Here is a 72,089-nt window from a genome sequence, read left to right on the forward strand (position 1 = left end):
CACCTTTACTTTACAGCAAGACCGAACAATATGTAAAGCATTCAAATAGAAAAATATCCAAGGAGTAAATAATAAGTAAGTGTTGGACTTACATTACCCCTTAGTGAGTTAACTACAAAACAAAGCATACCAAACTGCAGTTCAAGTTAAACGCCGTTTTGTTTATTCCCAAAATAAATAGTACATGAAGTTGACGATGCATTTTTTTTTTTTGTTTCTTCACAGTAAATAGTGGCCAGACACGTTTTTATAAAGTAATAATATGAGGTTTACTTGTGCCTTTTTGTAGCTGAACAAACTTTAACACTTCAAATAAAAAAAATGTGTAAATGGCGTTGTAAAATGCACATAAATTCCACATAAAGTCGCAACAAAACATATAATATATACAGTCAATATAAAAATCATTACACATTTTCAGGAAGTTGGGTGTTGTTTAAGTGAGGCATTTCAGAATGACGTGCTTGCCCTTTTTCTCTACTATGAGATTCTGGCTCTCTCAAACAGCACAACAAATTTTTGTCCCAGATGGCTTTTTTGCAGTCTAAAAAAGGCTCAGGAGCTGCTGTGTTGATATTAATCACACATCACATGGAGCTCTTATTCATTTGCCTTTTTTGAAACTGTCAGGCAAATTCTGGTGATACGGTAAATAAGTGCAAGGTATTTTTGTAGTTTCTAGCGAATATGAATATCTGACTTTTGTATCCGAACGCATGTCAAAAATATTTGTTTGAATATTCGGACATTTGTCACCACTAATCAAAACCGCATTTTCTTCGTCCTTTTAAAATTCTAATTGTATTACATTTTTGTTCTAGATTTTTAATTGTTCTGTTTCTACAAACTAGCTTTTTTACAATTCAAACCATTGTTTTTATCTCAATTTCTGTTTTATGAAATTCTGTATCAGATAGTGTAATTGTTTTGTGTGTGTGTAAAGCGCTTTGGAATCCTTGTGATGAAAGGCGCAATAGAAATGTGAATTATTGTTGTATGAGTGTGAAAATGGAAAATAAAAATAGATTAAAGTAACAAGTTCCTGCACCTTTTAGAACTCCAGTTGTCTTTAAAATTTAGCATCATCTTTAACTAGCTTACGAAACTTTACTCAAACATACCTCTAGGTCAGTGAGGTAAAAATGAATATTGCTATATTTAAGTTAAAAATAAACTGCACTCAATAAAGGAAGTGTCCACAATTAGTATTCCATAACACCAGGGAGGGCCTCCTGAAGGTGAAGCTAATATTTCTGCACCACAGAAAACATAAAAATCAGTGCACAGGTTATCACAGTAAGTATTTGCGTCTAGCATCCTCATCCAAAGTGAGGTCTACTACTTCTGGTGGGGATGACCAGTTGGGTTGGGGTGAAACACTTGTCCAGAGGTGAGATTGTCTTGTGCTGCTGTACTGTGAAATGGGGCCGTGCTTCCAAGACGAAATACTATGAATCACACCTCCTCTGGGATGGATGCACCTAAAGAGACGTGAACAAAAAAAAGAATCGTAAAGGAGTAAAGATTAAATACAGGGTAGTTAACTATTTACCATTCTTCATAAATAACAGAGTAATCCTCTATAAAATATGCTTTACAGATGCAACCATTGAGGGCTTACTCATTCCATGATAATTTTGGATAGCCTCAAATCACCATTTGCCATAAAGTCGTACAATTTCTGCTCCTTTCCTCTTATTATGACAGATATTTTGGGGGCACAACTTGAACCTATTAAGAAAGCGTCAATGATTAGACTTGCAAACATAAAATTTGCCTACAAACAAGAAACTGCAATATGCAGAGTCAATATTTCAATGCAACATTCTCTGCTTGTTTTGAAGTTGCTGGATCAGAACCCAGGAAAGCTACAGGACTCAAAACACAACAAGACAAGTTCTAATTAACATATTAAACAACTTTGCTGGGGGAAAAAAAAAAACAAAAAAAACAATAAGAAAGGCCTATGAGTTTGCTAATAAGACAAATTAAACAAACAAATTGATTAAGTTTCCAAGAGATTTATTTATGACATTAAGATGTATTTATGCCAATAAAAAAAATAAAAAAGTATATTTCTTGGACAGGGGTTATTGGAAAATGCTTGTTAAAGCAACAATTATTTAGGATTTTCTTTTGAACTACATGAAAAAACAGCTTATAAAAATTAATTCCTTTCTGAATCAAATTTTCTACTTCTTATGACGAGGTAGAGTTAGAAAACAAGGTCACCTCCTGGTTACACTATATTTTTATATATTTAAAAGTAAAAGTGCCATTTACCTTGCATTTTCTTGCACACCCACAATTTCCACTTCACTGTCCGATGAAGCAATATTTATTTCTTCTTTGATTTGAAGTGGTCCACAAGTAGACAAATCACCAGTTGCAAACTCTGCATTTATGTGACCTACAAAAAATAAATAAAATCTAAACTTTACTTCTAACAAGTTAAATAATGTAATGCATACAATATATAACTGTATGTTTAAAATTAAGACACTAAGCTAACTTCAGTAAAGGCCCTGTTCCAATGACCGCTGGGTATCCATGTCTGAAGACATTGTTTATTGTTATTAACCCAGCCACCTCAACCACAAGCCTGTCCTTCTCCAAATAAATCTATGCAGATGCTTTATTTTTCCAGATACATTTTTACCCTACAAAAGCCTTTCCTGGTGGCAAAGTGTAATGTATCTGTTTGAAAAACAAGCATTAACATGGACACATAGTAAAAATTAGTATTTAGGAATTACACAATGTCATTTGTTTGAATTAAACCAGAAGGATAAACAAACATGGTCACAAAACAGTAGTTACCGTGTACCAGAATACAATCAGAGATTAAAACAAATGCATAGTGAAGGAACCCTACAATCAAACTGGACAGAGACATTCGGCCTGTAGTGTTTATTTACTGTAACCTGGTAAAATCAAGTCAGTAGTACAACAAAGTCTCTGGCAGTGCATTTGTGACTGCATGAATCATAGAATACAGAATTGGAAGCCAATATCTCAAAAGGTCATATGACCATAATATGACCCGATCAGTTTCCATAACACTGAATGTCAACTGCAGATTTCCAAACACAAAGCACATCCACAGAGGCTGGTTTTCATATGGAATAAATACTTCCATATAGCTACTGCAATCACAAATTAGTGAGAAAAGTTTCAACCTGAGCAGACCTGAATACATGTATACTGTAGCAGGGCTGCAAAACGTTTGTGCCCATGCACCGAAGGATTTGGTCGGGGTTTCAAAACAAACATTAAGTGTTTTTATTATTATGTATTCTGCTTAGAGATATATATATATCAATGTGTTATTCTATGGCCTGAGGGACCTTTCAATATGTCCTGAAGGTTTTGTTAAAAAAAAAAAAAAAAAAAAAAAAAAAAAAAAAAAAAAATGGATCGTTTGGGCAAATAAGACACTGTTTAACCTGAGTGATCGCAATGCCAGAATACATATTTATTCTCACGGTCTTTATAAGAAATAATGGACACTACTGGACAAAATAAGTATTTATAAATAAAATAACTCTATTATTATCATCAGTAATAACAAAAAAAAAAAACAAAATGACCTGATAAATTCAGTTCATTAAACATCATCTGCTTATATCCACTTGTTTCTTGATATGTATAAATTATGTAAAAACAAATATATTAAAAGCACATGGAGAGAGAATACATTTTCTAATACAGCTAAGTCAAATACACCGGATTTACAGATTTACAGACTTAAGCCCCAGCCCCACAGAGGCGCTCAGCCAATTGTGCATCACCCTGAGAGCTCTCGTCTATGGTCGGCAGTAGAATAGCCTGGATTTGAACCGGTGAAAACAAGATGTGACATTAAATCTAATATTAGTGATGGTAACTCAATATTTTAGTGTAAAATTGAAATTAATAGATAGAAAATAAAAAATATAAAAAAACTGATAAAAAAATCTTTACTTAACAAGTTAATGACAAGCCACTGCATAGGTACTACTATAAAATGACCGGCCCCTAAGCAGAAAATGCGTAGTCAATTTACATTTATCTAGAAAACATAGTATTTAATGAATTCCGATTGGTCCAAATCAATACGTGTACTAAATATTGATGGCCTTCCATACAATTTGACCGTGTGTGTGTGTGTATTGTACTCGTAATTTACATTAGCAAGGTACATTATATACACTACCTTACTGTTGTTTACTAATGTGACACCCTCAGATTGTATAACGTAGTCCATAAATTGGAAGGCAATATTTCATACTTAAAGTACTACTAGGCACTGAAGTCAAGGCTACAAACTGTTTTGACTCATTATCCTCCAGAGAAACTATTCATTCCGTGGACATCATTTCCCCCACTTCTCCCCAGACTCTGGTGGTGAGTCAAATAGCTACCCCTCTTCTACAAACTCATGATGCTGAACTTTGTTTGCTTGTAGTACTAGTCTGTTAAAAGGTCCAATGACAAAGCAGAAAGTAAAGAACATTAAAATGGTACCAGATTCTCAGGTAGAATACAGACAAGTCCATGTAGGACATGCAGATGAAAAAAAAAGATCTTGGGTCCTCTCCTATTCTCTCTACAACTGCTCCCTGGGCCCCCTCATCGCATCCAATGGTTTCTCATACCATTTCTATGCTGATGATGCTCAGATCTTCCTCTCCTACCCCCTCCCGTATCTCTAACGGTCTGTCTGCTATCTCCTATTGGATGCACTCCCATCATCTCAAACTCAACCTCTCCAAATCTAACTTCCTTTTCTTCCCCTCCATCTTCTCATCTCCATTCCTCTGGAACCTACCACACTTTCTCACTCCTCAACTAAGAACCTTGGAGTAACTCCAAACCCCTGTCTCTCTGACTATCAGCACATCTCCACTCTAGCACACACCTGCCGTTTCTTTCTGAGCAACATACAAAGAATCCGACCCTTCCTCACCAACTACTCCATGCAACTCCTCGTCCAGGCCCTGGTACTCTCCCACCTAGTCTACTGCAACTCCCTCCTGGCCGGCCTCCCTGTGTCCGCCACCCGTCCGCTCTAGCTCACACAGAATTCCGCTACTTGTCTGGTATTATCTCTGCCGCTCTTCTCCCATGCTACTCCACTGCTCTGCTCACCCCATTGGCTCCCAATCACCACTCACATCCAGTTCAAGACTCTTGTACTTGCCTACCGATGCCTTGACCAGACTACACCCAGCTACCTCCAGACCCTCACCTCTCTCCGTACCGCCTGCACAGGATGACTGGCTGTACTTCCTCTACGCTCCCCTGCCTCCAGGGCCCGCTCTTTCTCCACCCTCGCACAGCAGTGGTGGAACGACCTTCCTACGGATGTCACGACTGCCCAGTCCCTGACCACCTTCCAGTGCCTCAAGACACACCTCTTCAGACCACACCTCTAAAACTCAACTCTTCCTTTCTGGTCACAATAGTACTCTGCCTTTAATGCACTTATTGGCTCCCTATTTTACTGTATTTAATCCTGCACTTAACCCAATCTACAGTATGTTGTATTTCACCTGCACTTTTATCTAACCCTGATGTAACTATCAACACTAATTTGCTCTTGAACTGCCCATTTTTGAAATCGTACTGTGTTTTATATTTACTCTTATTAGGACTGAAGTCATTATATTTTGTATATTGCTCTTACTTGTATTGCAATTCTTTATGTATTGTTTGTATACAACTAAGTTGCCCTGCGTAAGGGTGTCTGCTAAAAAATATCTGAAATTAATAAAAATCAGGGTGCAAAGGCACAAATGTACAGAGATAATCACATGTTTGCCAAATACACTATATAAAATGAAAAAACTCAATGGAGGTCATTATGACTAACCTGTTTCCATACTTGACCCCAGATCCCCTTTGTTTTGCCAAGAATTTGCTCCCAAATCCTGGGTTCGGTAAGTTTTTAGATCCTGAGCTACAGCAGCTGCTAGCAGATTGCTGACACTTACTCCTTCAGGGTCAGAGTTAGTGTCAGAAATGTCATAGTGTGCTAATACAGGAGGACCATCTGTAGGAATATAATAATAAAAAAAAAAAACCTGTTATTTAAACTGCACTGGAAATTCCACATTTACTAGTACTTTCAATGAGTTTTTTGAAAACTATATCTACACTCAAGTATGTGCACATTATAACCCTGGAAATACAAAAGCACACGTGTGGCTTCTTAATCTATCCAATCTTGCTATGTACTTGATAAAAAAAATTTATTCAGCAAAATCAAATTATAGATATACATTCAGAGCAGATTAGAAAAAACAGGCCTATGAAAATTGGCATTTCTGGGTTAAAAAAAACCCTACAAACCAGAGACATGTGAAACGTGAACATTTTTCAGATAAACGCACCACATATTACTGTACCTACAGTACATAGGTTATACTTGCTCTGTTCTGACAGGATTGTAAAACATTGCTATGGTTAAATCCTTTTGTATAATACTGAAAGCCCAACCCTCTCCCTAGGTATTGCCATATTTTACAATTTCTCCCAGCAAAAGTCCAGTCCACTTCAGTTCAAATTGCTTCATATACTGCACTGGCCCATGTCTCCATGTTTATCAAAATAAGCGACCCAATTAAGGAAGATGAGTTCAAGACGTGAGGTTCTAAGAGGGTTATACATTAGGATAACTGGGAAGTTGGAATAGTGAACAATATCAAAAGAACAAAAGTTAATATAAAAGTATTGTATATTAGATGGGGTAATAATGTATTGTCATTTCTGTTGAATCTTTTCCTCTCATTCAATAGTCTTGCATACAAGCTCATGTGGTTTATCTAGACTAAACTGTACACACAAGTGTGTACAGGTTACTGTATACAGAATTTCACATATTGAGTGCTTAACAAGGAAAGTACTCTACATCTTATTCAATCATTTTCAGAATTAGTCTCCAGTGACTTCATGCAATTACAGCAGTAAATTAGTTCAAAGCAAATTTCAAGGCTTTTTTGTTGTGCAAGCTTCAGTCTGACATTTAATTTAAAAAAAACAAAATCAGTATGTTATCTCAACCCTGGTCTCTTGAACAAAAGGATTTTTGGTTTGGCATATTTTGTTGGTAATCCTGTGCTTGTTACATGAAAAACACTCATAAGATCACGACTTCTAAAGCAAACAGATAGGCAGGCTATAAAAAAAAAAAGAAAAAAAAAAAGTTAAATCAAATAGTCACTCTTACTTAACACATTTTATCCAACAGCCAACATTTTAGTTTCATACTTTATTCCTTACTTCTTTTTTAAAAAAAAAAAAAAAAAAAAAAAAAAGAGCATAATTTTGCATTATTTGTCAATACTGATGCTGCAAAGTGAAATGATTTGAGATGAAATATCAACTAAAACCAATGAAAATGTGCTTTTATAAAATAGCCAAAACAAAAGATAAGCCATGTCACGACAGAAACACTTTTGTATCTGACTTTGGTGCAAAAGACATAACTTGAGAGCAAAGTAAAATATTGCAGCGGTTTTATTACTGGAATGGTTAACGTCAAATATTGAATCTCAGAAATGTGTTTTTCAAAACGGTTAGTATAAGTAAAACAAAAAAAAAAAAAAAAAAAGAGCCTAAAAACATTGCAAAGTTAGCATTGTGCTAAACATGTATGATAATCACCATGCACAAACATACATCTGATTAATATAAAATCATGCAGATTAATACTCTGGTCACCTACCCATTAAGATACCTGTGCTCAGAAACTACTTCAATTCTTCATCAGTTGAAAAAGACAGCTTAAATGCTTTGAGCTTCACTTCCATATCTTCTGCACTTTAAATCATCTTTGTTTACAATTTAAAATGTACCAATATTCTTTAAAGTCAGGGTTACAGATCTACATCCCAATAAATATTAATGACACCAAGTAACATAGATCGAATGACGCTTGGTGTTAGATCTCCTTCCCGACCTGTGAGGGCACTAGGAAGAAGGAACAGAGTAACCTTAAGCAAAGGCAAGAGAATTTATTCCGTAGGGTAGGTGGAAGCCAGACATTTAGGAAAGGGGCGGAACTACGGCACCCAAGCTCACTGACCCAGACGTGGACAGCGTGGCATCTGAGGATTGGAAGAGCAGATGCCCCAGTTAACCTAAGGGTCATGGGCGAGGGTATAAATAGGAGGGCGTAGCTTCAGTGATCGTTCCTTTGCATATGGTTAAACTAAATAACTGAGGAGCGTGTATTGTGTATCAAAACCGTGAGTGTTCTGCGTTGTCTGTGTAATAACACTGTTTGTCTTGTTCGTCATTTCTCACTAAGAATACTGAGCACAATCCGGAGCTGCAGCCGCAGGCCAGCGTAAAACCTGGACATCACCACTCACCTTCACTACAGGAATTGTCTTTTGCACCACTAGCACTAAAATCATGCACTGTCCAAATTGTGTCTGTGTTTTGTGTGGGTGAAGGAATCGGACTTTGGGATATGGGTCAAAGCCGTGGGATTATAAATCAGAAGTGATACACGCCGCTGTACCATTTCCAACATTATTTGCAGGTTCGCTATAAGGCACTGGACATTACAATCATTTAATAAACACCCTTGCACCTGTAAATCATCGTCTGTGTCATTTATCCACCCTGCACTGCACTCACCTGCACGTATACCACACACCCAGAAAAAAAATAATAATAAAAAATAACCAAGTATGCAGCATCACAGACTATAAATACAGCGGACATCTGCAAACAGCCATGCTTTCAATTTGGAACATGCTACAAATAAACCCACTCATTAGCAAAACACACCCGCTTCTACAAATCTCAATGCACTTACTTTCGCAGTATCCACATAAGTGTAGAAAAAATGTTTGTTGTTGTAAATGCATTTAAAAATAAAAAAATAAAACAAACAGAACTATGATAACAATGACAGCAATAAAGATGAATTTAAATTATATGACACCAATACTGTATTCTAATAGTAACATACCATCACTGGTGTATGGTTAATCCAAAAACCAAATTACTGAACTACAGTACTACGGCCAGAATTTTAGCATCACTTAGAATTTTAGGATTGAGACCAATAAAATAAAAACCAACATGAACATAATTTTGATATTTTATTTAATATCATGCAATCAAAGAAACTACAAAATGACATTGCAAGAGTATACCAGAAGACATAACAGTAGTACAACGTTTGATTTCGAAATATCAAATTTTTTAATTTGTCAGTTTTTTGTTAAGTATATGGAAAACTACAAGGCAGTATGTAATTCAATATGTTAACATAACTTTATACAGCATGTTTCATTCGACTGAAGCAACATTAGGTCATTTATATAAGGTGATGCAAATTTTTTGGCCATAGCTGTACAGTCTCCAAATAAAATGAAATCATATTCATTGGAACCACCTTCATATTAAAAGCACAAACATAGTAACTTTTAAATCTCAATGAAAATTCAAGCGATTCATTTTTTTTTTCTCATTTAAGACGGTCAGGTTTCCAAAACTCATTACTTAGTAACAATATTACACACTAGTTGATTTGCAAAAATAAAAGCAAGAGCAATATTAAGAGTATGAACTTGGCAAGTGTAAAAAGATACAGTATTTGGCTCATTCCAGTTTAAGATGAAAAAATTTGCAGGAGGGTTTTTGTTCATTTGTGGCGTATACAGAACATAAACCTCATGGGATAGAGTTCCAGTGTACAGCAAGTGCTGCAAACAAGCAAAAGAGCTGTGCAACTTCAATCATGCCCCTCATGGTGGGAATGTGTGAAGACGTGGTAAAAATCCCCCATTTTGCCGACATTTAATTTAACCCGTGTGCACGTGTGTGTGTGTGTGTGTATGGAGGGTGGAGGGTGGTGGGGCAAACGAACGTACAATGTTAGTATAATTTTAAAATTTGTTTTAAATGCTTTTGAATGTAAAAAAAAATACTGTTGAGCAACCTCCCTCCCTCCTTGAGCTGAAATGACATTTTACAAGGAAATGTATGCATTAATGTACAAGTTGGTTAAATGTATCCCAGATCTACAAGTACACAAGCCTGTCTTCTGAAACAAGGTTGGAAGAACAATGAAAACAACCCCATAAAAACTGACATTTCTCCAGTAATTGTCTGAGCTGCCCAAATGTTGTGTAACCTAGGCCATCTACTGTACTGAAACACATATCTTTACCTAAAGCAATCAACATTTTTATTGTCAAATATTAAAAGGAAACACTGTACATTTTGCAAATGTATGTTAGTCATGTTTACAGCAAATATACAAGGTTTAAAAAAAAGAAAAAGAAAGTCAATTTGCAAAATAACCTCCAAGGAACAAAAGAAAGCAATTTAAAAGCACAGTCAAGAACAAAAAAAAAAGAGTAAAAAAAAAAATATAGCACTGTAACACACCAAGACTGACATTTCAACAGCCTAGTTTTAACATTTAAACTTAAAAATAAGTTAGTGGATCTTATAAAAATGCTTCAGAAGATGCATATCACCAAATATTTTGAGGCAATTTGAACAAAGCCTCTCTCCAAAACTAGTCTAAGATGAAGAAATCCATATTTTTGTCTTGTTTATGATAGTATAGTAGAAAAACAGAATCTTCGTAAAGCTCTGGGAAAACATGTACATGTAGTTTTGTAGCTCAGACCCACCCCCTTGTATGAAAGCACAATGGAGTAATAGTAATCACATTTTTCAAAGCCCTGTCAATTTCTTTGTTACCAGAAATTTGTGCAAAGACTAACATAGTAGTTTCTTTCAATAGCAGCTTCAAAAGAAAAAAAAAAAAAAAAAAAAAGTTGAACAATCTATTAGAAAATTTGTCTATTCGTGTTTAATCTATTTTTACAATTTCAGGACATGCTTTGGATGTAGCACACTTGGTACCCTGTTCTAGAAAATGTCACTGAATACCACTTAAACTATTTATATTACTTCTTTAGCCATGCCTTATTGAGCCTGCATGCCTTACTATAAAGATCTGCTTTTACTGATATGACAATTTGGTAGAAAAAAATGTAACTGTCACACTGATTTCTATGCAAACATACTAGTTTCCATCATGTTAAATTTACACTACTTTCTTTAATACCAATTAAGTTTGTCCTTTGGTACCCCCACAAAAAAAAAAAAAGTTATATTTGTTATTTTCACACAATACTTCATACTCTGATCAAACTTCCTGTATAATCTACTTTCCTCTATTTCCATTAGCAGTACAATACAATGTCAGACTACCAGCTATAAAATCATAACATGCAAGTCAGTAATCATCAAGTCAAAGTAATGAAACTGGATAAATTGGCGTGATTTGATTTGTTTTGTAAAAACATATAGTCAGCTTCAGAGTTGAGCCGACCAGGAAATTGTCAAGTAATGCATGCACAGTAGAGAAAGTTAGGTTATTCTCATAACCCCGGTTCCCCGAAATAGAAATGTAATGTATTACCTAATGGGTGTTTACCTCCTAAAAGGTAAACTTGATTATTATATACCAAAGCTGCTCGGCCAAATCTGTGATGCAGTCATGCCTGCCTCTTAGGATACAATAGGGCAGCGCTCACAGATCTTAGCGTAATTTTTCCTTCAAGCCTCCACCAATCATGTAGGAAGCAAGCTTGAAAGTAAATGGTTACGTTTCTATTTCAGGGAATCAGGGTTATGATAATAACCTAAACACTCCCTTTCAACTATGAAATGTAACCATTACCGAATGGGTCAATATACCCAAGCTGTCACAGAGGCAAAACTGCAGTATGACCGGAATGCTACAAGGCTAAGCCAAGGTTGAGGGAGAAACTCAACTCTATGACGGTGTTGCAAGGGTTGACTCTGAAGCCACCCTTAACAGTCTAGTTCCAAAGCCAGGGTTTTGAGGATCCATGACATTCAGTCTGTAGAACCTGGTGAAGGTATGGGAAGTAGGCCACAAGGCTGCATTGCATCCGTCTCTGACAGATGCACCCTGGAATAAAGCCCATGCGATTGCAATGCCCCTGGTGAAATGGGCAGTGGAGGGGGCAGGTTGGCTCGCTCATAGGCAGTCCTGACTATCTGCTATATACTTGGACAGCCTCTATTTAGATAGGGCTTGACCGTGGGACTTCACCTCATAGTAGACAAAAAATTGTTCGGACTGCCTCCAACTTTTCATCCTGTCAACATAATCCGCTAAGGTTAGCTCTAGACAAAGCGCGTATGAAGCTGCCGCTCTCTGTCAGACTAAAAAGGAGGTGGATGGAAAGCTCACAATTAAAAAAAGAAGGATTGGCATGGAGCGTAACCTTTGTCATTGCTTCTACAAAAATTAAGCAGACTTTCACAATTGAGAAAGCCTGTATCTCACTCACCCGCTTTGCTGATTGCAAACAATATCCTTCATAGGCTGCTGAAGCCGCTGAGCTCCTTCAAAAATCGCCCCGCCAGGAAGTGAGCTCCTGGGGAGACAGAGTTAATTTTGACATGGCAAGCAGAAATGGCTGCCAGACATACCAGGGGTCAAAAGCAGACACCATGTCTGAAAGACGCCCCGCTTAAACCCGTATTGGGAATGCGTGGATGCTGCTTTGGCATTTTTCAAGGTCAACAGACCCAGATGGCTCAAATGCAGCCGTTCAGGGACCAGATCCAGAGCTGCAGTCATACAGATAATTGAGCACTCTGGTGCCTTTGAGTCTCAATGGAGCCAGACAGCTTCCATGCAATTCGAGAAGGCACGGAGAGCTAATGAGAGTCCAAATGGCAAGATACAGACATTGTACACTGTTCCCTGAAAGGCAAACTGCAAGTACTTCCTGTGCGCTGGTTTTATGGGGATGTGGAAATAGGCATCTATACAGTCCAGCGTGGTGAACCAGTCACTTGGCCTGATTAACAAACAGCTATTGCATTGTCAACATTTTGAATCTCCTTCTGCTCAAGTACAGGTTGACCTGACTGAGGTTGCGGATTGGTCTGAGGCCATCATCCCGCTTGAGGACTAGCAAGTACCTGGAGTAGAACCTTCCTCCAACTTGAGAGGGTCTATCATTATTATTAATTTATATCATGCAAATAACCCATTTTTGCAGCAGAGCCACTACCTCCTGAGACACCATCACACCGTGCTGCGGGTCCGTGGCTGATGTTGGAGTCAAGCCCTGAAAGGGAGGGGGACCATGCTTGGACTCTAGCCAGTAGCTGTTTTGAACACTAGTCAGCAACCAGATGTCCAAGTTGCACTGATGCCAATACTCCAAATACCTCCCTGAGAAGGGACCCTGAGCCTGTGATAGCAAACTCATAGGGCTACTGCTCTGCTTGTGACTTAGCCCGAGTTTAGTTTCTGCGCCAGGTGGCATAACCTAAAGTCTCCAGAGTGAGGAGCCACCGGCCGGTTCTAAACATCACCTCTGGAATTCCCACGGTGCAGCATCTCGTCCACCGCAGGACGAAACGTATGTCCCGTTGTAATAGGGGAACCCAACAGCAGTACTTTGTCCCAATCAGGCACGCATGTCTGGGAAAGCCACAGCTGCCTACATGCAGCTATCAATTCCTGCCATTCAGTTTTGGTAGACAGAAAAGGTTCTTATTAACCAGGTGTAGCTCATCCATTTGTAGTAGTGAGGGCCTGTGGCTGTCAGAGAGGAACCTCAGCAAATAGGACTCGTAGGCTACCAAATTACTATTATAGTTGCCCAACCATGCGGTGAACACACTGGCTGAATAGGCACGCTTGAGGATCACATCCGAGATCTGGCACGGCTTGTTGGGGCAGACGGCGTCCTCAGATGGGAGCACTTAATTAGGCGTCTGTACCAAAACAGCAATTGAAGCATCCACTGGTAGAAATTGGGCCAAACCTAGCTTCTCCACATCACGTACCCCATATAGGATGTCCATTGATAGGGAAACAGCAGGAGCTGTAGCCAGGTGACCACATGACAACAACCTCAAAAAATAAAATCCGGTTGCAATGGTGGGGGGACGGGAGAGGTGGCAGGCTCAAGACAGACTGCCTTGTCCCAGCTTCTGAAGGCCAAGACACTTGCAAGACTGCAGCAGCTTTCTTGATCAGCGGTAGAAGCTCTGCAGACAGGGAGAGATTAACCGCAGGGGATGTGCTGTCAGACTCCATGCCCTCAGACAGGAATGCCAGCTCTTCTTCGCCCACCTCCTCAGGAGGCGGCGATGGACAGCACGTCATCCTGTTGCCAATCTGCACTCGTAACCCGCTGGGGCTCCAAGGGGACAGACGGCGCCGAACGTTCAAGCAGTAATTCTGCAAGCAACGTTCATTGGTGGGCAACAGCTGCCCAGAGCTTCTCCATCTGCTCTGCATTCGTGGATTACTTGGAACAGTGACTGTTTTTCATCGGGGGAGGAGAGGCAGAGGAAGACCATGAAGATGGCTTCCTGTGTGGGCTACTTTCCCGGGTGTGACGTCCAATCTCCCTTGGTACAAAGCCATGGGGTGAGGATGCAGCCACCTCTCTTTTCCACAGGATGATGGGGAACAAAGCCAGATACTGTGGAATGGGACTGCAAGCAATCTCAACCAAAGTGCGTATCTCAGTCCAGTGCAGCACAGCTGAGCCCAGGAGCTGTGTGCGCATTTCTGAAGAAAAAAAACAGAATACAAGAGAAACATATTTCTCCACAGAAAACAGTAGTAACACAATTACAATTCAGAAAATAAACTTGTGACTTAAGATTTTTTAATTGAACTCCAGACAGAACTAAGCTGCCTGTGGGGAAAGCAGAAGTCAGCCTACTTAAGTTACTTGATCCGAGAAGGAACGAATCAAGCTGCCGGCTTCAGCAGGGCACAAGTCCACTGCGGGACGTAAAACAGGCAACAATAAACATGTAATTAATATTAAAAAACTATCACAACTTAAATGTAATATTGTATAAGTTATAATATTAGCAAATTATACAGATATAAGCAACAAGTACTTATCTCATACCAGGCTCCTCAGTCAGGTCAGTTCTTGAAATGAAAAACTGTGCAGAGAACTGGGCAGGCAGACCTTTTGTACCCTCTGGGGAGGGCAAGACAGCATCACAGGCTCGGCCGAGCAGCTTTGGTATATTATATTAATATTCAGGTTTTGGGTCTTTAGGAAGTAAACACCCATTAGGTAATTGTTACATTTCATATTTGAAAGAGAACTGGTTTCGATTTTACAGCAGTGCATACTGCAGCATTAAGGCTGTGTTCCAAAAAGGTCATTCTTTTGGATGTCAAAAGCCTGATTTTGCACAATCTGGAAGTAAAATGACTCCACAAAAGGGGTTTTATTGGATTAAATGTAGACTTCGACAACTAAATTAAAAGTTGGAAGGTTCGATGAGAAAAAAACAAAACAAAATAGAAGGCTGAAAGTCAGGCCAACATCTTGAAGGCTACATTTCTCTTATTTTAGATTGTTTCTGGAAGATTTCATGACACCATTGTAAAAACCTGAGTCTTATCATCACATTATGGCAGCCTCCTAGACTAGAAACCCCATTATAACAGGGCACACTAGATTAATTTTTCATGCAGAATTAGTCCTTTAAGTCCATCATTATTAATAGGAATGAGGGGATGGTCATGTTTTCAGCCTATTAGAACACCTAATACACCAAGGACCTGCTTCATTTTATTATTACATTCCAATTTTCCAGGAGATTGGCCACAGTTTAATAATAATAAAAAAACAGATTAGTATTTATTTCAAGTTAAAAGTTATACTTTCCAAGCCTAAAGATACAGTTCTTAAATGCTTGCGTGATCCAAATCTTGACTATCAGGGTTTCCATTTTCTGAAAAGCTGGTGGGAGGGTGGTTGTTGTTGAACGGGATCTGGAAGGATTCAGAGTCGATGTTTTGGTGGTTCACTACATATGGCAAATAAGCTTGCGAGTGCAAATGGCTGCCGGACATTTGCATGCACGCATTGGACTGGGAGGTGGGTGGCACCCTTTGGCCGATCATTTGGATTATGGGCTCTGTGGATTCACAGCGTGGCTTAGTTTCATCATCGGTGTCTAGTCGAGTCAGTTTGTCCATCCACATACGAAACCTCTCCTCCGTCTGCCGCTGCATCACCGCAAAACGGTTCATGGCTTCTTCCAAGACGTTGCCAATGCAGTTCCGGTCCCATGAAGTGCCGCTGTCTAGCAGTCCCTGAATTTGACCGGTCACTCCTGCAGAACCTTCGGCGCGACTGAAGCCAGCTTTAAAGACATTGAGGCCATTCGATAAGCATTATTAGATCACTTTTTTGCTTGTTTTTTAAAAATTATACAAATGTGTTATTGTTTGTATGTTTGGCATGCTGGTGACATGAGAAAAACAAAACACACATGCAATATAATATGTACTCAAATATGTTATTTGTAGACTTAAAATGGCTGATGCTACCATAAATGAAGTCATGCCAGAATTCAACATGTAAAACAGTAGAAGGCGTTCAACCAAATGAATAGTGTGTACATATCATTTAGCTAGGCAACACAACGCAAAATGAATAAAGCAATGGTATTTGGTCTCTGAAGTTTGTCATTCTGAACAAGCTGAAAAAACTATTTATCCTGGTACCAGATAGTAGGCCTATTGGTCACAAGTGAGGTAATACAATCAGGATTAGCCACAAGCAGAAAGTAGTAGGGTATATCACCTCAATTCTATCAGCTAATCAAATAGTTTTGTTAATACTATCTCCTAAAAGTAGAAGCCAGCTAGCTATACGTAACTCCATATTCTGCATTCAAATACAACAATATAATGGGGAGTATTGCAACTACAAATAATTCAATTTCAGACTGTACAACAGGGATTAGAAAAAATGCGGCAACAACTCTGATCTTTACTACCTCTTCTAAAGTCAAGGCAATTAAGTTTAGGTTTTAAATTGGAATATATGTAATTGGGTTCTAGCACTTCAATCCATGCTGGCCTTGAAGTGACTGCAAAAATTGCCCCTTTGTTAGAAAATGCTAAATAAGAGACAATTAATAGTAAGTCCAAAATTTACATGTTAAATCACTGTTGAACAGACATAGTATATACAGTATTTAAGTAAGGCTGCCACCTTTAAAACATGTAAATGACTCAATTTCATTTAGTTAATACATTTCATAAAATTAAACTATCCACCGACATCAAGCAGCTGACAAGTCTGTATCACTGTGATATATTTTTGTATTACGCTGCAATCGCATAACGATTCAATAGTATTCCGGTTCATTATTAAACAACCTAGCTTTTTACCATGCGCCTGTTAGGAAACTACAGAGTCCACAATGCATCTGACCAGATTCAACTTCCTGCCAAATTAATACTGAGAGGCTAGCCCAGGGGTGGGCAATTCCGGTCCTGGAGGGCCGATGTCCCTCCTGGTTTTTTTTCTAACTGTACCCTAATTTAATTGGACCAATTAAGTGCTTATTAGAAGCTTAATTGGTCAGCTGGAACAAACACCAGGAGAGACCGGCCCTCCAGGACTGGTATTGCCCTTCCCTAGGGTAGCCCAAATTGCCTCTGTATATCACGATGCAGTGTCCATTTTAAAAAGAATTATTCTCGTACCTTTATGGAAAAGGAGACTCCAGGAAAAAAGTAGGCAAGGTTAAATTAAGAACTGTTTCAAATGATGATACATTTCACATACACACAGTGCCTATAGCAGGGCTTCCCAAACTCGGTCCTGGGGACCCCCTGTGGCTGCTGGTTTTCATTCCAACCGAGCTCTCAACTTAACTAGACCCTTAATTGAACTGATAATTTGCTTAATTAGACCTTTTTACTTGTTTCCAGTTACTACAGTTGCAGTTCAAGATCTAGAAACAAGTATAAAGGTCTAATTAAGCAAATTCAGTTCAAGTAAGGGTCTATTCAAGTAATTGAGAGCTTGGTTGGAATGAAAACCAGCAGCCACAGGGGGTCCCCAGGACCGAGTTTGAGAAGCCTTGGCCTGTAGGATGTATTCACCACCCCCTTGGACGTTTTCAGTTTGTTGTGTTACAACCTGAAATCTTGATGCATTCAAATGGGATTTTTTTTTTTCCCTTTAATTTACACAACATAAGAACGTTTACAAACGAGTGGAGGCCATTCGGCCCATCCTGCTCATTTGGTTGTTAGTAGCTTATTGATCCCAGCATCTCATCAAGCAGCTTCTTGAAGGTTTCTAGGGTGTCGGCTTCAACAACATTATTGGGAGTTGGTTCTAGACCCTCACGATTCTCTGTGTAAAAAAGTTCCTCCTATTTTCTGTTCCAAATGCCCCTTTGTCTAATCTCCATTTGTGACACCTGGTCCTGGTTTCTTTTTTCAGGTTGAATAAGTCCCTTGGGTCGACATATTCAAAATTCTAAAAGGTATTGACAACTTGAATTAGGTTGCCACATAGATTTCTTTGTTCAAGACTGAACAGATTCAATTCTTTTAGCCTGTCTGCATATGACATGCCTTTTAAACCCGGAATAATTCTGGTCGCTCTTCTTTGCACTCTTTCTAGAGCAGCAATATCATTTTTGTAGCGAGGTGACCAAAACTGAACACAATATTCAAGATGAGGTCTTACTAATGCATTGTACACTTTTAACATTACTTCCCTTGATTTAAATTCAACACTTTTCACAATATATACGAGCATCTTGCTGGCCTTTTTTAAAGCTTCCCCACATTGTCCAGATGAAGACATTTGAGTCAATTTGAGACATTTGAGTTTTTCATAGATTCCTTCTTCAACTTCAGTATCTCCCATATGATATTTATAATGCACATTTTTATTTCCTGTGTGCAGTACCTTACACTTTTCTCTATTAAATGCCATTTGCCATGTGTCTGCCCAGTTCTGAATCTTGTCTAGACCTCTGCTGCTGCAACAGCGTTTCCCACTCCTCCTATTTTTGTTTCGTCAGCAAATTTAACAAGTTTGCTTACTATACCAGTATCTAAATCATTAAAGTAGATTAGGAATAGCAGAGGACTTAATACTGATCCATGTGGTACTCTACTCGTTACCTCACTCCATTCTGAGGTTTCTCCTCTAACCTGTACTTTGTTTTCTACATGTTAATCACTCACTAATCCATGTACATGGGTCTCCTTGAATCCCAACTGCATTCAGTTTGAGAATTACTCTTGTGTGACTTTGTCAAAAGCTTTCTGGAAATCTACATAAACGATGTCATGCTTTGCAATTATCCATTATCGATGTTGCATCCTCAAAGAAAAACATCGAGCAGGTTAGTTAGACACAATCTCCCTTTCCTAAACCATGTTGACTGTCACCCAGAATACTGTTACCATATAGGTTTTTCCATTTTGGATCTTATTATAGTTTCCATAAGTTTGCATGTAACAGAAGTCAGACTTATTAGTCTGTAGTTACCTGGTTCAGTTTTGTTTGCCTTTTTGTGGATCGGTATTACGTTTGCAATTTTTCAGTCTGTCGGTACAACCCGTGTCAAGAGACTGTTGCATGATCTTGGCAGTTTGTAAATAACTTCTTTCATTTCTTTGAGTACTATTGGGAGGATCTCACCCAGCCCAGGGGATTTGTTTATTTTAAGAGCTCCTAGTCCCTTTAACACTTCTGCCTTGGTTATGCTAGTTATTTAAAACTGGGTAGGAACAGGTTGACGTGGGGCATGTTGTCCGTATCCTCCTTTGTAAAAACTTGTGAAAAGTAATCATTTAATATATTTGCTATTTTTTTTTCTTCATCTATGATTTTGCCATTTGTATCTTAGACATTTAACGTCCTCTTTGAATGTTCTCTTGCTGTTGTAATATTGGAAAAACATTTTAGAATTGGTTTTAGCCCCCTTAGCAATGTTCATTTCTATTTCTCTCTTGGCCTTTAACTTCCTTTTTGACTTGCGTTTGCAGTTCTGTGTACAACCTACCCAACACTTTCAATGTGTGAAAATAAGCTCAGGTGCTAAATAAGCTCATTGCTTTCAGCATTCACACAAGTTAAATGGCACAGATCAGGGGAGGGGTATAATAAGATTTCAAAGGCACTGAATATCCCTTGGAGCACAGTCAAGTCGATCATTAAAAAGTGGAAGGTATACGGCACCACCCAGAATCTGCTTAGAGCAGGCTGTCCTCCCAAACTGAGCAGCCGGGTAAGAAGGGCATTGGTCAGAGAAGCCACCAACAGGCCAATGACAACACTGAAAGACCTACAGCGTTCCAAGGCTGAGATGGGAGAAACTGTCCATGTGTCAACAATAGCTCAGGTACCCCACAAATCTGGCCTGTATGGAAGAGTGGCAAGAAGGAAGCCATTTCAGAAAAAAGCCCATGTAAAATCCCACTTGGAATTTGCAAAAAGGCAGGTGACTCTGAAAAGATGTGGCAAAAGATTCTGTGAAGCATGGTGGTAGTAGCATCATGCTATGGGGATGCTTTTTATCGGCAGGGACTGGGAAGCTTGTCAAGGTAGAGGGCAAAATGGATGTTGCTAAATACAGGCAAATCCTTGAGGAAAACCTGCTTCAGTCTGGAAAAGACCTAAGACTGAGAGGGAGATTCACCTTTCAGCAGGACAATGACCCTAAGCACACAGCCAAAGAGACATTGGAGTGGCTTAAAAACAAGAAAGTGAACGTCCTAGAGTGGCCCAGTCAAATTGAGAATCTGTGGCAAGACTTGAAGATTGCAGTCCACTAACGATCCCCATCCAACTTGTCAGTTTTTTTTTTTTCATTAACTGTTGTTTCACAATAAAAATGATCTTTCTTCTTCAAAGTATTGAGTAGGTTGTGTAAATCAAAGGAAAAAAAAAAAAAAAACTATTTCCTAGATATCAGCAAAAACCTGCACATCAGCAAGAACCTCCAAGTCTTCCTTCTATCTGGAATCTAGATCAGGAAATGCGATTTTCCCTCCACCCCTAAATCTGCAACACCCAGCCGAACATAAGAAGGGGCATTGTATCAAATGTCAGGAATAAGTTGAAAAAAAGCAGAAGTTAAAAAAAAAAAGTAGAGAATTAAAAAATAAATAAATAAAAAAATGCAAAAGAAAAAACCCTAGAACTACCAGAGAAATGGAAACTCAAATAAATGTGATTCATCAAAGAAGAAGAATGGCCAATTAGCTCACCTAACTCTATCTAAAGGAAGTAAGTAACAAGACGGCCAAAGAAATTTCTAAATTCCTGCATCGAGATGATATATTCACCATCATAAACGGAAAAAAAAAAAACTGAGAAACAAGAAGGGGCACATTTAACAGACACATTGAAGAACCTTCACAAAAAGTTCCTTTCAGAAAATCCAACAACAAAACACTCAGGGCAGTTCTGTAAAGATTGTTACTTCTGGATTGTGAGACCCAAAATAACAGGACAGACGCACGCCCTTGCAAAATCCATGAGAATTTGGAACAAAAAACAAAAAAAATCAAGTGCACTACAAAATCAAACATGGAGTGCATGTACCAATGCAGTGATATGAGTAGCAAGATGACATTTCCTATTACAGTAGATGAACACTCGAAACAAAACATCATATCCTAGGAGGAATGTGTTACAAAAACAACATCACTAAAGAGAAAAGATGGGTCAGCTACAGAATTTGAAGCAAAATCCAGAGGGCTAAAAAACAAGATTCACCACTGCTGAGAAAATAAAGATATTTAATAAAAATTATTTCTGTTTTTCTTTCAAATCTACTGTTTGACCTGGATTACAAATGCAATGAGGCCCTTCATATGGCCGTATACGCTGAACATACGGAAATCAGCAGTACAAAGGTCACTCTTAAAATGAAGACTGAAAGGATATGTTGCAGTAAGAATACCTCTGTTATAAAAGGGGAACAAAACTAAAAGACTAAAATATGCACAAGAACACAGAAATTGGACTATTGAACAATGGTCAAAAGGTGCTTTGGACTACTAACGGATGGACCTGTTCATAAATAAAGGCCCTGTTCATTGTTTAAACAGTTGTACTTCGTTTATAGCATGTTAACACATTTACAAAAAATGTAAACTACCCTTATATTTAAATGATGACAGTAGATCACTCACCACCTTTTTGTGTTAAATATCTTTTTCTGGACATATTAATATTTAAAGAAAATAACACAACTGATTAACCTAAAATGTCATGAAACCTTAAAAAATGGCTATATAAAATAATGTAAACCAGTGGTTTTTCAGCAAATACCAGTCAGACTGTTTCAAAAGTTTGATGGGCACAGACTGAAGCCACCCGTTTAATGACAGCAAGGGCTACTGATTTTCTATTCTGGGGAATGACAAATTCTGTTTTTCAAAAATTACCCATTTCATTTCCCCTACCTTTTATCAATGTATTGATAATTTAACATGACATTTGAACATAACGTTGACAGTTAAAATAAGTACATAAATATATCACAACTTTATTTTTATGAAAAGCCAAGTTTCCAATCAGCCTCTGTAAATCAGAAGTAAAGCACCTGAAGACACTTACATGCCATGATTATAAACATTACTTGGCTCATTACTGGCATTAAAATAAGCAGGAAAACTTAATGTTACAAATTTAGTAAACAAATGTCCAACACTGTCAAAATCATATTTACAGTCTTCCTTTAACACAGTAGTTCAGTTTACAAATGAAGGTGTTTTGAAAATACCTGTTTAGTTTATTGCCGGCATTACAATAATAAATGTTTAACAGTTTAGTAACAGCCCAGCAAAGTCATGTGAGAGCAATCCTATTTTACAGTACACCACACATGAGGTTTATTGTTTCACTGGCATTAAATGAAACACTGACAAAGACATGTTGACTGACTCATTGTTACACAGGTTTACTGCTGTGTATCACCCGGTTGTAATTTAAATAGTTAATACTCCCAATTGTTCCTTTGCTAATTTTGCCTGGTTACTAACAAGAGGTGTGTCTCCAGACAGAATGTCTTTATGAAACAAAGGGTGTGTAGTTTAGTGACTGCATCCTTTATGCAGTAAAGCGATCAATTCCCTTTAACACTACAAGCCCTGGGGCGGTCATTTTGGTGGTTTTAAAATGTAATTTTCTCCAGTCGTGTATTGCTGCCCATTCACGTACCTTTCTGTCCGTATGTACTAAGTATTCTCACAAAGCACAAAACGCAGGAGTGCAGAAATAAATGACATAAATTACATTATACCTAAAAGCTCCAGGAACAGTCACATTGACGGCCACAAAGAAAACAATTGTATTTTGATTAGACTGAATGGTACTTTATTATTTTTATTTACCAGTCCGCAATGTGTTTAGCTGTAATGAGATTAGCATCGAGATTAGTGAAAATAAATACCAGAGACCGTGGAGTTTTACTACGCAACAAAATATGGAGTTGATGATTTGGATCAGATGGCACGTAAGTATTCCGTGAAAGGTGGCTCCTGACGGTGGTCTGTTCAGGTGTTTTACAATGTATTGGACCTAGCAGCCATGAACACCTGGGTACTTTACAGAGAATGCACGGAGAAGAATTTGCCAAGGAGAGAATATATTTTACAGTTTGCATAGGAACTTTGCAAGAAACATTTGGAATAAACGGAGACTGCCAAGCGTGTACCCAAATCTGAAGCTGGCAACCCACTGAGCCACAGGAGAGGACAATGCCAGGTTGGCAAGTGCAATAAAAATAAAACTTTGGACAGCTGTGCTCCGTGCAGAAAGGCAGCATGGAGAAACACATTATCTGTGTTGATTTTGAACAGCCTTATACGCAAGGTAAAGGAATTTTTTTATTTTTATTATTATTTTTTTTTTTTTAAATAACTTGTGCTGTGCGCTTCTGTAAAATGTTAATTTATCTACACTTCAGTTGCTTTTGCTCATCTGATAATAAACAGATTGCTGTTGAAAAGTTCAAAAATTATTGCTATCGTCTGTTATAAACATGTACAGTATGTTGTAAACCGATGTCTGTTCAGATGTTTACTTATTTATATTTTCTTGTTTTGATTTGCAAAATAAATGTGTAGCTCTTGCCAAAGTTTTCGTAGACTGTCGTATGTGTTCCCTGCACTGCCATTGCTGGTAGTGTCTGTGAGCTTTTCAGTGTGTTGACCTAAATCCTGTTGCCTGTGGGGCGTATCAGCTTCAACCTCCGTCTCGATCTCCTGCCTGTCACTCAGCAGCGAATCCACGCACCCACATGGCTACTCTGTCACAACCATTAATACCTTGTATATTTCTAAACAAGGAATTTAGGGAGCTCCCTAACAAAAGCTGAATCTCAAAACAATAAATGTGTGAATATACTAATTGTTACAGCTGTGTCTAATGGTATTTATAACAGGATTCATTCAACTTTTACTTATCTGCCCTTACTCTGGTCCCACCACAGTCAGATATGCAATGGATTACATACTATTCAATTTCTCCATCTTTTCTTTATATGGACACAGCCAACGTAACAACATTGGACACCAGTGTGGAACATAGAGTTAAACAGAATCCTGCATCAAGACAGTATTACATAGACGCAATAAAAAAATATATAAACGTTGGTAATTGTGGTAAAATACTGGATTATGGTATTAATGAAAAGAAGGACCTCAGACTTGCCATTTATTTAGTACAAAATAAATATCTAAATTGCCACAGATTCAAACTTAAATACAAGCCTGGTTTCTACATGAATACAAAATTGTAGTTTTTCCAGAATGTACATCGCCGCATGGTAACATGTAACACAGTATACAAGTAAACGACCGTACACACGGTCCAGAGTGTGTGCGAGTCTACAAACATTCTCGCAAAGTTGTACGTTGATAAATCTCATACTCTGTTGGACTGTGGGTATGCACAGTTCAGAATAAAATTTGTGCATATGCATGATTGATAAATATAGCCCCTGGCCTCCTTTAATAGCAAGAGCAGTGGGGGGTGTCTAGTTGAGTAGAATGGTTGGTTGTTTTTTATGGAATTTTGCTTTTGTGGGTTCTATTCTTCTTTTACAGACAGAAAAAAAACCTTTACGCCAGAACCAAGAATGAAAACATAATACAGAAAATCTGGAAATATGGTAAATAAACCATCATTGGTGAATGCTTCTTGAATCAAATTAATAAGCTTACACTTAAAAGCAAAGTAATAGGCCTATATGTGGAAACTGCAGAAAGTTAGCACTCGCACTACTATTGTATAAGCATAACTTCTTAGTATATTACTTGTAACTAAAAATGCCTTTAGAACTAAAATACTTTTGGAAGGCAATATAATTGAGTTTGTATTTTTGGGCAGAATAAGTAGTTAAACATGTTTATGTAGTGATAGGTTGTTAAATCACAAGCTCAAAATCTAGATTTAACTTGAATTCCCAAACCAACTATAAACTTTCCTCATTCAAGTGAAATGCCACAATTACAAATCATTTGCCATATAAAACTATTTAACACACAAACTACCACCAGCCATAATAAAATACTTATTGACAGGATCTGTTTCTTTAAAGAACTGTAGCATATGAGAATAACTTATTGTACCTCACAAAAGAAACGCTTAACTGTTGTATGAAAGCGATGTGGATTTTTAAATTAGAATCATTTAAAATTCAAGAAGTTATGTGCACTGAAATGACAGCAGTGGATCCAGCGTGTAATAGTCTTGAAGGAAAAACATCAGATTTAAAAAAAAAAAATCAGTAATTCATGTGAGAAGGTTAAAAGGGGGAAATGCAACTCAGTGGATCCTGATAAATCGAACATTTTCCGATGTTCTTGGTTAACATGGCTGAGTTGAGCCCTGTACCAACTTACCAAATATTTGTCTAGGCCACAAACCTCTTGCTAAAAACAGTATGTTTAGCCCTTGCCTTATTTATCAGTGCTGATGGTACATGCAAAATAAAAATAAAAATGCACAGATGGTTGCAAGGGCTATAATTCTTTACCTTTCAGAAGATGTTTAAAAAGTAGAAGATTTTTTACCATTGCTGCTGGGAAAACAGCAGCTTGATATTTTATTTTTGGGAGACTTTGTAGCTATTCAATTGTCAAAACTACAGATTTAATACTAAAATATTTCCTATCGGTCTTAGCTAGAAATATTACTATCAAAAAGCTTTAAATAACCCATTTAGTACTGGCTAGTGTGCAAGTTTTTCTCTTATCTTACTGCACTGTAAGGAAATACAAGTGCAGAAAGTGTATTTACTCACATATACTGACTGACTTGCCCCAATGTAAAACACTACAATGAAAGTACAACTGAATCAGTTTTTAAAATGCTGTGCACTTCCTCATAAAAAGATCTACACCTAGTTAAGGGGGTGTGCTACACCTGGAATGGCACTCTGTTTAAACATACCTGGCATGTTGCCTGTGATTGTCTTGCCGCTTCCCGACACCTCTTTGTCATCATCAGAGGAACTGGTGCTGGAGTCGCAGGTCAGGTCGCTGTCACTGGTACTGCTGTCCTGCAGCAGGTTGTACTTTTTCCGGGCGGCTGCCTCCCTCTTCTGTCTCAGCAGTCGTATGCGCTCCTTGTGCTTTTGGCTCCGGTGGCCCTTGACCTTGGCTAGCCGGCCATTCTGTTTATCTGCACCCGTCGCCTGCCAGCGGTTCTTCTTAGCAGCCATTGAGGTTGCGGAAGACATTTCACTCTCAGACCGCAAACGCCTTGACTTCCTGCCCCCTGCCACCACCAGCCCGGCCACAGAGTTGGAGTCCCCCCCTTCTGCGGCACAGGAAGCCCCTGCTCGTGGTGCCCCGTTCTCTTCAGCAGAGGACAGCGTGTCCGAGTCAGCAAGATGGCCACTGGAGGATGGTGACAGCATGCAGTGGTTAGAGGAGTCACTCTCGTAGGTCCGGTTGGACATCTGTTTCTCGCTCTCTGTGGAGGCCTGCTGTGACTCAGGAGAGTCCCGTCGAAGCTCCATTAGAAGGCAAGGCATGGCGGAAAGAAGACCTGGGTCAGTCTGGAGGTGATTGTCTCCTTCCTTCTCAGAGGGAGAGGTCTCTGTTTTCAGGGTCTCGTCTCCTGCTGCAACTTCTAAAGGGGTTTCTGGAGGTGTCTTGGAATTCACAAGCTCTTCCGTCTTCTCCGCATCAGCCATCTTCATGTCAGTCGGTTGCCGGGCCCTCCCTGGTCAGATCATAGAGCACAGGGAAATACTGGGGCTTAGGGGCCAGGGAACGTTGATAGAATCCGTCACAGGGGCAAGCCTAAATTAAAATTAAAGAAAAAAAAAAAAGGAAATGTTTTACTCCGACAGCAGATTCCTGAAATGGGCCAGCCTAGACTTTGGTAACAGTTTTAGCAAGTTCCCTTGAGGCAACAACATCAGCTGAGAATGACCTACTGTATTTTTTCCATCTCAACATATTTCAAAGCGATTACAGCAAACGGACATGAATTTAAAAATGACCATTTCCATCAGACCTTCCTAGTATGTTAGAAGTTGGCCGCATCTCTTAAGAGGTGGTCACACAATCAACTTTTGTTGATGGCAGCAAGAGGGAGATTGGTGTTTGCGTGAATTTCACTGAACATGCTGTTGACAAGCCAGCACCAAGCTGGAACCGCACTGCCATGCTTAGGACACTGTTCTAGTTCACTGACAATACAACAGCAACAAACTCAGTACAGATATGTCAAGGCCAGGGGCTGCTAGCCCTAGAAATTGAAAATGTTCTTCGGGTCTAGCAAGCCAATCCCCTAATTTTTGCTGTTCAATACATAACTTTGGTAATTGTAAACACATGGCATTTATCAATTAACAACCCCAACAAAAATACTTCAACACTTTTTTTTTTTTTGGAATTCTATTTATACTAGATTTAAATATTAGAAATGAACAGTAAGTGCTATCAAACCGGGACTGAAATATTCAACATCAAAACTTTATAAAAATAACACCTCAAGAAAGATTTAACATTGTAAATAAAAAAAACTTTACTGCTCTGCAACTATCAAAGCACAAAATACAGCGACTTTTCTCCTCTCTCTTTATAATGTAAAGTCTGCTTCATTTCCTATTCAAAGCTTTCTCTCTTGAAAACGATCACATTTTTTATCAAGATTCACCTGGATTTATTTAGACACCCCTCCTTAACACATACGTGTTGTTATTTCAACAATCAATGTTTTCACTTGGCCAGACAAGGGCTCTTTCCGCCAAAGTGCTGTCTGAAATTATCAGCTCATGATTATTCATGAGCAGAAAAGAAGGGGGCATGGTTTGATCTCTGGCTTGCTTGTCAGGCATGGGATAGGGAGCAATCAAGAGTGAACGAGACTGGCGGCAAATCGATTAGACTTTTTTGATAGCGGGTTAATTAGGTATATTTAATTGATTCATTAATATTTCAATCACTACAATTATTACTACAACATCGTGGTTTAAATATATGTATTCCACAGTTCGTTGTGTTACAACCTGAAATCTTCATGCATTTAAATGAGATTTTTTTCCCTTTGATTTACACAACCTACTCAACACTTTGAAAAGGCAAGAGAATTTTTATTGTGAAACAGTTAATGACAAATAAAAATGTCTGAAATGTCTTTGTTAGGTAAGTATCCCCCCCTTTAGTCAATACTTGGTAGAACCACCTTTGGCAGCAATTACAGCTGTGAGTCTTTTCCAGGTTTGCACATCTGGACTGTGCAATATTCACCCAGAAGCCCGTACATATAATATAAAAATAAAAATATTACACTGCATGTGGACCTCTCTTTTTTGCTGAAAATCCTGTTTGTTACAGTCACACACAACGTCACTTATTCTCTTAACCTTTATATTTGATCTATGGATATCAATGTACAATTAAATCCATATTTCTTCCCATTCAAATCAAACATTACTACAATCTACTCAATATCAAGGATATATAAATTAGAATCTATCCTAACCCCTTAACAGCCAAACCACGCCCATGTCATCTGCTCATGAATATTCATGTCAGCTGGCCATTTCAGACAGCACTTTGGCAAAAAGAGCCCTTGTCAGGCCAAGTGAAAACATAGATTGTAGAAATAATAACACGTATTTGTTAAGGAGGGGTATCGCTAAACAAATCCAGGTGAATCTTGATAAAAAATGCAATCGTTTAAGAGAGAAAGCTTTGAATAGGAAATGAAGCAGACTAACTTATGAGATAGGAAAAAAGTCACCACCAGAACTCTTTAGATTCCCATGATGCACCACATTGGCGGGGGCGGAAAAAGGGGTCATTGACTATCTTGTGCATACAGAAGATCTCTGCTGACATTGAGACTGTCCATCTGTTGGGCAACTTTGTGCCACAGTCCCGCTTTGAAAATTCCACCTACACATTTAACCAATATGCAGCCACTCCTTCCCTTCTATCAGCAATGCAAGTTGATGGACGCATGCGCTGTTAAATATTCACTGATCGTTTCCCCCATCAATTGATTTGGGTAAAAGACCTGACACATTGAAAAATGCAGCTGCAGGCTGACAAAAAATTAGGCAGTAGAGCTGCACCTGCAAGTATGTTTAAATCAATTGGCAGTGCTGAAAAATTAAACGCGTGAACAGTTACATTGCAAAGTAAAGCAATCAAGCTAGTTGAACATCATTAGCTAAACCACGAAAGCGATTTTTTTTCCCACCCGTTACGGTGGAATTTCAAGTTGTGTTGGTTAAGTTCAATGTTCTCTACTAAAATCACTGAATCCGTGTCCACCGTGACAATCACAGCTTTACTGACAAGCAACCAAGTAAACATGCGATTGATAATGATAGCAAGGCAACATTTGAGCAGCGGTTTCTAAAGGACTCCTAAACTGGTTACTAAGCAACCCAGCTCAGAGCTTTTAGTATGTCAATTAAAATGCCACGATAAACTGTCAGTGAAATACAGTATTATTTAAAAACAATGTTAAAAAAAAAAATTAACAGGAAAACACACATGGTATTGAAATAATATTTTATAAACTTTCAGGGACTATCCATCATTTATTTATTTAATAAAAATCGTAGTATTATACCCCTTCGCGGTAACGCTGTAGTAGAATCTCCAGAATAGTAGCTGCTACGGCCAAATCATAGCAGTTGGCATCTCTGTCAAAGATAACCAATCACATTTGACCGTTGTCACATGGTAAAAAAAATAACAGAAATATTGTGAACACATGATTTAGCCAATGACCATTTAAAAATACATAAACAGAAGTTGCTCCTAAAAAGCCATGCCAGTAATTGAGGGAGTTCCCTCGTAAGTAAAATATTAATTTGATTTTTGCTTTTGAATATAAGTGCTGTAGGCCAATCATATTGTTTTATTCATCTAAAACTATCACTACACCAGCAGCAATGTCTTTTCTCTTATTCACGGACGCTTGGTTTACATTATTTTGTTGCCAGAATATTGGCACCTTGTCGACAGCAGGCTTTTCTCTCATATGGTCATAGGTTACAAGGCAACACAAGTCTTGTGTGATGAGTCCACCATGCTTTCTCTGCTGGACATGGTAATATTACCACATTGCTGCATTATCAAGGATTATCATAACCATTACATCGTGAAAGCGAGAGTTCAAAATTGAACGTGGAAATTTACCATTTTTCAGTGTTACAAAATACAAGTTCAAACTTACTTGTACTGTATGCAATATGGTCAAATTTCCTGATTTTTGAAATCTTACAGCGTTTCACAGTCCATACCAAGGTGTGTCAGTTTAACCATCAAGGGAGGTATTAAGTGAGAATTATTATTCATAAACTCAGCAGGTAGGTTTCAAGAGTGTTCATGTGGATTAATTGTGTTTGAGGTCTAAAATGATTAATATATTTCAAATACTGCTTGCAAGCAGCTCACTGCCACTTCAGAATCGATCCACATACCCAATTTTAAATCTACAATTCCATGAACATTTCTGAATTTTACACGTCGAGAAACTTTGTGGACCACAACCCACCCAACACATTAGACATCAAGAAGTTCTGGAATGCTGGTGTAAATGTGTAATAATGCAATGGCTAGACCATTAAAACATTCAACTGGGTGTCCCCTATGGACATATTTATGACAGATGTTTGTGTGTAAAGCTAAACCGTAAATGAAGCTGATGTACATATGACAACTATGTTGTATATATGACAAGTACTGAACACACTGAAACTGAAATCTCAATGCAGCTTTAAAGGAATAGTGCACAGATTGGTGGTTTACAACTGGCAGCATTGGCAAACTGCATTTGACATTTACAGTACTACCTAGACTTATGGCTGTCTATGAGGGACATTAGCTCAATATTTGGCTGTAGTCCAGCTGCGTATTCTACTTTACACACAGAAAACAGAAGCAGTTGCCTTTCTGATGCACCTGTAAATGGGCCTCGAATCCCGATATTTAAATAATAAAACGCTCAACTACACAGGAATTATTTAAATCACGGATACAGTGTTTCATGGTTTAGCTAACAGTTTAAACCTCTTTGAATCAAGAAACGTTAAGAAAAAAGAAAAAACTTGTCTAACATATGTCAAGTAAAGGAAAAATTATGGTACCATATACAGTACTGTATGTACACTGTACTCACTGAGTACAATAGCTACGCGCCTAGTTTGCACCTGTCGAATATTATCAAACAGTATCTGTTTCTACCATCAGCAAAGTGGTATTGCATCCGTTTTGTTGCTCGATGCAAAATGCAGAGGCCCAACCAAAAAAGATCCCACGGAAACCCAACAATCACCCTAGGCCCTTAATATGTTCTCTCCTAACCACACATCCCACGGGACTGTGTAAAACATCGACGCGAGGATATAGTAATCCAACCTTTACACAAAAATAAAAAATAAAAATCTAAACATGATTGCAAACCCAGCCAGGCCCGCACTAGTCCTCGCGTCCCTTGGCTCAGCAATTCCCCTGGCTCAGCAATTCCCTTGGCTATGCAGACATACAATCACCGATGCATACAGCAAAATAAAAACAAAGCTGATAATCTATTGCACCACTATCACTCATTCAAATTATTATTAAAAGCACATTTTGCAAAACCTAAAACAACAATGCAAACCTTAATACGAAGCGCCGGTGGGAAAAGTTCTAACAGTGAAACTAGCTGCTCGACCTGTCTCTGGAGGCTTTCCCTCTCTAATTGCAGACAAAATGGAAGAGGATACACTTACCTGGAAATAAAATGAACTTTTTTTTTACGTTACCGCCTTCAATAACAACATATTATTTCACAGGACATAAACATAGACAAAATAAATACCAAATTACAGCCCGACTTATTTAACCTCCTCCTTCCTCTCGTATCTTGGGCTACTTGTTTAAAATGTCACCACCAGCCGTTGTTCAGAACACCCTGCGTTCCTTCCGGCCTGGCCAGTCATGGACAATGACGTCACCAAAAATGTAACTTTAGCTACGGTAGCTCAGGATGCCCAGAATACTGCGCCCCCTTCCGACGTGGCGGAATGAAAAGCAAAACAAGCTAGAACCTTAATACTCCGTCTTTGGTCCTGTTTTGTATCTGTATGAGCAAACCATATTTGCAGGTTCCAGGGACTGACAAGTACTTGTAATGTCATGTCATGGGCTATATCTAATCCATACATGAATGTTGTATCATTTTCAATAGTTTACCTTTTAGTAGCGTTTGCAACATTATCACTAATCCCTGTCTTTGCTTGTTTCTAGAGTTTATATTCAAATATAATGTTTTATTCTTGACTAATTGTTTTCAGCATCAAGCGAAGACACTATTTTTAAATAAAATTAGATGTCCCTATCAGGACCAATAAGTGATGCTCTGGTGATGGTAGAAAGACTACCCACGTATGATATATTATTGTGAATAGCAGAGCAAGGCATGTATAGAACAACTGAAACTGGGTACCCATCATAAAAAACAAATAAACGAAAAGCCTTGCATTAAATGAATCACATATTTATATTTTATAAGCTTAATACACTGTTAAATACTATATATAGTACACATACCTTTCCTCTCTTCTGATCTGTAGAGTTGAATCTCTTTTTTTTTTTTTACAGTTAATTTCACAGACCCCGATTAGCACCAAATCTGAACTACCTAATATTATTTTAGGCATGGTAAACCAAGATTAGTTTATTGCAAAAAGAAATGCACTCAATTCTGTGGAATTAACTACAAAAATAACTGGATAAATTGTAATATTGTACATTTTCTGTAAATTCTAAAATTAATAATTGACGGCTTGATAGCAATCTTACAAATCTATTGCACTACAGAATTTGCTGAAACATTACAAAATAAAATCTGACTTTAAAAACTATAATCTCTCTCTCATATATATATATATATATATATATATATATATATAATATACTGATTCTACCAACGCACCCAATTATATCACCCACGAATTTATTCAAGTAAGTTCGGTTTACGTGGGTTAGTGTAGGGAAATAAGTTCAAATAAGTAGCTAACATTGCAAACTTCTTCATTCAAGTGCACACATCTGATCATAATCTTAACTTTTCCACTTGAGGGCGCTACACAATATGTGACACATTATATATATATATATATATATATATATAATATATATATATATATTATACAAGACAGACAGCAATCCAGAAAATAAACAGTCAATCCCCCATCAATGGCACATGACTTACATTCCATGAGAGTAGTTAATTTCATGTTGCTTTGAACTCAGCTCTCGTCGTGATAAGCACCAACTAAGACGTAGCTTTACAGTAAACTAATGTGATCCATTTGCATCTCCATCCATCTGCGTTTCTTTCCATCTGATGATGTAGATATCCTTCTGCCTGGTGTTGATGGCTAAAGTGTAATGCTGGCTCCAGGGATCAGTTTATTTTGCCTCCCCAGTGCACCAGCACACACAAGGGTTGCGATGCTGACTCAGGAATCAACCACAGTGCAGCCTCCCCAGCGCATCAGCATGACAACCATCTGGATTGCGCTAACTAGGGTACATCTCTGGGGTCTTCTAGTGGGCACCTAGTGTCCTCGGTGTTTCGTCATCTAGCCCACGACACCTCAAAAGGGCTCAGCAGTGATTCTGGCGATCCTCCCCCCCCCCCCCCCCACTCCATCCCCGACTCAACTCAGCCCAGCTTAATTACCTGTACATCAGCGTTGCTTTCTTTCTATTGTGCTTAAGATCCCCATCCAGAATCTTTCAGTCTCAACCACAACCAGTTGCTGCTCCTTTCTGCTGCTTCAGATAAGGTCTTGACTGTGCGATGCAACTTTTGGTCACTGAACCTCACATCTCTGAGAAATCGGGTTGTAGAGTGTGCCACAAATCCTCGACAACCCACCTCCACTGGGTAAACCTGGACTCTCCATCCTTGCTGTTCCGCTTCAGCAGCTAATTGAGCATATCAAAGTTTCTTCCTCTCATACTCCTCATCCACAGCATCCTCCCATGGCACTCTCCATTCTACCAGATGAACAAGGCGTGCTGATCCAGACCACAAGACAATGTGTGGTTGATGGTTAGTGTTGGCAATCTCAGGTGGAAAAATAAGCTGTTGACCAACATCTGCCAGCACCTTCCAGTCTCTAGCAGCTTCCAGTTGTCCTGGGCGAGGCTTGGTTTTAATAGCTTTACTTGGTGGTTACTCTCCTGGATGGAGGAATATTGTTGTTTGTGTGTAATGCTTTGATGGAACTGGTAGCAACTTATTGGTCAGGTTACACTTGTCTACCAATGCTAAGGCCAAACATCGCAGTACCTGGTCATGGTGCCAAGTAAACCATCCTGGGCTAAGACCCACCTTACATCGTGTCAAAATGTGCCTTAGTGTTGCAAGTGATGAACACAAAGGACATGAGGGATCCTCATCTACCCAGGGGTTTAGGTTCTGTGGTGATGGGAGAACATCACATGTTGATCTGATGAGGAAACTGATCCTGCTCTGTTCCATTGTCCATAGGTCTTGCCAGCCAATCTTGTTCCACACTTTCACATCTCATTCATTCTCCCTGTTTAGCCTGGGAAACGGCCTTTACACACCTGATCCTCTCCACCTACTTTTGTACCTCGTTGACTACCAGCTTCCTCAGTTGAGCTGGGGTTGCCCTGTGCCATGTAGGAAGAGCTGAACTGAGACCAAGAATCCCTCTTCCATGCTGAACTTGCCCGATAATATCACACAATTTTACGTGAATCCACCAATGTCACTTCCATTCGGACTTTGGCTCACTTAAACTACTCTGTTAGAGCAGAGGTTGGTAGCTGCAATATTCCTTTACCATAAAGTCCCACGCTGCTGAGGCAGTGTGGAACGCCCAACCATTTCCTGACGTATGAACTGGTTAAAGCTTCCAGCTTCTGAACTATTGTCAAGGAATCCTCGTACACAGTCACTGGCCACAGAAGTCTTGGCAGTAGACCAAAATGAAAGCACCAGTTTCAGTTTGCCCAGTAAAGCTCTGTTCTCTATGCTTTTCAACCTTTCCACTTCTTGTTGAACTGTGTCCTTTAGATCCCCGTCGTACCATCTCCCAAGACTTTTCACTAGCTTCTTGGACACTGTTGGTATTGCCTTACCATTAAGCATAACGGAAGGGTAATTCTGAAAAAACCTATCCCCCGGGCCGGGGCCTAGAGGTTCCATCATGCCTCTGCTCGCCGGGCCGAGGGTAGACTCACAGCCTCCCTCGGGCAGAGGGAGACCACCGGCCTCCGCCGGGCCGAGGGAGACCCACCGCCTCCCTCAGGGGGCGAGGGAGACCACGCAACGGCCACGCAGACCGATGCCGTCGTCTGGGACCAGTTGGGATATTTTGTTTTTAAGTGTGGTACACACCAGCAGCCCCAAGCGATGCGGAGCAGCAGGCAACCCCAGGCGATGTGAAGCAGCAGGCAACCCCAGGTGATGCGAATGTGTCATCCCTGAGCGGAGTGGGCGTGGCATCCCTGGGCGGTGCAAGGCAGGCATCCTTGGGCGGTGCAAGGCAGGCATCCTTGGGCCATAGCTCCTCCCTCTCTGGCTCTGGGAGCGGCGGCGGCTCCTCACCCCTCTCTGGCTCTGGGAGCGACGGCGGCTCCTCACCCCTCTCTGGCTCCGGGAGCGGCGGCGGCTCCTCCTCCCTCTCTGGCTCTGGGAGCGGCGGCGGCTCCTCACCCCTCTCTGGCTCTGGGAGCGACGGCGGCTCCTCACCCCTCTCTGGCTCCGGGAGCGGCGGCGGCTCCTCACCCTCTCTGGCCCTGGGAGCGGCGGCGGCTCCTCACCCCCCTTCACTGGGAGCGACGGCGGCTCCTCGCCCCTCTCTGGCTCTGGGAGCGACGGCGGCTCCTCGCCCCTCTCTGGCTCTGGGAGCGGCGGCGGCTCCTCCAACTCTGGCTCTGGGAGCGACGGCGGCTCCTCCTCCCTCCCTGGCTCCGGGAGCGGCGGCGGCTCCTCGCCCCTCTCTGGCTCTGGGAGCGACGCAGCTCCTCCCCCCTCTCTGGCTCTGGGCGAGGCGGCTCCTCCTCCCTCTCTGGCTCTGGGGACGGCAGTATGGTGATGCAGATGGATCAATTAACTAAATGCTACGTCTTAGTTGGTGCTTATCTTGGCGAGAGCCGAGTTCAAATCAGCATGAAGTTTTAACATCTACTCTCATGTAATGGAAATCATGAAGATCTGGATACATCCAGTGACTGCTGTGAATAGTGCAGCTGGCATCAAGGGAAAGACCTCATGACAGCATGGAGAGACAGCTGACAGGAGGAAAGCGACCCCATTGGGGCTGGCAAGGGTTAGCTACCTTTATCGGCAGTATCCAACTCTATGTTTTCAACAGTAAAAAGGATGCTGGAGACACCCGCTCAAGGCTTCTAAGAAATTAAAGAGAAAAATACCCCTAGAGTCTGCGAGAGCAGGGGTAGAAGATGACTCAACGTTGGATAACACGGTTAATGACTTAGGAACCTTCACAAAAGACTAGTTCAAGAGCTGCAGTTAGCAAAGACATGGAACTCCAAGTTTGTGTCTGTGGCTGGAGCAAGGCGACAACGGTCAGGGGTTTGAAGATTCATCAAGGGAGAACGAAATGCTTGAGGGAGAAGGGACAAGGGCCAGTGAGAAAATTGGCACACTAAAATCATCTAAGTTTGAGCTGGAGAGATATTTGGAGGAAACACATACAGATTAAAAAAGGCAGGAGCCTATGTCAATTCCTTCAGACATCCCACCTATCAATCCACCAGAATACCAAATGGAGGACTGTGCACCTAAGTGGAAAGAAGTAGAGCAAGCTGTGAAAAAAGCAAGGGCATCATCATCTCCAGGGCCTAATGGAGTTCCATACAGAGTGTACAAGAGTGCTTCAGGAGTTCTACAAGTCCTGTGGAAATTGATGAAAAGGTTGTACCAAGAGCATGGCGCCGAGCAGGTGGAGTCTTTATACCAAAAGAAAAAGATTCTACAAGCATCAGTCAGTTTCGCCATAGAACACATCGGCGTAATCTGGCAAATTCAGCGTAATCTGGCAACCAATTCAATCGGCTAAAGCTCCAGGGAGGTACATGTTACGGTGTGACTAAAAAAGTCATATCTGGCACTGTTATTGTGTAAATCACTTTCTTAGAAACCTCTGAACGTTAAATTTTTCAAAAAGTTGGATTCTTAAGTTGGGATGTATTGTTACGATTTGTCTACCTTATTACTGTCCTAACATGGTAAAGAGGTGACCGAAAATGGTATCGTTACCTTCATTAGTAATCCCGTAGTTTCACCCATCAAACCCTCCTCTCTCGAACCCAAGACTTTACACGATGGTGATTAGCTTGGTATGTACCTACTGTAATGTTGCACTGATGTTTTCATCTAATATGGTCACTGTAACTCACACCCTGTACACACACGCTAAGTCGAACATTGAATGGGCACGAATGCAATTCAAGCCCACTAAATCAAGGAGCATCTCTATAATTAAAGGTAAGATAGTAGTTGTGGCAGAGCAAAGCTCTGCCCTTTTTTAATTGGCAGGGATGGGGTTAATTTCCCCTACCTGCCTGGGTTTATTATGTTCAGGTGGCTGGGGTTGATTAGTTGATTAAATGATTAACTTAATTAACGATCAATCAACGCCCAGCCACCTGACATAAAAGGAGGCCTCTGCTTCTCATTTAGGAGGAGGGAGTTGAGGAAGCAGGTTGGTGTTTGTGGTGTTTGTGGGATTTGTGAATTCTACATCCAGTGAAGGCATTGCCCAGCCTGGAAACCTTTATTTTTGTAAGTTTGTTTTTTGTACTGTTTTTTTTTTTTGTGTTTAAATCCCTTAATTTTGCCCTTGTGCACTTTTATTTTGTGTTTATTTATAATAAAATTTATTTTTTTGAACTGCAGACTGTCTCTGGGCCTCTTTCCACTCACCAGCCTGCCACATTTTGGTGTCAGAAGTGGGATAGCGCCACCTAGAGGCTCAGAGCAGTATTTTTATTATTTTTTTGGATTTTGGGGATAAAAAAAAAAAAAAACCCTTAGAAAGAGCAGACAGGACGTAGTGGCAAAAGCCAAGGACAAGCAAGCACGCTGAAGAAAGGCAAGATGCTACAGCCACCGCTGGAGCAGGAGCCGCAAGCCACCGCTGGAGGACCCGGCCAGCCGGCCATGTATGTTTCGTATTAGTGGTAGTCACATTTCAGAACCCAAGCTCTCTCCTCCCACTACCCACTTTGATGCCCTAATGATTACTTCCATTGCTATGGTAAAAGCCAGTGGAGAAATGGTACATCCTGTCATTATTCCATCTTTTAGGCATTGTTATGTAGGGTTGAATTCTTAGGTTGAAAAACTAAATTGCAAGTCTCCAAAGTATTCTTTCACTAAATGTGTTATTGTCATCGGTATACTGAAAAAATCATGTGGCATTGAACATGGAGCTCCTTCCTCTCCTTTTTAGCTGATTGAATTTGTTGCCAGATTACGCCGATGTGTTCTATGGCGAAACAGACTGATGCTTGTAGAATCGTTTTCTTTTGGTATAAAGACTCCACCTGCTCGGCGCCATGCTCTTGGTACAACCTTTTCATCAATTTCCACAGGACTTATAGAACTCCTGAAGCATTCTTGAACACTCTGTGCGGAACTCCATTAGAACCTGAAGATGATGACGCACTTGCTTTTTTCACAGCTTGCTCTACTTCTTTCCACTTAAGTGTAGTCCTCCATTTGGTATTCTGGTGGATTGATAGGTGGGATGTCTGAAGTAATTGACATAGGTTCCTGCCTTTTTGAATTTGCATGTGTTTCCTCCAAATATTTCACCAGCTCAAACTTAGATGTTTTTAGTGTGCCAGTTTTCTCACTGGCCCTTGTCTCTTCTCCCTCAAGCATTTCATTCTCCCTTGATGAATCTTCAAACCCCTGACCGCTGTCACCTTGCTCCAGCCACAGACACAAACTTGGAGTTCCATGTCTTTGCTAACTGCAGATCTTGAACTAGTCTTTTGTGAAGTACTCTTCATTCTCATATCTTTCTGTTCCTAAGTCATTAACCGTGTTATCCAACGTTGAGTCATCTTCTACCCCTGCTCTCGCAGACTCTAGGGGTATTTTTCTCTTTAATTTCTTAGAAGCCTTGAGCGGGTGTCTCCAGCATCCTTTTTACTGTTGAAAACATAGAGTTGGATACTGCCGATAAAGGTAGCTAACCCTTGCCAGCCCCAATGGGGTCGCTTTCCTCCTGTCAGCTGTCTCTCCATGCTGTCATGAGGTCTTTCCCTTGATGCCAGCTGCACTATTCACAGCAGTCACCAGACGTATCCAGATTTTCATGATTTCCATTACATGAGAGTAGATGTTAAAACTTCATGTTCATTTGAACTCGGCTCTCGCCAAGATAAGACAGACAGCAATCCAGAAAATAAACAGTCAATCCCCCATCAATGGCACATGACTTACATTCCATGAGAGTAGTTAATTTCATGTTGCTTTGAACTCAGCTCTCGTCGTGATAAGCACCAACTAAGACGTAGCTTTATAGTAAACTAATGTGATCCATCTGCATCACCATCCATCTGCGTTTCTTTCCATCTGATGATGTAGATATCCTTCTGCCTGGTGTTGATGGCTGAAGTGTAATGCTGGCTCCAGGGATCAGCTCATTTTGCCTCCCCAGCGCATCAGCACACACAACGGCTGCGATGCTGGCTCCGGGGATCAACCACAGTGTGGTCTCCCCAGCGCATCAGCATGACAACCGTCTGGATTGAGCTAAGTAGGGTACATCTCTGGGGTCTTCAAGTGGTCACACATTTAACTACCACCCACAAAATCACCTTATCACCCACAAAATCATTGGTACTTCAGAGGGCTTATCAAGCGTTAAGTCTTGAGAGGATGAGATCCAAGAAAGAGTTCAGGATTTTATACTAGCTATGGAGACGGAGGTCTCCAAGTGCACTGGGTGATTTGATGTTTCCTTCTTTTTTCTTTTTTTTTTTTAATTTGGAATTGCCAAATGTTGTTTACCCCATTTTCTCCCCTATTTGAAATACCCAACTTTAAGCTCGGCTCACCGCTGCAACCCCCGCGCTGATTCGGGAGAGACGAAGACGAGCACACGCGTCCTTCGAAACGTGTGTTGTCAGATGTCCGCTGCTTTTCACTCTGCATGCCCACCATGCAGCTGCCCCAGAGCTACAGCGTCAGAGGACCACGCAGCTCTGGGCCACTTGCAGCCAGTCTGGACACCCTGGCCGATCTAAGCCCTCTCCACCCCAGGCGGCATCGGCCAGTTGTGCACTGCCCTCTGGAAATTCCCGTCCACAACCGGCAGTGGAATAGCCTGGACCCCATACCAACAGAGATTTCACTTGTCATATAAACCCACTTTCCAATATTACACATTTAGACAGAGAATCAAAAACGGAGAGATTATTAAACCAGCTACTTCAGAATCCATACAGGTTTGATATAAAAAATGTAGTCAAGACAGGTATGTTTTTAATCATTATTTATTTACAAATGTGCTTACAGTTCATGCTTCTTAAAATCTGTGCATTAAATCACATGCCTCGCATGCTGATCAGGCACTGCTATTTCCATCATGTCCACCTTCATTGTAAGTTCAGCATCAATGGCAGCCTTAAATACAAAGAAACAGAAAAATAATTCGGACTCTACACTATGCAGTAAATAAAGTGGTACTCTGGAGCGGTCCTTTGACAAAATAGAATTCTCATTACAAGTAATGTTCTTGTTTTCATAACTTTGTCACTATAGCTTAAGTGAAGTAAAAATGTCTCCAACAACCATGCTAACTCATCTTGCTACAGAACACCACCAGACCCCACACAGCATCCTTTATGCAGAACTGAAGTGAATATAAGCCTCAGGTGACAGATCAAACTTGTACAGAAATTACAAAAAAGGGCAAACTTGTTTTATGGGAAGATTTGTGCAGTTCAAAGGCATCCGAGAAAGCCTGCAAGAGCTGCAGCTGCAAACCAAAGAGTGCCAAGATCAAGATTGAACTGCTGATCAAGAAAAGTAACCCGCCACCCGACAGACCTCCCAGAGTGCATCTGGGTATATAATCTGTTACTGTTGACTTAACAGGAATTTTACAAATATTCATATGATCATGATGACCCTCAGTATGCGAGTGCACTGGCTTATTTTGTAGGTGAAATTCTGAAGTGCCCTAAAATCACGCATATTCTCTAAGCCAGTCTAAGCAGTGACAAAACTCAAAGATCTCTATTTTGAAGCCAGTGCAAAGGCTTAGGAAAATTAGACACCTACTAGTTCCCTTTTAGCTTCTTCAATCTTCACTTGTGCAAGAGACGGATTCTGTGAAGACACAAAAAAACATTAAACCAGGAGTACTGCATATCAGTAACACAATGGTGGGTTAATGAACAGAAATATGATGTGGATTAATACATCATCATATTTAAGGAAAATACATCAGAGGCCTTGTATGTGTCATGGGAATGTGGAATCCCTAGTAGTCTACATTTCTCAATATGTATTTGCTTGTTTGACATTTTTAGGTAAAAACTAATTAAAGCAAATGCACATTATGACTAATGCCTTTCAGTGTTTTCCTTTTTTATTTATTTATTTATTTTTTAATAGCTGTAAATGTGAAGTTTTGTACTCATTACTGTTGTAATAAAACATATGGTGTAACACAGACAGGTGTTAAAAGTACAAGTGCTTTTCGATTAGTTTGACGTGTGCATTTGTGTCTTTCAGAAGCAACTGACTGGATTTACTGAAATGTGTAGTTCATTGTAAGAATAATGAGTAGTAAAAAAAAAAAAATACTTCCAGAATATTTTTAAGTTCTTATTCTTATTGTAGTGCCCCATCAAGCAGTGCCTTAAATCCCCATTTAAAAGGACTTAATTAAAATAAATTAGTTTGCAGCAACTTGCTCCATTCTCAGTTTTGAAAATGGGTGAAAAGCCAATGTGACTGTTCTTACTGGAGTTAAGTCTAGGAAGGATTCCAGCTTCTTTTTCATAGGTATGGTCTCTTGTTTCAGCTTGGCCAGTTTCTGTTACGATTACAAAAAAATATATATATTAAAAAGATGATAACAATGTGCACGTGTAACCTTTCTGTTTCTACACAGAGTTCACATTAATGCAGTTTCCTGACCTCTGAAAGATCCAGTAGGGCTTGGTGAGATAAGGAGGGCTCCATCCTGCTCGCAGACAGCTGATTCTGTGGGGACAGGAAAAGTGTTTCAGTCCTTATTTATTCTGTAAGTTATTATGTATCATAACTTAGAAGATTCCAGAAGTATAATCTATTAACCATATATTCTTCAAAAGTTCCAGAATTGATATGAAATCTCTGTTTTAGTTTACCAGGGGCATGATCAACTACGCAAACTTTCCTGAATATTGGTAAACTCTGTGACTAAAACAATATACAGGTTTGAACGCAGCCTAATATTGGAAAAGCAGAACTCTGTATGGACTTGCCTTATTTGGTACCACTAGGTTGGTTTACATGCAGTTTAGAAAATCCAAATTCTCTCTCCATTGTCGTGAGTATGTGAAGCAGCACGCACATATCACACATTCCTCACACCATGGCACAGTCAAAACAGGGTATGGCTAAAAAGGGTGGGTAAAGTGCCTCCTTGCGCTAAAAATAACGTGCAAAATTTTTTTTTTTTTGCATTGTAACAGGTTCAAAAGCCATACTATATGTCCACAAGACTTCAGCATTTGCGAGTTACCTTGTGCAACTATCTACTACAACTAAAGGCAGTATTAAATTTGTATTAATTTCATTTTTCTGTGCTTATTTTTATCTTATGTAAATTGTTTTTTTCGGGGCTTTCTATACTGTATAAAATGATTGTTTTCGGTTACTTTGGTTTTTCTGTGTCACAGTATGTATAGTCACTCCACAGTACTTGCACACTTCAATTGTACCTTCTTTCCTTCCGGTGTGTTTAGAGATTTTCTTACATTTCTCCATAATCTGCAATTCTGCAAATTCCACGAGCGTGTAAATACGCCTTAGCGTACTGTGATATAGCTTTAAAGGAATTCTGATGTATTATTAATATAAGACCATGATGTAGTGAGACGTAGCCCCTGTAGAATCTGATTATATGCTCAAGTACAGTATGTTGCATTGTCTGTCAATATCCCAGACAGCTTATTAAAGTCTATATCAAAATTGGTCAGGCACTTCATGACAGCTTGTGACACAGTTGAATAATTTACCAGATTAAGAACAGGACTGTCCAAAAGAAATGATTGTAGCTCTTCCAAGTCACTCATTTGTGGTACAGCAACGATATGCAGTAGATGATTATTTTTGTCAACTGACTCGTCAAACACAATGCATACAAAATCAGCTTTTTTCATACGTTCTTTCAGCTCCTTTCTGTGTACTTTAAACACTTTGGGTAAGTAATCTTGGCGAAGCTTGTTAGCAGAAGGAAGAGCACCTGTGTTTGGAATTTGTTTCTGAATGTACTCCCTTAGCACTGGGTTATCCAGTTTCTCTATCGGTATATTTGCACTTGAGAATGCCTCGACAAGTTCAAAACATGTCACATTTTGAGCATCATGACTCTCGGTACTGCGATTAAACATAGATATGAAAGTTGTCTGACGTTTTGCTTTTGACATCAGATCTGTCTCTGCTTTGCATTTGGCATTATGGTGCCGATCAGAGTCTAATGTGACATTGCAGGTCGTACAAAACCACTTTCAACAGTCAGCATGCAATTCATTGGGATACTGCTCTGCACAATCTAAAGCGCTGATATTTTTTGAAGTTTTTGAGTCTTTAGCAGGATTCGCCATTTTTTGCTTACACACGTGGAATGACTGTACTGTATATAAACAACCGTTTGTTTCCTAGCAACATAAGTTTCGCAAGATCGGATGAGTTTGTTCAAGTTGTAATGCGCATGACAAATCCTGCCAAAGCAGGAAATACCGTAATAATGGGGAAAAAAGTGTGTTGCAAACCTTAAATTGTGCACTGGGCAAAGTAAGCTAATTAAAATCACTACTGTGTTGGAAGCCTAATATTGTGTAACATCGCAAATGAAGTAGGGCCTTAGTTATAAACTAATGGTTCAGTAATTACATACTGAAGTTCAGTAAAATAATTAATACAGCATGACTCATTCTGTTAATGGTAAAGTCATATTTTATGTAAGGACTGGGAATCCGCTTAAGTGTAACCTCTGTTAATTTTAAGTGTATAAATATTTCTGAAAAATTGATTTGGTAAGACCAGAACTAACTACCAATATATTGCTAATACTCACCTTTTATGAATTGCTCACTACACAAACGTGTGACGAAGCTGGAGTCCAGTTTGTCGTCTTCAACTTTGGGTTACCGGGACCCATTTTTGCTGCCCTGATAATGGCTGGAATCCACTTTGTCCTCCTGTCTGGCTCAGCAGACAGGAGGGCAAAGTTGTTCTTTTCTGTTGGCGTACCCAACAGCACAACACATACCTGCATTGTACAACTGAAAGTTTAACGACTGCACTTAGTCAAATTATCATTGCCCGCCAATGCTTTTTGACCACGCCATGATGTGATGATATCACATGAAAAACTTCAATTACAGCGTCCCTATCACTCAATCTGCCTAACTTGGTGACTTCTCTATGGCACATACCTCTTCCCCTGGTATGGCTACCATCCACACACTGAAAAGGATGGTTAACTTTTACAAAGAGTCTAATGGCTGTAGACCGCAACAGAAAAGACACAGTTCTGCACCAGCAGTTTATTTACATATTTATTTTACTGACCTCTGCAGCCTTTATTCTGAATTTTAAGTCTTCAGATTTGGCTTTGAAAAAATCCATATTTTGCAGCCGATTTTCAGCTCTAGCTTTCTCGACCACCTGGTTTTCTTCAGTCTTGCTCAAGTCTCTTTGGAAAAACAAACAAAACATTGGGGTCTGTTATTTAAACAAAACAGTGGAGGACTTGACTGTCCTCAAACTAAGACACAGCAGTTTGTTGCCAAGATGAAGGATTTCATTTTTTGTGAAGAAATATTGGATTTAGAATGTATCAAATTACAAAATTACAGTTTGTATTTGTACGTAATGGGTTAAGATTTTATTACTGGTTCTTATTCCACCCTAACCAAATAATAATACAAAGTATTTATTTATTGCCATTATATGTGGCTTGTCATGCATATTCATACAGTCTGTTCAGTAACACTAAAAGGTGCCACAACATCATTTCTATACAGTTCTCTGGAACCTTTGGAAGTACTGTACAGCTCAAAGGTAACAAGTGCCAAGTTACTTTGACTCCCACCACCTCCACTTACTCTTGCAAACTTTTGCGCAGTACCAAAGCAGAAGTCAGTTTTTTTCTCAGGATAGTCAGCTCATGATCCATTTCTTGATTCTTCTTTTCTGTTGCAAGGATCTCTGCTGTAAGATCATTCATTGCAGCCACAAAACTAGAAAAAAGAAATACAACTACTATAAAACGATGGTCCTCATTTAATACAGTGCACCGCTGTTTATTCACCAGTGTGGTTTGGCCATATGTCAATATGGCGTATTATAACGTTAGGATATTACCATAACCCTGGTTCCCTGAAAAGAGAATGACAACAATTACCGAACGGGAAGAGCCTCTCTGACCGTCAATCTCTGAGCAAATACACAAAAGCTGCCCTACCAGGGCCCTGCTGTGAGGGGAAAGTCACTCCCACCTCCTGTTGAAGGACGTCCTCACAGTAGCACATCGCCATTTTCTTTCGAAAACAGAGGTCAGCTGGGGACGAGACCTCAAAGGGTAATGGTAGTCATTCACTTTTCAGGGAACGAGGGTTTCAATTCGAATGACAACCATTACCGAATGGGAAAGCTGGACCAAAGCTGTCGTGGCTCCAGATTACCGACAGTACAGCCCCACGGTGATAGCAACAGAGACCACATGACGCCTAAGGGCATGCCGCCTGCAAAACTCTAGAGCCCAGAGAGGGTCTCATTCAGTTTGTCACATGAAGGCGGTAGAAATGCACAAATGTCACAAATTAGCCAAATTTGTTACGCGAAAGTAAAAGATATCTACGACCTGTCTCAGAGAGATGCGAGAGAAAATGGCGATGTGCTACTGTGAGGACGTCCCTCTTCAACTTCCCCTTCACAGCAGGGCCCTGACAGGGCAGCTTTTGTATATTTACTCAGACTGACGGTCAGAGAGGCTCTTCGTTCGGTAGCAGTTGTCGTTCGAATAGAAAGGGAACCATAGACAGGATACAGCATCAGTTATGCAGAATGGGAATTCACCTGTTATTGAGTGTATAGTTTTGAAACAGCTTTTACTCCAATAGACTACCAACTTTGAAACTTACACTAAATCCAGGTGAAAACGACTTATTGAAAACAAAGAGTTTAACAGTCAAAGGGCTGTTAAGACCACAATTTAGCCACAATGTACTTCAGGCTGACTTTGGTTTTCAGTTCTAACTGCATTACCTTGCCAGTGAGGTATCCTTGGTATTAAGTGACATGGCGCTCCCTTCCAGGGCATTCAGATAGCTGGATGCTGTCTTGGACAGGCTGCTGGAAGACAGACCAACACCTTCCAACAGCAGCTCCTCAAGATAACTTCCTACAGAAAACAAAAGCTACATTCACATTTACATGGCACTGACAGCGTGCAGCAGTCAGAATACCTCTACAATATACCAGGGTTGTACAAGGGCAGTCCTTCTGGCTATCCAACTCCAAGTACAATAGGTCAAATAAAATAATTACCTAAGGGTCTAGATTGGTTCAATTAAATGGAATTAAGTGGTTGGAACAAAGAGCTGGGTGGGAAAAAGCAAACTTTGCCCACCCCTGATCTGCATGCATTCAGGGATGGGGTATCCAAAGTTGGCCCTTCCACTCCTGGTCTTTGTTGCAACATTATACAAAATTGTTCAAGTGAAAAAATTAAAACACTATCCAGACCTTTAAGTAGTTAAACCTTGAACAGAATGACCCTTCCACTGAGAAGTCCTGAATGTTCATAAAGGATCACATATATAATGAGAGAAAAAATAACAAATAACTTTACTAAACAACTGACTTGACTTGCAAGAGTTACTTATAGTTTACCTGGATCACGGATCTCAGGGATGTGAGCATGCACTCATGGTTTGTCGAGACTCACGGGTTTGCAGTCTACGTCCCTGGGAAGCACGTCTGTCAGTCTCACGCGGGCAGCCCCACCTTGGCTATTATTATATATATATATATATATATATATATATATATATATATATATATATATATGTTTTATATCATGCAGGTAATACAGCTGTGTTGTGTGAAGAGCAAGCTTCAGAACATTAGCGAGCTCATACTCTGCATTGTGGTATTTATGGTGGATTTCATCGTCAATAAAGATAAAGGACTAACTTACTGTTTTGCATTAGATAAAAACGTGTATGAATTTACATACATAAAAACTAATGGGGGGAGGGCATATAAGAGCACTGTTTGTAATATATATGTCTAAAAACCTGCAGTGGGGGATGCCTGGTTGAGTAGAATGGTTGGTTGTCCTTTATGGAATTTCACTTTGTTCTTTTAGACTGAAAATAACCTTACGTTTGTGGCTTTTAGTGTTTGTTTGGTATTGCTAAAAAAAAAAAAAAAAAAAAATTGTCAAAACTGTAATAAATTAAGAAAACAAAAATTCACTGGGATGATGTGCTTTGACCTGGGTTGAGACAAAATGCATGATCAGACTTCTTAAGCAGGCAAAGTGACAAACAGCCACGCCTGCATGAAGGTTTTACTTCTGCAAGGAACTTGCAAGTCTTTTCTGTTTAGCCATGTTTCTGTTGTTTAAAACACACCATGAACCAGAATGCTGCAGGGATGGTGTGGAGCAATGAAGAAACATTCAGGCCGACGATTCAATCCAGAGAAGCTTGGATGAAAGCGTCCGTAACAAGCACGCCATCTTGAAAGTCTGAAAGCTTACCTGCTTGTTGAAAAAGCAGTGTGAAATCACGTAGTCAACCCGCATGACACCGGGTCACGACCCTGGTAAAGCATGCCAGTGTGAAAGGGGCTTAACCCTATGCTGCCGCAGCGCTTTAAAATGTTTCTCCTCAGGAAGTGGACAGAGGCAAAACTAAATACCTGCATCTGATGCCTAAATAGCTGTTAGGTCATTTTTTATTTACTTTTTTCTTAGTGTTTTTTAAAAAATGTTTTACTGACATTAAACGTTTTGTTTACCATTTTTGAAAATGTTTCTCCTCAGGAGATGGATGGAGGCAAACTAAATACATGCATCTGATGTCTAACTAGCTGTAGTTATTATTATGCTATGTATTTTTTTTCTATTTGTGTGTGTAGTTATTTGTAATATTATTATTATTAAATATATGTATTTTATTTATTATTACTTTCATTGTTTCTGTGTGCGATTTATTTATTCTAGATTTGCAAATAAAAATCTTGCTATCAAAGTTATCAAGTTCTAAGTTGCTTATTTTTTAATTAAAAAAAAAATGGAATTATCCAACATCTTGAGTATTTTTTTTATTTTTGTGACCTCTATACTCATAAATAAATATAATTTGATCACAAACAGGGTAATACCATTTCCAGGCTCAGTTTTTGGAAAGTCCTAGAGCTGGTCTGCGCTTGTCACTCGGAGGCTGTTTTTCATAAAATACCATGCATCATAAAACCTTATGTATCTCTGCAACTGTACAAGCTATTTCATTTCTGATTTGAAATCCTTGGAAAATTGCACATCTCCTATATACACCTCCTATATACTCTAAGTTGTGTTCTATATAACTTGGAAAGTGGTCGAAATTGGCATTTTTGTAAAAAATATTATTTATTATTGTACATTTTTCAATTTTTTTTGGGAGGCGTGGCTATATATGAAAAATATAATACAACATAAATTATATCATTGGAAACTGCTATTTAATGCATTTCTGTAGATATACTGGATTTTAATTTCTGATTTAAGGCCGCCAAACTACAAGCGCTAACACACAAATTGGTCATATTCATGCCTATATATATGGTCATTCAGCTTAGGCAGCAAAGGCTTAACTAATTATATTAGCAGGTACCAGCAGAATGGCAGTAAAGAGTTGAAACTCAAAGGGTATTCATCCTCAGCCATGTATGCCTCATGAAGACAGACACAAATTTTGAACCTCTCCCGAAGATAGTTCCCTAAACCTTATTAAAAATATTTAACTTAGATAAAAAAAAAAAAAAAGATTTGACATATCGTATGCCGCCTAATAACTATAATAGTTATTTATTTATTTATTTTAAGTGAGGTGTACTTTGATCATACACAAACATGTTTACTTTGATAATCTGGGAAATCTCAAATTGTCCTTCACCTACCTTCTGTACCATATTCTGCTGCTTTCTGCTCGAGATCCTCTGTCAGCAGAACCACATCTCTACATCTAGCTTCATTACACTCTGCTAACTGGTACAGGATTTCCGTGGTCCGAGTGTTAACTTCATAGTGTGGAATAGGCTGGTCACCAAAAATGTTACTCAGCCACTGTGTCACCTAAAATAAATTGAGTTATATTTCAGAGCCGGCAAACAACCTATATGGTGATTTGGCTATGTGCAAAGGCACCTACTGCCCCACTTGTTTTGCATATAGTCCAAACGTGCTACACTGCGCACACCGAGTACTAATAATAGTTGGTACTTTGCAGTAGAACTAGAATTGCGTCCAAAATACCGCCGATGATTAGCCATTAAAATCAAACAAACTATTTATGTAGCAAGAAGAAGAGGAATAGTTGCTCAGTATTTAATCAGATTTTTTGAAGATCTCAAGGGAACCAAACTTGCGTCCCTACATATTCAGATCTGGAAACAAACTGGCAGAGATGAGGAAAAGACCTGCATTACGCTTATAACACACACACACACACACACACTATATATATATATATATATATATATATATATATATATATATATATATATATATATATATATATATATACCGGTAAATATATCGATTATGCCATTTTATTGGATTTTCATAACTACAATCATAACGTATTTTGACAAAATGTAGCCGCAGGTTCAGACTCCTGCGCAATTAATCTATTTTTGATCAGTTCGAGCAGTGATGGGAAATTGAACCATGAATATAAAAGATATGCTCTTTGTTAAACTGCTGAATTACCTTTATGGTCTTCTCACACATGACAGTCTGTTGAAATTGGTTCGTTTACTAAGTTTATATTATTACAATGATCCCCGGCACACTCCCGCCATGTTTTGATTTCCTATAATACCACAATTCATAGCGTTTAGGAAAGTGACGTTCCTCAACGCATTAAAGAGACAGTACGGTAAATTGTAATAAGCTACATTACTCTGGAATTGTTGCCAAACAGAGATCCCATCCATTAAACACCCCTTAATGAAACATACCATAAACAGCCCTTAAAGCCATAGGCACATTGATGTTTATGAAGAGAAGTAATACTTTATCGAGAATGTAAGTTTGAAAACAATGTCATTTTGACAACGGTACAAGCAGTGTAGCTTATTAGTTTTTGAGATGATTTTGTTTACAAAGTATGATACTAATTGTATCCTTACAGTAATCAACCACTCTGCAGACTGACCTGCTAACTTTAAAAGCAAGGTGACATCCTCGATCAAGGACTGAAACCCAGTTTGCTGCAGCCTCGTTTTCAATCAGATGCAGTTGTGAGTAGAATTAAACAGAACTTTTTTTTATTTTTTATTTATTTTTTTTAAGTAAGAATAATTTGTAAATTCAGCAGCATCTAGTAGTGGTAGTGTTTAATAATCCTTAATTATAATTATATAATATAATAAAATCGGTGTAAGAACCATTTCCGGGTCAGCAGTGACCTTTTGCTGCAGAAGCGGCGCCGTGCTTCCATCTTCTTCACTCCGCACTTGAACCGGCCAGTGGAGGAGGATAGGACTACCTGTCAAGTCTGTACAAAATGCTGTCAGTTCGTGTCGCAGCTGCACTTGCTCGCTCCCTGCCCAGGCAGGCAGGATTTGTAAGCGTTACTTTTTTCATGTTTTCATCCATTGTTTGTGAAATTGCTTTTTTTTTTTTTTTTTTTTTTTTTTTTTTTTTTTTTTTTTTTAATATTACTTGTGAATGTCAGTGAATGGAGAGGACATCTGCAAATGCCGCCATCTTGCTCTTGGGGCCTGCATTGCTGATGTGATGCGGACATTTGAGTCTGCAAGTAACATGCATTGCAAGCTGTCGTTATTGTTGTTCTGTGTAATAGTCGGACATTTAAACTCAGTAACGTTTTTTTTTTTTTTTATGGTGTGATTGTGTTCAGATGAGCGGCTTGTCATTTGTTTACACCGGGCTTGAATAAATATTGTCCAACTGAATGTCATCAACATGAAGGTCAGGGCCTGTCAATGGCAGTACTTTAGAATCTCGTTCACGTTAAATCACTGATGGTGTCTAATAAGACCTGTAGCGCTTAAACCGTCTAATGTGTGGTTAGGAATTTTATGGAGCTTAATATCACAAGACTACTGTAAGTGCAATGCTGTCATTGGTTTTTAATTTGGTAAATACCAGTCGAATCTGGACAGTGGTTTTGTAGACGTCAATGTGGGATTGTACCTTACTGTGTTGGCATTTTCAGGAGTTTGCGGTTTTATTGTACTGTCTTTGTTTGTAGTCCAACCTTCCGTTAATGGTAAGTACTCCTTCACGTTTAACTGTCAGTAACGTGTTTTTCTAGCTGTATAACCTTGATTTTATTTCGACCGAATCATCACACCAGGTGTGTATTCATGTACCTAGAATATCTTGACAAATTAAATTCACAAATAATATTATTGAACGTTTTTCATGAATATTATGGAACATTAATTTGAGGCAAATAAACCAATGCTTTAAATCTTTAGTGTGGGCTTGGCTCCATGCTGCCCTCATTTATTTAATTATTTATTTTGTTTCTGTACTTGTATTTACCGTGGCACGTTTTTCTTTCACCCACCAGTAAGCGGGTCAACTGCTTTATATTTCTTGAAGGTCATGAGTCTGCCTGCCTGCCTACACACAATTCTACTAGGCCTATTGTAATGTACTGCTCAAGTCCAAGGCTTATTTTGAGTTCGGTTTACTAGGATGTCAGAATACTGTGAGTGATTTGATGGTAGGACTGGTGTACACCTGCTGAGATACACTAGTTCCTTTGTATACTGTACATGTGTTTAACTTGTTATATAATTAACCGTTTTGATTATGTTTATTGTAATATGCATGTGCTACTCTTCACAGGTTTCCAGAAATGCACTTGCTGCTGCTTGTGTAGGTGTCAAGAACCTGCACACCTCCAGGCCATGGCTGCAGAAGACAGGTCAGTACAGGAAGGTTAACCAAGCATGCTGCAGTCTCAGTTAATTATTGGGGTGTCGTCCCCCCCCCCCCCCCCCCCCCCCCCCCCCCCCCAAAAAAAATGCACAGACTTAAATTGATTTTACTGTTTGTATACTGTACAGTCATTAATGTAACATGTGCAAAAACACTTTACAGAAATGGTATTTTAGAAAAAAGGAAATGTATTTAAAATTGTGCATGCATTTATTTTACTTTTTTAAACAAGACACTTAATTATGCCCTCTCTTTAGTGAGCAGCTACCATATTTTATATTTGCATAGCCAGCAGAATCTAAATGAGCAAACATCATGATAATTGCCATTATTGAGATTTATTTTTATTCTGCAATTATCATTTCAGAGATTTAATATTGTCCTAACCCTAGTACCAGTTTAAGATAAAAATAACCAAAAGACTTGGCTTTTACTCCTATTTAATGATAACATACAACAGTTGTTGACAGTAATGAATGCTTCTTTATTATACTTCAAAATTAGTCTTGCACATGGGAAAAGATACCGAGGCACAGGTTTAGATCACTTGTATGCCAGTGGAAGAAAATGAATTGACAGCTGAAAGTTATTTTTGTAACGAGCTTTTTTTTTTTTTTTTTTTTTTTTGTTAATAGCTATTCATAACTTGAAAAACATTTAACATTCACTAAACAGACAAAACAAAAATTGCTGTGCTCTCCCAGGTACTGCTGAGGTCTCCTCTATCCTGGAGGAGCGTATCCTGGGTACTGAAACCTCTGCTGAACTTGAGGAGACTGGCCGTGTGCTCTCAATTGGTGATGGTATTGCCAGAGTGTACGGTCTCAGGAATGTGCAGGCTGAAGAAATGGTGGAATTCTCCTCTGGCCTCAAGGTAATACTCAAGTGGGAGGTTCTGGGGTTTCATGATCTGACTACTTTGACGATCTGTACAATGGCATCATGGCAATTGCTTATAAATGTAAACTGGAGATTTATGAGGTAATTGTACAAAATTGCTGTAAAACCCCCGCCTTTCCTAAGTTTCTTGAATCCTTTCCCTTCTAGGGGATGTCCCTGAACTTGGAGCCTGATAACGTTGGTGTGGTAGTGTTTGGTAATGATAAACTGATCAAAGAGGGAGACATCGTGAAGAGAACTGGTGCTATTGTGGACGTGCCGGTCGGAGAGGAGCTGCTGGGTCGTGTTGTGGATGCTCTGGGTAATGCCATTGATGGAAAGGTAAGGAACTATTTGTTACAATTGTGACCTAAGACTTGTAGGTCTTCAACATATTGGATGTTTCTTGTAACTTTTTAAAATATCGTTCTCTTGTGTTCCCTCACAGGGTCCCCTCGGTTCTAAGGAGCGTAGAAGAGTTGGCCTGAAGGCTCCAGGTATTATCCCCCGAATCTCTGTGCGTGAGCCCATGCAGACTGGTATGAAGGCTGTTGACAGCCTGGTACCTATTGGTCGTGGACAGAGAGAGCTGATCATTGGGGACAGACAAACTGGGTAAGACATGCATAGTTTGGTTTGAAAATCCACCTGTGTCCTTGGCTTTCTTAATTTGGACCCATAATTAGTAGTGTATTTCTTCTTGATGCTAAACTGAAGTTATTTTAAACTAAACAGTAATTTAAGGTTTTGCTGTGTTTTACAGCAAAACTGCCATTGCTATTGACACCATCATCAACCAAAAGCGGTTCAATGACGGAACTGATGAGAAAAAGAAGCTGTACTGTATCTATGTAGCTATTGGGCAGAAAAGATCCACTGTCGCTCAGCTGGTCAAGAGGCTTACTGATGCTGGTAAATACTGACAACTTGTCAGATCTATCTTGGACAACCTAGAATTCAATTACACATTCCAGTTTTAAGCCTGTTTAAATTATTTTGCATTAATATGTTTTGTTTAGGGTGAGGTTATGTAGATGCCATTACATTAATGACTTTTCCCTCACAGATGCCATGAAGTACACCATTGTGGTATCTGCAACAGCCTCTGATGCTGCTCCCCTGCAGTATCTTGCCCCCTACTCAGGCTGCTCTATGGGAGAGTACTTCAGAGACAACGGCAAACACGCGGTCATCATCTACGATGACTTGTCCAAGCAGGTCAGTAAGTGCACACATTGACCTCTGAACTGTGGCCTAAATACTGGAGGTTGCTTGCAAAAGTAATTTTTTGTATAGTTCGTGTACATCATCCTAAAGGCTGTTTTGTATTGGCAGGAATCAGGGTGCTGTTTATCTAGTAATGTAATCTGGCCACAGTTTAAGTCATCCTATTGGAGCTAGAAATTTTGTAGGGCAAGGATTCACTCCTCATATTGTGGTGTTAACTCATTCCAGGTAACGATAGTTATGCCCTATTGGACAATGGGCAATAGTTAAAATTGTTTCTGAACAGTCTGAAGAATGGTGGGGGGTAGTGGTAATCTGTGACTGGTATGTTGTACAATGGACTCTTTCCTAAGACAAGTTTTCAGCATGCTATTTTGTAATATTACTTATTCATATAGCCCACTTGTGTTCTTGCATCATTAATATGCACCTGGATGTCAGTCATGCTGTTGACCCTTAATTAGCTGAATTTTGAAAGCTGAACTTCATATTTGACTGACATGGGCATCTGTTTTTCTGTCAAACCTACTTTTGTATGTAGGTATTGGCAGAGAAAGGTGTTGCTTACTCTACTTTTAAGTTTACCAAAATGTAGATTTTTCTAATTGCTGTAAACTTCAATAACAAAGGACTAACTTACTGCTGTAATGGGTGTTTTGAAGTTGCGGATATATTGTAATCTGGACTTTGGTACTCTTCCAGGCTGTTGCGTATCGTCAGATGTCTCTGCTGCTGCGTCGTCCCCCTGGTCGTGAGGCTTACCCCGGTGATGTGTTCTACCTGCACTCCCGTCTGCTGGAGAGAGCAGCTAAGATGAATGACAAATTTGGTGGTGGCTCTCTCACTGCCTTGCCTGTCATTGAAACCCAGGCTGGTGATGTGTCCGCCTACATTCCAACCAATGTCATCTCTATCACTGACGGACAGGTCAGTGCACTTTTTGTTGGTGTACTGTTTGTCCCTAAATTGCCTAACTGAACGTCCAGCCAAATGAAGAACCTATTGAAATACTATTTTGCCAGTAAAGGTAATTGGTTAAAACTTCACTGAACAGAAAATCTGCTTTCCCCTTGAGTTAATTAGTTAACTTTCTTATTGCTAATATTTTCTGTCAATAAGAGAAATGTTGGTCACTTTTAATATATACCCCCCCTTTATGCATTTCTGTGCTTGCATGTGTTTGTGCAGATCTTTTTGGAAACAGAATTGTTCTACAAAGGTATCCGCCCTGCTATCAATGTCGGTCTGTCTGTGTCCCGTGTAGGATCTGCTGCCCAGACCAAAGCCATGAAACAGGTTTGTCACATCGGGTTTTTTTTTTTTTTTTTTTTTTTTTTTTTTTCTCTAATGTGGAGGATTCTGTGTAAATAATGCTTTGATTTGTTGCTTCAATCATTTTCGCAGGTGGCTGGTACCATGAAGCTGGAGCTGGCCCAGTACCGTGAGGTGGCTGCCTTTGCCCAGTTCGGTTCTGATTTGGATGCTACCACTCAGCAACTGCTGAACCGTGGTGTGCGTCTGACTGAGCTGCTGAAGCAGGGACAGTACTGTAAGTATCTGACATTATTGGAGTAGAATATGTTGTACTTTCTTGGTTGGTTATCTGCTAGGCATTGGTGTGTTAAAACTTGACTTTAAAGTTGGTTCCATTACCATACATACAGTAGGTATCTATGAATGATTAATTAATATGCATTGTAGAAGTGTAACTCCTGGTTGAAACGGCTGTTGTCCTGTAATTCAAATATTGGCTTGTTTCCCAGGCCCCATGGCTATTGAGGAACAAGTAGCCGTTATCTATGCTGGTGTCAGAGGCTATCTGGACAAACTGGAGCCCAGCAAGATCACTAAATTTGAGAGTGCTTTCCTGCAACATATCATCAGCCAGCACCAGCAACTTCTTGCCACCATCAGGTATAGAATTCTCATTCTAAAGAAATTAGATTCCGTTCTAACTTTACAGACAAACAGTACATTGAGTGTTACTTAGGTTCTTTAAAGGTCTAACGTGTGGGGGGGGGGTTTTGTGTTTGTTTTTTTTCAGAACGGAAAGTGCAATCTCTCCACAGACTGATGCAAAATTGAAGGAGATTGTCCAGAACTTCCTATCCACCTTCGACGCATAAATATTACCCATTGGCCGTTTGTGTTCTCATTTTAAGTAGGAATTCTACTTAAGAAAAATCACTTCTTCAATGTACAGGTTATTTCTCTCTGAGAATAAAGTGTTCCAACTCCAAGACTTATTTGTTAATGTATGGAGAGTGCTTACAGCAAAGCTTGCTGCATACACATACCAGTGGTGGCTGGATTTATGGCCATGTGTGGTGTATGTTGTGTGGTGTGTGTTTTTGTTTTTTGAAGGAGATTCTTTAAAGTGTGTTAATAACAAAAAGGGGCAAATGGACAAAACTACAGTAGAACCTGTCATACAATCCTGTAAGATACAATTTGCTGTAACCAATGGCCCTCTGGCATGTGTAATTTTACACATGCTGAACAGTACTGCTGGAAACTGATCAATACACATTTTATAATAGGTCTGAAACAGAATTCAGGACAACAGATTTAGTTGCTGTTTTTATTTATAGATTTTATTTATTTTTTTTACACTTCATGCTACGAGTTAATGTAACTGCCCAGTTTATCTATTTTAAAGAAAGTAAGGGATTTAATGTAATTACGGCACCGTTAAAGCTGAATTTAAATAAAACTCCCACTGACCGCCAAAGCTAAGTTGTACATGGTTGGGTTTTTTTTTTCTTTCAGTTCAGGTTAACATGCATAGTGCAAATAAAATAAACAGTTGGATTACTTTAGCAGACAGAGAAAGGATGTTCACAACTTTTTGGAATGCTGTTATGTAGATGGCCAATACTGTAATACAGTTTGTTTTGCAATTTTTTTTTTTTTTGTATTGTCTGTGTGCAGTAGTCCCTTACTCTAGTGTTTTGAACACTGATGTTCTTGATGTTTCTTCTTTTGTAATTCCCTGATAATAAAGCAACTCCAATGTAGAATGATTACCTCTTAGATAGGCATTTTTATGTATCCCATGGACACCTGGAACCAATTACATTGGCTATGACAGGTTCTACTGTAACTGCAGTTTTTCCAAAATAATGCTGCAAGGTTGTGGTAGACAAATGGAGACCTGATACTTTCCAGTCATACAGTTAATTGCATAATTACAATAACAAACACAGATTTAGTGTATTCTATTTTTTTTCTGTTATGTTCATTTTCTACTTTCTATATCAGTATAGATGATTAGTGTATGTATGTGTGTGTGTGTGTATATATATATATATATATATATATATATATATATATATATATATATATATATATGTATATATATATATATATATATATATATATATATATATATATATATATATATATATATATATATATATATTATTCAAAATGCTCAGTCAGTACCCACTCATCTCTCTTAGACTAGTTAGAATTCACATCAAATAGAAGCTGGTAAACTAAACGGAAGTAAGTCATTTGCACCAGTTATCACGTAAGGGAGTATGGATTTTGTAAGAAGGCGTACACAACTAAAATGTCCCTCGGGGTGGCAGTATCCAGTAAGTACCTGTATGATGTGAAACAGATTTAGATCCTAAAGGATTACAAATTATTAAGATGAGTAATTATAGGGTCCCTGAGTGGCTCACCTGGTAGTAGCACAACAGCAGGGTGAGTCATGCATTGCAGGTTCACATCCTGATTTGTGAAGTAGGCTCGTCTTCGCTGGGGACCCCGAAGGGAGCGTTGCATTGGTCCAGGCACTCCTGTGGATTAGGGAGGTAAAACTGGCAGAGCCTATTTCTCCTCGTCACTGCTGCGAACCCTGCTGGACAGGTGCTCAGAGTAGAGAGGGTGGCAGCTTCCCAACACCCGCTCTCGAGTGCCTGGATGAAAAAAGAAAGTGGGCTTGGTCATGGTATTGGAGGATGACCACTGAATCTTCAGGTCACCTGAGCCATGTGGGGAACTGCTGTAGTCAGGAGAAAAGCGACTGGTGATTCCAAATTGGGAGAAAATCTGGAACAATTATAATTGGTCACACAAAATTAAAAAAAAAAAAAAAAAATAGTATATAATCTATTTTATAATGTTGAAGTATTGTTCTTTACTGCTTTTCTCATTTGTGTTTTCCTAGATCTGTTGTACAATCTGAAATTCAATCTCCATGTGTGAATGGGGGCACAAAAAACCTGATTTTGTTCAAAACACACTTACAATTTTTTCAAATATTAATACTCAGTCACAGTGGAAAAAAAAAAAATATTACCTTCAAGGCCAGTTATTTTCAAATGACACGGCCCTTTCGAGTCATGGTGATCCAAATCTCAACTTTCATCTAGTTGCTTCATTGCTACCAATTTTATAAATGTTTTTCTCATGCAATAATCGTGTAAGGATCTCTGATTAGTAATTATTTCTGTAGCATATCCTAGACCAATAGGGTGTGTCTGTGGTCTGGATAAGCTCTGACAGACTTGTCTAATATCAGGAAAGACTAAGGCAATACCACCTGGATACTGGCTGATCATACAAAAAGTATGTCAGTAACAGGCATTCTGAGCCACATCTGTAACTTCAAAATTTGATCTTGATGATCATGATGTTTATCAGCAGTATATACTGCATAGCATAGAATAAGAATGATCAAGTTTCATGGCAATTGGATGAGTGGTTCTTGAGATATAAAATTCTAATTGTGACACACAGAAGGACATTCTCAGAATCTGATACCATCAGTGATTTGTGCTAAATCATGTTAATACCAAGCTTCATGATAGCATTTCCTATATGTAAGTAATCTTGATGTCACTTACTTTGGATTGCCTTATTTGATACAAAGTAGCACCTGTGTGGTAATTATTGGCTACAATCCTTCAATTGGAGTACAGTGATGAGAAATTTATATATCTAAATCATATGGCACAAATTACTATCGTTCAGAAATGAATACAGGAAGGGACAGTTCTTGATAGACTATGTTATTATTTTCATGCAATTGTAAATAATACATAAAAAATGTGACCAGGGCAAACTTTAACCAACTTCATACTTCCGCATTTCACACTATTAACGTCACGTGTTAAAAGAAAGCTGGTAACAAATGTGTTGGGTGTATTTGGTAAACCTTAAGTGTGGAAATCCAAATGGATAATGTCTAAAATACCACCTCTGGGTGAACAGAGCATCTTAGAAGTGCGTATAGGCCCCGTCCACACTACATAACTGATCTCGAGAACCGTTCCAGTAATCCAGCTCAAGCGTCCACACTGAAGTACCGTTTCATGTTTAGTCGGTTTTAATGCGTCCACAGACTATTAAAGTTTGGTTACAGTTCCTAGCAGCGCAATGAACAGTTGAAATGAATACGATAGTATCCCACCATGCACTCTGTTTTATTTTAAAACAATCTGTTATGCTTGTTATTAACAGAGGTGCATATTGTAAAACGAAATAAAGCAAGTAATTTGGAAAAAGTAAATGTGAACACACACGTAGGGCTTTACGTTTTCTGGTTTTATTTTTAATCGGAGGACATCCCTTTAAACAAAATGAGCTGATTCTGTTTTCATAATTAAACTGTGAAAAAAAAGTCTGTTAATTACAAAACAATCTTTGTTTTTATCTTCATATCTTTCCTGCGCCTAATTCTGGCGCAGGCGAAATAAAAATAAAAAACGTGGCTGTGACGGATACTCAAATACATTTTAACACTGAAGAGAAGGGCTTTGTATCAGAAAACAGGTGACGGTAAGTACATTCATTTACACACACACACACACACACACACACACACACACACACACACACACACACACACACACACACACACACACACACACACAACTAACGTGTACTGTATCTGTGTAAGGTAAAGCTCAGTGTAGAGCTATTGTTACGTGCAGCAGATGGCGCTATTGCATGTAGATATATGTGTAGCAGCTCTGCAAAATACAGTTTTGGTTCAGCAGCAGTGACGTGTGTGTCTCTATTTCGTCTGTCAGTCAGCTACGCTTACCATTCAGAAAATGTGATCATTCACACACATTACTATGACGAGGACAAGGTATCACGACCAAAAATCCCCCAGGCTAGATTTTCAAAATTGCTAACTCCAGATTAACTCCAATTACAATTCTAATATAAAGGTGATTATAAATCTTGTATAAGAAATCAATCAATCACTAAAGCATATGCCAAAACTCTAGAACATCATAACCTGGATATAGATACCATCCTGCATACCATCTTATACAGAGCATATAAGATACATTCTAAAGTTATATATATATATATATATATATATATATGTATATGTGTGTGTGTGTGTGTGTGTGTGTTTAATAGTTCAGTAGTTCCTGAGTAGAATCTGCACAAGATAACATTTCTTACACAGTAAGAGACACCACCCTACACACAATATATTAACATGACCACATGCAGGAAACAACACACTGAATGTACAATTCTCCACCCCATTCTCAAGCCTGCTTAGTACTATAGGTACTAAGGTGAAATGCCCTTATTAGTACGTAAGGTACTAAAATAGAGGCAATGTTTTCTCATTGCCATGGTATTGATCAAAATGTGGTGTCATACCATAAACATTGTCGTTATTACTACCACTTCTTAAAGATTTAATTATTAAGTGATATTGTGAATTAAGTGATATTGTTCACACAGTATGATTTTTATGGTACTAACCCTAATCCTAAATAACAGCGTCTTAGTTGTTATGCACAGTAACTATACAATGTGTACTAAATAACACATTATACAAATGTCTCAGTTAGGCAGCATCTTAGTAGAATACATACTAAATAAGACGATTTCACTTTAGTATTTATTGTACTAAATACGTGGTGTGTGTTTGCAATTTTCACATTATGCACAAATTCTAAACTGAAATAAACAACACAATGCCATGTTTTAAAGGTTAGGACAGGTTCAGAGCACAAATAATACAATTCCAAACAGAAATACCAGTAAGCAGTGCTCCAAACAAGGCTTTGGAGGTCATTAAGTAATTTACTCTCCAATTTAGACGCTATGTGAGTAAAATGCAACATTACCTTGAAATGGTGAGTATGTTCAATAAATATACACACTTTAATGCTTACTTGTGGGGTATGCATTAACTACAGTCTTTTAGCTGTAATGTTACCTTTACTGTATAAAAAACTTGGTCTTACAATAAAATCAAAACCAACAATTATTCGTGTTTGCTTTATATACTTATACTTTATATACTTGAAAATACTTATAAGAAACGATAATATTGTATTCCTGATTGCTATAGCAATATAAAGCATCTCGACTCTCTCCAAACAAAGAATATTGTATTTATTACATAGTTTTACAGATAGGTATATTGGTAGTTTAGGCTGAGGGGGACTAAGACGGTACAGAGAAATCCAGAATCCCAAAACAGGAATCCAGTCACTTATTCACCAGTCACAAAAGTACGCATTACAAGTGAGTGGATTCAAATGTAGATTTTTTTTTTTTTTTTAATTGAAAATCCAGACTTATTCTGGTTATTTGTTTTTTGGTAATTCCAGGTAGGCTACAACCTGTCCCGTCATTTCACTAGCTACCGCGTACAGTATGTTCACAATGGACCATTGAGACACTGGGAACCAACGAAGTACAGGAAGCTTGATAAAATGCAAACTCAAGCTGTGCAGCAAAATTACTATGACGCGTTAAATTTAAATATCATGCGTAATTCATATTTTTCAATGTGTAAAACACCCAGTAGGCAGCCTATCTGGAGCGTCGGAAGTACGAATCCCGGGGGATATGAAAGTGACTGCTTTTAATTGGATAGTTTTCAATGGATTATGTGTAACTGATAGCAGCCAAGAAAGTCACATACAAACCTTTAGATAAAAAGCCTAAAAACAGTTCTTGACCTGAACATATTCTGTACTTTGAATAGCTCAAAATGTATTATGTCTGCCTAATGAAGTGCGTTTTGTCACAATCAAGAATTTGAGTAAAAATAACGTTACATTCAATGTAAGATGTACCGGTACGTACATTTTTAGCAAGGAATCGTTTAAAGTTAAAATAACCCTTAAATGCGTCCCCAAATGTTATTATTATTTATTTATTTATTTATTTATTTATCAGCAGACGTCCTTACCCAGGGCGACTTACAGCTGTATACAAAAAATACATATCTAAGAATTACAGTACAAGAGCAAAATACAAAATACAATGACTTCAGTCCTAACAAGAGCAAATACAAAACACAGTACGATTTGATATGGGGTCAATTCAAGAGCAGATAACAGTGTTGACAGTTACATCAGGGTTAACAAGTGCAAGTGGAAAACAAAATACTACAGATTTGATTAAGTGCAGAATTTAATAAAGTAAAATAGGGAGCAGATCAGTGCAAGTTACAGTGGAGGCAGAGTGCTGTATTGTCCAGAAGGGAAGAGTTGAGTTTTTCAGCCTTGTTGTCTGAAGAGGTGTTTCTTCAGGAGGCGCCGGAAGGTGGTCAGGGACGGGGAAGTCCTGACATCTGTATGAAGGTTGTTCTACCACTGCGGGGCGAGTGTGGAGAAGGAGCGGGCTCTGAAGGCAGGGAGTGTAGCGGAGGTACAGTCAGTCTTCTAGTGCAGGCAGAGATGGTCGGGTGGGAATGTAGGGAGAGATGAGGGTCTGGAGGTAGCTGGGTGCAGTCTGGTCAAAGCATTGGTCGGCGAGTATAAGAGTCTTGAACTGGAGTGAGCAGAGCAGCGGAGTTCTAGATGAGCTGGAGCGGACAGGTGGTGGACGCAGGGAAGCCGAGCCAGGAGGAAGTTGCAGTAGTCTAGACGGGAGAGTACCAGGGCCTGGACGAGGAGTTGCTTGGAGTAGTTAGTGAGAAAGGGTCATATTCTTTGTATGTTGCTCAGGAAGAATCAGCAGGTGCGTGCTAGAGTGGTAATGTGCTGGGAGTAGGAGAGGCAGGAGTCCAGGGTTACTCCAAGGTTCTTGGCTGAGGAGGAGGGAGAGACTGTGTTAGATTCCAGAGGAATGGACATAGAGAGATCAGAGGAGGAGGAAGATGAGGAGGGGCAGAAAAGGAGCTCAGATTTAAAGAGGCTGAGTTTAAGGTGATGCAAATGCATCAGGAGGAGATAGCAGACAGACAGGTGGGGTGAGAGGGGGGGAAGGAGAGGAAGATCTGAGCATCATCAGCATAGAAATGGCATGCAAAACCATAGGATGCGATGAGGGGACCCAGGGAGCAGGTGTAGAGAGAGAATAAGAGAGGACCGAATCCTTGGGGGACCTGTTGAGAGAGGGTGAGGTGTGGTGGTTAAGCCTTGCCAGGTTACCTCGCCAGGGAGATGAGGTGAAGTGAGTGGTGTTAGAGTATGTGGTTATCAGAGATTTTACAGGAGAAGAAAGAGACAAAGTCATCAGAGGAGATAGGAGAGAGGAGGGGGGAGGATTGAGGGGGGGAGGGGTGGGTCAGTCAGGAGTTGAGGGGACAGAGGGAGTCGAGGGAGGAAAAGAGGGTAGAGGTAGCAGAGTCTACAGAGAATTGGGAGAAGGAGTCGATAGGAGGGAGGTGAGAGAGATCGGTGGAGGCAAGGGCAGAGGGTGAGAGAGCACAGAGGTTATGGCAGGAGGTTACTGTTGGGGTATGTGGAGTAGGGAGAGAGGGCAGAGACAGAGAATAAAAGATTAAATAGTGATTAGAGAGGTCCAGAGAGGTGACAGAGAGGGTGGAGGGGCAGCAGGCCCTGGAGAAGGTGAGGTCCAGTTGATGGCCAGTTTTGTGGGTAGGAGGGGATGGAGAAAGAGAGAAATTGAAGGAGTGAAGGAGAGGAAGAAATCCAGTAGAGTGGGTGGGGTTGGAGAGATGGATATTGAAATCATCTAACAGAACATTTGGGGTAGACAGAGAGGGGAGGGATAAAGGATAAGGCACAATTAAGGACCGCTTCCTACCAAACATAAGGAGGAAAACCCAGGAGATAAAAGGAGGACTAAAATGAATTAGGACAAAGGAACAGAATAAGCAATGAGAAAAGCACTATTCCCCCCCCACGAAAAGACAAAGTAAATATAAGGTATAAGTGTGTGCGTAGGGTAAATCTGGACATAGGGCACCCAAAAAGGAGACAAGATGAACAGGAGAAAATAGGACAGGAGAAAGATAAAAAGGAGACAGAAAAAACCATCACAACGAGGCAAAGAGAGGGGGGGTGTGGGTTTGGGCTACGAGGAGAGGAGATAGTCGAGTTAATTGAGAAAGTGAGTCAGAGTTCCAGGGAGATGGTGGAGTACAATTAGCAGGAGTTGACAGGGAGAGGTTAGTTGGACAGTATGAAATTGAAAGGTGTTAACAGAAAGTGAGGAGAGGTCAGAGAGGACAGAAAAGAGTAAGAAGGGAGAGAGGAGAAGACCAGTCCCACCTCCCCATCCAATGAGATGGGGAGTATGGGACAGGATGTAGAGAGAGGACAGGGCAGCAGGAGTTACAGTGTTATCAGGAGAGAGCCAGGTTTCAATGAGAGCAAGGAAATCAAGAGAGAGGTGGGAGGCAAAGGTAGAGATGAAATCAGCTTTGTTAGCAGAGGAGTGACATTTCCAGATGGCACCAGAGAGAGTGCAGGAGGGGAAAGAGTGTAAACCAATCAAATTGCAAATCAACCTCTATTCAATTTAACCACACTCACCTGGTACTAATCACAAAGAGTAGATCACCTAACTAAAACAACACCACCTTTATAATGTTACTTAAATAAAGCTAATGTTAATTACTTGAAGCAGGATCACCACAGATGTTGCTACAAATGTTTACATAATGTACCTGTCATTTTTGCTTTCATTCTTAACATCCTGACAACTTTTTACGCTTATAACTTTAAGATCTGGTTCAAAGCTTTTTTCAAAATGGCCACACTAGTGCACTGGTTTTTGCAATAACTGTAGGGAAGAGCAATCCATTTATTTTTTTCCAAACACAACAAGAAGTGCTCTGGCTTTTCTGTTCTGTAAAACATCATAGATCGTTATTGCTGTGTTACCTGTTTGACAATGTGGGCAATAATCCTTGCACTATCAGTACACTAGAGTGGCCATTTTGAAAAGATATTTGAAACAGACTTTAAAGCAATAAGTGTAAAAAGTTGTCGGGATGTTAACAATGAAAATAAAAATTACAGGTACATCATTTAATCAGTTCAAGAAACATGTGAGGATGTGTAAAGCTGTATTTTTTCAGAACCCTGCTACTTACTCTTCACCCTGGTATACTGATCAGCCTAGATCTATGAAGGCTGTTTGCCGGAAATTTGATTTGCCGGGCGCTGGGTTAATTGTTTATGCTCAGGCCTGGAAACAACAATTGTTGGAGTATATGGATGCTATCACTTCTGGTCACTTCTTCTTATTTCTCCAATCTTATTGAGAGTGGCCATGACAAGCCTAGGCTTTTATTTTCTACAATAAGCAGAATGCTAGAGCCAAGTAGCTCATCTGCATTATCTGCCTCTCAAGGTCTTTGCAATAATTTCTTGGAATTTTTTACTACCAAGATTGACAATATTAGACGCAAATTCCAAGACCTTACTTCACTTTATCGTCAACATGTCTTTACCGACACTCCACTGACTAGTTTCACTCCTGTTACTCTCATTGGGTTTACCAAATTGGTTTTTACAATGACGCAGACTACCTGCTTGCTACTTTCCTCATTCGTTCCTGTTTCCAGACTCTTAGTCCGTTTATGACTATAATCATTAACGAGTCCTTGAGTTCTGGAATTGGACCATCTGAATTGAAAACTGCTGCTATGCAAGCACTTTGCAATATTTATTTATGAAAAGCGCTATATAAAATAAAGATGATTGTTATTGTTATTGTTATTATTATTAGTAGTAGTCATAGCAGTAGTATTAGTATTATTAATAGTAGGTTGAAATATATTGTTATTCTCTCGGTTGCAATTCTAAACTTTCCAATTTTGTATGTTTATACAGGAAAAGAACACCACAAAACTACATTTTGTATCGTTCTTACTGCACCATGTATCAAAATGACTATACTTCCTTTTAATTTATGCACACCCTTTTCCTGCAAACTATCTAGAATTAACTAACAAGTATCTTAGTGTACATCAGCAAGCTCTCTTTTTTAGACTTGTAATCTCCTGGCACTTTTGTTTGAGTACAAAACTGTAAAATACTGTATCATATATAAAACCTGCTTTGTGACAGTGCCAAAGCCTATTTTGTTACCGTACATAATGTCATAAAAAAATCTGTTGCATGTCTATGAAGAATACATTACATGAATCTGTAGTGCCACATTCCAGTAGTTTCCTTTAACCTTTTCAACAAGGGTAATAATGTATAGAACAATATGTGATTTTTGGTAAAACATTAAGAAGCACCACATTTTAGAGTTTATAATTTAGTGCTTGGAGTTGTGGATGAATACTGCACAATATATATTTTCTTGAAACAACACTAGTTTTCATTGCTTGTGTGTTTTGAACACTAATGTCACCATAATATGGGTTCGATATTCAGTAGTCTCGCTAACCCAAACCCAGATAGTCCAAATTGATTTATAATCCAAACCATGCTATCATAATGAAATTGATAGAAGCTGTAGAACCAATACTTCAGAATCATAGGTCTATGATAAGTATATTAAACATTTACAGGTTTCATGAAACATCTGCATCAAAATCATAAAACAAAAATTAGATAAGGCATATTTAGTATGGTACAGTCACTAATCTGAATTTATGGTGCTCACAGGTTTGGATTAGCCAGAGTCTAGTGTACATTTACTTACAATTTCAAATGATTATATCCAAATATTTATGTATTTGATCTAAACAAGAACTGAGTCATGTGTGAACACCACATTCTATGTACGAAAGTCAATGAAATAATTCCATAGATGTTACCTGTTATACGCCTCCATTTGCTGTGAAGGCCTCGCATACAGTATGTTTAAAAAAAAAAAAAAAAAAACCACATGTAATAGCTACAAGTTCTCTCATTCCAGAAGATCTTACACCATACTACAGTAGGTCAAAGGTGGTGCCCTTGGGAATTCACCAGGTCAGTCAACCTTTGCTCACCTTCTTTCCTGTCATTAGTTAACCAGCTGCTTCCCTTAATGACTGACATCACATGCTGTGCAGCAAGTGATATGTATTTCTGACTGAAATGACCTAAGATGTGCAAGTATATAGACTATCTGGCAATAAGGCAGGCAAACTGATTGTGTTCTTTAATCTACAAAGGTATCAGATATATTGAAAACTGCACATATGAAATCAAAATAGTGAATGAAAGTACATGACAGGTAATATTTATAGAATTATTTAATTAGCTACAACCCTTATACAACTACTGAAACTTAACAATTATGCACAAATATGGATCAGTGGTATTTTGTCAATGCACAGTATGCTTAAACAGTGTTCTCTGGTATTTTGTCAAATTAAATTGGCGAATAGAATGCATGCTGATATTGCCATTACTTTCGTGTAGTATGATAAGTGCACATCAATGTAAGGGCTCAGGTTCGAGGGATGTTGTTGAGATTTGTAACTGAAAAGTCATAGGTGTTAAGGCATAATAACAGATGGTATTATTGTGCTTTGTTTTTGTCTTCTTGATAAAACCACCATCATGATAAATATAGTGACTGTCCTGTGTCGGTGACAGAAAATTACCCGCAAGTTTCCAACAACTAATCGGATTTTAATTAAAATTAACTTGTCCCATTCTATAACTTCAACAGAGCTGATGAGAAAGTGTATTTAGTGGCACCATGGCTTGTGCAAATCAAACCATTCTGTGAGAAAGGCAAAGAAATAAAAAAAAGTATCCACTCAGAAATGAATATTCTTAAAGAAGAGGTGGTGGCAAATACACAGAAATGGTTTAGAGAAAAAAAGTGCACCAATAAAACAGAGAAAACTAATTTGGGCAGGGGTAATAAAACATGCCATAAAGCAGAAGAGACACAAGGTTAAAAATACAATCAAGTGCCCCTTGGGCCTGGTGGAAGCAAGCAATTATGAAGAAATCCACTTTTCTTTGTTGTAGCTCTGCAGAATGGAGGAACATAATTTGTATTCATTTGCATGTTATCTCACTCACAAGCCCAGCCTTTCTTATGTCATGCATTTAAATACATTGGTTTAAAAAACATATATCAAAAAAATCTAAATATGTTACAAGGAAAATGCATCATACATATCACATTGTATCCAAAAGTCTGTGTAACTGAACACGGTATGGTAATAAAAAGTCAGCCTTGGACAGGAGTGAGTGCTGCTGCTATTGCTTCATAAGCCCTGTTCCTCCATCAAAACAACTTGTTATTAATTTAGCAATGCTTCCAAGAACAAATTCAAATTTAGCCCAGAGTTCCTGTGAGCTGTCTGCATGTAGCCATCAAGGGAAAAATACATGATAGATCAACATACCTGCAGATCAACACTTAACATCTCATTTGGGTTGCCCCTTTACCAGTTTTCAATTACTGCAAAAGTATGTGAACTGAATTTAATGGGTTTTAGGCATACATTTAATTGGCAATGCAGGGCCGATTTATCTGCAACGAAATATCAACAGTCCACACAAAACAAGACTGAAACTGCAGGGCTGTTGCTGATGCTATGAAAGACTGAAAGGGAGAATTCTATTGACTTGATTTGAAAATGTGTGACAGCTTCCCGTGTCAGATTTTGGTGTTGCTTTTAAATTAATAACCCAATAAAACAGGCCTCATGTACAATTAGGTCCTGGCAAAACAGGGCAAACAGCAGAGGTCAATAGCAATAAACGTACAACACAACAATCACTTACTGTACTTATTTTGAAAAAGGGAAGGTGCTCTAAAACAGTGCTTCCCCAATAGGCATGTCATGCTGCTGTTCCTGTAATATCCTGCTAGAAAAAGATGAAGTTAACATTTCGCAAATGTAGCTTTTAATTGTAGTGACGCTCCACTGTGCTGCTGTAAAAGAGACCTACAGTACTGTATGCTTCAGCGCATGTTGAAAGTAATTTACAGTATGACAATTTTAAGCAATCAATGGGTTCTCAAGAGGAAGTACAGCGGGGTCCCTTGACTCTGGCAGGTTCAACCATGCTGTGAAAGCTTGAGTAACAAACTCGGTCAAAGTGGAAGGGGCACTTACGAAACCGCCTGGCCAGCGTGGTGAGTTATGGCCACCCCCCCCATGATGAAAGTACAGACAAAAACACGGCCCTCATTACCCGGAGGCTGGATTGCTGCCTACCAATGCAGTAGACAGTTAGTCATGAAGGCAGAGGGTGATAAGAATCACTGAATTATGATTTTAGGCTCCCACAGAACACTGACCCTGGCCACGTACAACTGCAGATCTCTTTCAGGTGAAGCAAGACTTTAAGAGTTGGAAGAACAAGGAAGAATCAAGTGGGACATCGTAGGACTAAGCAAAGTACGACAAAAAGACGAAGGACTACTAGAACTCAAGAGTGGACATCTTCTCTTCTACTGAGGCACTACAGATGGACGAACAGGAGGCATTGGATTCATTGTCCACAAGAGAATCAAGAATAACATAGTAGAGATTGACAGCATGTCAGAGAGGTCCGCAAGACTGATAGTGAAAGTTTCAAGGAGGTATGAACTTCAGGTTATCCAAGTATATGCACCAACAACAAGCTATTCGGATGAAGAAGTCGAAGATTTTTATGAAGAAATACACAAAACTATACAAAAATGGGAAGAGCCAGTCAGCAAATTTGGACATGGCGACAGGAATGAGAGGGGTGACAGACTAGTCGAATTTGCAGAGAACAAGAACTTATTCTTCATGAACACCTTCCTCCAGAAGAAACCTATCAAGAAATGGACATGGAGAGGACCCAATGGAGTGAAGAATGAAACTGACTACACACTCACCAACAAGAAGCACACTGTACAAGATGTCTCAGTACTAAACCATTTTAACACATGAAGTGACCACAGACTTGTAAGATGCAAAATAGACCTAAACACAACACTGGAGAGTGCGAAACTCATGATGATGAAATCCAACACAAGCAACGTAGAAGTGCTCCAGAAGCAAAGCCTGGTGTTTCAGCTGGAATGGAAGAGTAAATTCAGTGTTCTGCAAGAACTGCAAAAAGATGAAGCAATTGTGGTAAATAAAATCTATGAAGAAGTGATACAAATAATTGCAGAAACAGCAAAAAACATAGTGGGAACACAGAATACAAATTTAGAATTTCCAATTATTATTTATGCTCAGCTCACCGCTACAACCCCTGCACTGACTTGGGAGAGGCGAAGATGAACACACGCTGTCCTCCAAAGTGTGTGCCGTTACCAGCGAATCGGGAGTGTGTATTGGTTGCTATGGGGCGGGACAAGAAGAGGTGAGAGAAAGGTAGTTGTGTCTGATGCAGTTGTTTTTCTTTTTTTTTTCCTTATTATTATTTTCTCCCCAATTTAGTCGTGTCCAATTATTTTTAAGCTCAGCTCACCGCTACCACCCCTGCGTTGACTCGGGAGGGATGAAGACGAACACACGCTGGCCTCCGAAGCTTGTGCTGTCTGCTGCCCGCGTCTTTTCACACTGCAGACTCACCATGCAGCCACCTCAGCGCTACAGCATCAGAGGACAACACAACTCTGGGCAGCTTACAGGCAAGTCTGAAGGCGCCCAGCCAGACTACAGGGGTCACTGGTGTGTGGTGAGCCGAGGACACCCTGGCCGACCTAAATGCCCCCCCACCTCCGGTCAGCTCTCAGAAAATTGTGCTTCACCCCCTGGGAACTCCCTTCCATGGTCGGCAATGGAATAGTCTGGACTTGAACCGGCAACATCCATGCTATAGGGAGCATCCTGCATTCCACTCGGAGTGCCTTTACTGGTTGCATCACTCGGGAGCCCCTGGTACAACTTTTTGTATTTAATGTTGCTTCTGCATATACTGTCTGGCTATTTTTGCCAAGCTAAGCTTACTAAATGAACTACACTGTAAAAAATGGCCGTAAATTCAACGGTAAAATTATGGTAAACAGTGAAGCTAAATTGCCTTCTCTTATAAAATGACAATTTACCTTAAATTTAACAGCAAATTACCTTCATACTATAAACAAGAAAATATGTTTATTTTTACAGA

The 72,089-nt window shown here is 39.3% G+C and overlaps 3 protein-coding genes across 6 annotated transcripts; 1 reads left to right on the forward strand and 2 right to left on the reverse strand.

Annotated features, from left to right (window-relative positions):
* Positions 1-270: 270 nt before the first annotated feature.
* On the reverse strand, positions 271-32,274 carry LOC121318610 (uncharacterized protein C18orf25-like). Of its 4 annotated transcripts, none has more exons than XM_041255486.1 (5): positions 32,169-32,274; positions 26,283-27,139; positions 5,855-6,034; positions 2,284-2,410; positions 271-1,481 (listed from the first exon to the last, which is right to left on the reverse strand). In XM_041255486.1, exons 2-5 carry the CDS (start codon positions 27,034-27,036, stop codon positions 1,292-1,294), a joined length of 1,251 nt encoding a protein of 416 aa, XP_041111420.1. In that variant the 5' UTR covers positions 27,037-27,139; positions 32,169-32,274; the 3' UTR covers positions 271-1,291. The 4 variants fall into 4 exon arrangements, with proteins under 4 accessions (XP_041111420.1, XP_041111411.1, XP_041111437.1 ...); XM_041255477.1 differs by having other exon boundaries at positions 32,080-32,274; XM_041255503.1 differs by lacking the exon at positions 5,855-6,034 and having other exon boundaries at positions 32,080-32,274.
* An 8,577-nt stretch (positions 32,275-40,851) lies between these two features.
* Positions 40,852-50,704, reverse strand: haus1 (HAUS augmin-like complex, subunit 1). The gene is made up of 9 exons (XM_041255530.1): positions 50,578-50,704; positions 49,767-49,941; positions 46,863-46,998; positions 45,701-45,835; positions 45,165-45,288; positions 42,522-42,587; positions 42,346-42,417; positions 41,658-41,705; positions 40,852-40,997 (listed from the first exon to the last, which is right to left on the reverse strand). The coding sequence occupies exons 1-9, from the start codon at positions 50,596-50,598 to the stop codon at positions 40,914-40,916; spliced, it is 861 nt and encodes a 286-aa protein (XP_041111464.1). The 5' UTR covers positions 50,599-50,704; the 3' UTR covers positions 40,852-40,913.
* A 607-nt stretch (positions 50,705-51,311) lies between these two features.
* On the forward strand, positions 51,312-57,131 carry atp5fa1 (ATP synthase F1 subunit alpha). Its single transcript, XM_041255517.1, has 12 exons — positions 51,312-51,436; positions 52,693-52,771; positions 53,490-53,659; positions 53,833-54,006; positions 54,113-54,279; positions 54,428-54,576; positions 54,731-54,882; positions 55,594-55,818; positions 56,080-56,187; positions 56,296-56,440; positions 56,655-56,805; positions 56,936-57,131. The coding sequence occupies exons 1-12, from the start codon at positions 51,377-51,379 to the stop codon at positions 57,015-57,017; spliced, it is 1,662 nt and encodes a 553-aa protein (XP_041111451.1). The 5' UTR covers positions 51,312-51,376; the 3' UTR covers positions 57,018-57,131.
* The last annotated feature ends 14,958 nt before the right edge of the window (positions 57,132-72,089 follow it).

The sequence above is a fragment of the Polyodon spathula genome, chromosome 1, assembly GCF_017654505.1.
Source record: "Polyodon spathula isolate WHYD16114869_AA chromosome 1, ASM1765450v1, whole genome shotgun sequence".
Lineage (NCBI taxonomy): Eukaryota > Metazoa > Chordata > Actinopteri > Acipenseriformes > Polyodontidae > Polyodon > Polyodon spathula.

What these genes read in the sequence shown, in the direction of transcription:
- haus1 (XM_041255530.1), bottom strand. Translation starts at nt 50,598, where the DNA reads ATGTGTGAGAAGACCATAAAG. An exon ending in AGCAGAATATGGTACAGAAG is followed by an intron (nt 46,999 to 49,766) that starts GTAGGTGAAGGA and finishes TGTTTTCTGTAG; the next exon opens with GAAGTTATCTTGAGGAGCTG. An exon ending in TCAGAATAAAGGCTGCAGAG is followed by an intron (nt 42,588 to 45,164) that starts GTCAGTAAAATA and finishes CTGTCCCCACAG; the next exon opens with AATCAGCTGTCTGCGAGCAG.
- LOC121318610 (XM_041255486.1), bottom strand. Translation starts at nt 27,036, where the DNA reads ATGAAGATGGCTGATGCGGAGAAGACGGAAGAGCTTGTGAATTCCAAG. An exon ending in AATCACAGGCAACATGCCAG is followed by an intron (nt 6,035 to 26,282) that starts GTATGTTTAAAC and finishes ATATTCCTACAG; the next exon opens with ATGGTCCTCCTGTATTAGCA. An exon ending in GGGGTCAAGTATGGAAACAG is followed by an intron (nt 2,411 to 5,854) that starts GTTAGTCATAAT and finishes TATTTTTTGTAG; the next exon opens with GTCACATAAATGCAGAGTTT.
- atp5fa1 (XM_041255517.1), top strand. Translation starts at nt 51,377, where the DNA reads ATGCTGTCAGTTCGTGTCGCAGCTGCACTTGCTCGCTCCCTGCCCAGG. An exon ending in ATTGGGGACAGACAAACTGG is followed by an intron (nt 54,280 to 54,427) that starts GTAAGACATGCA and finishes TGTGTTTTACAG; the next exon opens with CAAAACTGCCATTGCTATTG. An exon ending in CAACTTCTTGCCACCATCAG is followed by an intron (nt 56,806 to 56,935) that starts GTATAGAATTCT and finishes GTTTTTTTTCAG; the next exon opens with AACGGAAAGTGCAATCTCTC.